Source organism: Eutrigla gurnardus (genome assembly GCF_963514095.1).
Source record: "Eutrigla gurnardus genome assembly, chromosome: 15".
Lineage (NCBI taxonomy): Eukaryota > Metazoa > Chordata > Actinopteri > Perciformes > Triglidae > Eutrigla > Eutrigla gurnardus.
In genome coordinates, this window is record NC_139938.1 from 7,384,068 (window position 1) to 7,447,668 (window position 63,601).

Here is a 63,601-nt window from a genome sequence, read left to right on the forward strand (position 1 = left end):
TATCGCAGCTGCAATTACACTGCATGTGCCCCAGCCTTCATTCAGCTTGATATGTCCCCTTTAAGTGAGTGATGTCCAAGCGTGACCCCAGAGAGCATGAGGAGCTGGAAATATCTGCACTAGATGATGTCATGCTATCTAAGTTTGGCTAGTTGGAGTGAAAAAAAAAACATCACCAAGCAACAAAATAGATGAACACAACTCCATAGAGTGGATTGGTCTCTAATGTTAGAAGTGTTGAAGGATGGATTTTCCTTTAGATTTGAAACTCTGCTGCTCTATGTCACACTGTCCGTCCCGGTGGATGAAATCACATGTGGATGCAAGAAAAAGGAAGGAAAAGGAAGAAACTCGTTACGCCAATAAAAATAAAAGTAATTGCAGAGACAGGCAACAGTTGCCATGAAGATCTCTGTAAATGGAACGTTGCTTTATTCAACTCTTTCAGATCCAGCAGTGTTGTGCACTCTCTCTCCCCTCTGTCCCATGTGGAAGCAACAAGAGACCAAAAACACCACTGAGCCAGTCCTCAGACCAGGACACCAGGGCCTAACATACAAACCCAGAATTAAAGACTTAAAGACACTATCCAAACCGCCTAGGGTCCATTCAGTCAAATACATTACTATTTAGTCATTATAAAACAATACCGAAGTGAGTCGCTAAAGCACTGAGAGAGCAGGAGGAGCTGAAGGAGCAGCGCACAGAGCACAAGGAAAAAGGGGCGTTCCTATTAGACGGGCCTCCGACCAGGTGGACCCTTAGAGTCTGAGCGATGAAGACCACTGTCGGGGGCGCGTGAGAGTGGCAGCGGCGGGTTTGACGGCTAATCGAAGGCAAGCAGGAACACATTCATGTCGACCACATGTTGGATGTGGAGGTGCAGTGGGCTGTATAAGGCAATGGATGTTTAATGTGCTTCAATACATAAATGATTCATGACCAAGTGAGACTGACACAGTTTACTTGTCATTCCTTAACTTACTTTAAACTACATCATCTGTGCGATTCGACGAGCGAAAAAGTCAAATTCAGAGAAATTAATTCAAGTAAGGCTATATGCACACACACACACACACACACACACACACACACACTCTAGCGCTGGTGCAGGGTCAGAAAGGATTGAATAAATAAAAAAAAAGGTAGATCAACAACATGACGCTCCGAGACAATGATTATGTACAAAATGTCACGGAGCTTCGTGTTCTCAGATCTGCCTTTAGTTTAGATGTTTGACGGCTAAAACTCCGATGGCAGCACAGCAGATGGACTTTTAGGTGAAAAGGGACCGGCTGGCTGGACCGGCTCACAACTACTCTACTGATATGCTGGTTTGGTTGCTGTTTGTTATATATTTAGACGTTTTGCCGAGTCATTTAAACTGACCTCCTCGAACTAAGAGGCGAAAGGAAGCGGCCAAGCGGCATAAAGCTATTCACACCTCTACGCTGAGCGACACCTCCACAGACCCGACTAGGGAGCAACGATGACGTCACAAACCCACCCCCGGGCCCACGACAGGCGGCGAGAAAGAGAGACAGAGAAAGAGAGCAAGATGCAAAGGGGGGGGGGAGTCACGTCCTGCATGAAAACAGGATCGACGGGAGACGAGGGGCGATGGAGGAGCACCGCTGTGACAAACCGGCCGTAGATACAATGGTGTTGTGCTGATAAGGCCGCGCTCCTGCTGGTAGTGTGGGTGGCGCCGTTTTCATTCTCGCTGATGCTCTTCTTCTACCAGCGTGGACGTCAGGCCTCTCAATCTCTCTTTCTGTGCTCATTTCTAGCCCGCCCCCTCCCTCCCTTCCACCCAGTATCCTCCACCTGCGTCCTCCCCCTCCCTCCCTCCCTCCCTCCTAGTCACTGCACCAACTGTACTGTACAGCCAAAAAAACCAACAACAACCAATGAGCAGAAATCTTTAAAAAAGCAAGAGCCCCGGGCAGTTTCTTCCTCTCTCTCTGCAGATGTATCTCGCTCTCACAACTATAAAGACAGGCCTGCATCCACCTGTTCACACACACACACACACACACACACACACACACACACACACACACACACACACACACACACACACACACACACACACACACACACACAGTGCTCATTCACTCACACACTCGTTCAAAGCCGTGCACGCTCTCTTTCTCGCACACTCGTTCTCATGCGAGCCGCCCTGCTCACTGCTAGTGGTGGTTGGTTGGACATGCAGGAGGGGGGGGGGGAACGAGGACAGGGGGGAGAAAAGGTTTCTAGCTCGTAAAGGGAAGAAGGTAGGCGTGTGTCTAAGTGTGTGAGTGTGTTGAGGGAGAGGTCCTAGTTGAGTTGCTGCCATCTCCTCCGGTATTTCTTCTCCTCATCACCTGCCGGGGATAAAGAACAAAAGGCATTTAGAATATATGGCAGCTCTAAAGTCTATGGCTGTTTCTACTGGAGAGAGAAGAAGGCATGAAGAGGATGGAAATAGAGTACCTTATCACAGAAGGTGAGATAAAAAGAGTTTAGGCTGAATTAGAAGTGCAGAGGAGAGAAGAAGAAGAAAGAAGACACTCGTCAGTCAAATCTGATTTTTTACACAAGAACATTCGCTGACTTTTAGAAACTTCATCAACCACGTTTCTACAGGTTCATTCATCGGGGAAGTGGACCAGAAAGGCTCGACGTACCTTCTAGATGGTTCCTGGAGATATATTTGAGAGCCTCATCCAGGAGGATGACTGGGATGGAGATCTTCAGGACTACGATCCACTGGGACCAGCACAGGGGGGTCACCTGGAAGATCAACTGGAGGGCAGAAGAAGGTCACACACTCTCCTTCTGGTAATAGCTCAACGCGCACTGCAACTTCTCACACACGTGATGATTTCTATATGATTTACTCAAACCGAGTCACCATGAACTCTGAAGAAAACCTTCTCTCAACGGAGAATCAAAGAACGGAGAGAAGTCTTGAACTTGAATTTAACATCAGCTAAATGATCAAAACATCTGTTCAATCTACTGTTTTTTGTTCCTAAACCTGTTAGTTAAAGAGTTGCTGATTATATTATGCTAAGTAGAAAGGCTAGCAAAGAACACCTCATTGGTGTTTCCATTTGTTATTGTTATATTTTATTTTGCCTTATTATTTGCCCTAAGTATTCCTTTGAAAAGTTGTTGATAAGGATCTAACTAAATCACAATTACTTCCCAAACACATGCCTCTTTGCTAAAACCATACCATTTAAAACACTTCGGTACAAACAGACCCACGCTTGCACGTCCTGATGAAGAGGCATGCTGGGAAAACAAGGTTTTTCTCAAGTGTTCATGGTAACACGGGGTGAGTCGCTGATATGCAAAAGGTCATTTTGTGGAGTGAAGTATTCCTTATAGATATCAAACAGAGCAAATGAAGAAAACATCTTCACCCACTTAACATGTGCAGCATTAAGAAAAAAAAATACTGGAAATAGAGGAAACAACTAAATACAAAAATGTATTGTGTATCTTTCAGGGCCGCTGTACTTTTCTCTCAAGGGATATTTGCATTTCTCCCCATAGATCACTGAGTAGCCTCTGCTAGCGTCTCGTAGAAGATGGATATTTACCGGCAGAGGCTCCACGTAGAGGATTAGGAAGTGCAGCGACAGGGAGAGGATGATGGCTCCCAGCAGCCAGAAGTTGACCCAGGGAGGCATCCTGAGCAGCGACTGGTTCTCAGACAAACTGGCGGGGAAGAAGTTTAAATACATCAACACATGTTGACAACTTAGCAGCTCAACCTGACATCAGGCACTTACATGGAAGTTGTCCATCGTGTTGCAAAGATTAAACGCGGAGGACTGACAAGCTCACGCGGTTTCAGAAGCGTGTTACAGGGAAACGACCGCGTTACGATTAAAAGAAATGAGCCGTTTAATTAGAGGGTCTTTGCAGTGATGCGAGTGTAGCAGGAAATGCATCCTAACAACAAACCCGTCTCCTTTTATGGGCGACAGTAACCATGTCAACATGTGTCCCCTCGGTCAGCATTACGGATAACTTGTTCATTGGTCAGGCAACTTCCCTTTTTAAGATTCTTTCCTAATGCGACATCACCATGAGCAGTCTTGCTCCATGAGCAATCCTGGCAGAAACGCCAGGAGTTTTCCCTAAAAACCTCTGATGCTTTTCTTTTCTGCCTCCACAAACAAGCTTGATTCCATTTCTGAAGATGTGCGGCTCCTTTACCACATTCACCAAATGCAGATGATATGAATATATATACACAGCAACATGTCCTGCAGGAGTGAGAGGATGTTTGCGATGGATGTGTTATTGTGGCGTGGGAGCAACGCTGTTATCCCTCACACGGCCGGCTGACTCCTCCCCCCAACGGAGTTCTGTCTGGTGGACGGCGTCGTCTGCTGAATGAATATCTGACAGCTGTGACATTTAAGGAGCGGTTGTTGTGACATCACAACAGAGGACGACTGACCTGTTGAGTGAGTTGAACATTTCGATGGTGACCAGCACAGACAGGGCCATGGTTGTCGGGTAGCGGGACTCAAACACCTCACAGTCGATGCCCTGGAACATGGGGTTTTCCTCAGTGCACTGCATGAAGTGTCTCTGTAGAGGGAGACAGGCAGGGTTTAGTGTGTGTGTGTGTGTGTCTGTCTACGCTTGCATGTGTGTCGGCAGGATGTCAGCGGGACCCCTGGGACCCAGTTTGAAGGAGCTCAGATCTGATGGGGGAACAGCTGCAGAACCTTGGCCTCGTCTCCACCCCGTGTGCAATCAAACCACATGGGTCTTACTTCCCCTTCTATTTCTGGACGCCGCTGGGATCGTCCACAAACATTAGTCACCAGAAAGCTGGACGGAGGTGCGCATCAACATATAACCAGATTCTGAGGACGGGATCTACTGCAGCGAAGTGAGGACAGACAGACAGACAGACAGACAGACAGACAGAGCAACGGTTTGAAACTCACCAGCTGATAGAAGGACACTTGTGGGCCTGAGTCATCATACAGGTACCACCAGGTGGCAGCACCCACCGTCCCAAGACCCACGTATCCTGCAGGTCAGAAGGTAGAATTACAGCATCGCCCCCAGTTACATGCATTACATCCATGTCTGTTCAAAATGTCATCATCTTATTATCGAGTCCAAGCGGACGTTTGTGCCAAACTGAAGACCTCAAGGCGTTGCTGAGTTATGGCGTTCAAAAAACGAGTTCTGTCACTGTTAGCGTTGCTTACAGGTGGGTTCATACATGCCACCATTCAGAGTGAGGGACGTCAGCTCTTACATATTTAAAAAAAAAAAAAAAAAAAAAAACTAGTTCAAGTGAAATATTTACCAAATTTAGATATTTTTCATATAAAAAAATAAGTAACACAATTTAAATCTTTATAATTCATTGAGAAAAAATAAAAAAGGTACAAAGAGCAACGATCCTTCTTTTCCAGTTAACTGTTAGAAAACATTTCTATGTTTTCAACCTGAGGTGAGCTAACTTTGTCTCTTCTCAGTTAGCATTATTGCTGCTAGTAGCTGCGGTTGGTAATCGGGAATCAGTGTCATGGTAGCTCGTCGACAGATCAACAGGAAGGATGTTTTGGAAATGCATGCACAAAGTTCATTTTACTAGTTTCCTTTGTCCTAAATATAGAAAATGTAGCAACCTCTGTTAAGTTCAGAGCTGACATACCTCCAATGGCCAGATATCTGAAGAAAAGCCAGCCAGAGATGAGAGGCTCCTTGGGGTTTCGGGGAGGTTTGTCCATGATGTCCAGGTCTGGTGGGTTGAAGCCCAGGGCGGTGGCAGGCAGGCCGTCGGTCACCAGATTCACCCACAGCAGCTGGACTGGAATCAGAGCCTCGGGGAGACCCAGGATGGCGGTCAGGAAGATGCTGGAGACGGACAGCGAGAAGAAAAGAACAGATCAGGCGAGGACGACCGACTGAGGGCAAAGACATGAAGGTGCGTGTGTTTCTGGTCCTCACCAGACCACCTCGCCCACGTTAGACGAGATGAGGTATCGGATGAACTGCTTCATGTTGTTGTAGATGGCTCGGCCTTCCTCCACGGCCGCCACGATGGTGGAGAAGTTATCATCGGACAGCACCATCTCGGAGGCCGACTTGGCCACCGCCGTGCCGGAGCCCATGGCGATGCCGATCTCGGCTTTCTTCAGGGCCGGTGCGTCGTTCACACCGTCTCCGGTCTGTGGTGGGAAAAGGTTTGGTCATTAATGCATCAGAAAACCTGACTGATTGTATCTGAATTCCAAAACATTACTTATATGCCCATAAAAGTGTCAGACGTCCAGCAGAGGCAGATTTCCCTGTAATATATATTGCGATATGAAAACTACAGGACTGTTCACCCTCGGCTACATTTTAAGTTAAATGCATGTATGCAAGTATGGGGCAAGATAATACTTAAATCATACTATTACTATGCTACTATTCCTCCTTGATTATTATAATAATAAAATGATATCCACCACTGCTGGTATCATTAGTGGTAATCATTTTCTTTGTTAATACTGCCAATACAGCTCTCATCACATGCATCATTTCTGTTAAATGGATTGTAATTTTTGTAGTTTTTTAAGGGGGTTTTCCGTATTCGATGGAGGGTGCCGGGACAGAGGACGTTAGTGTAGAAATATATTTGGTCTATATGAAACTGTAAGTAATAACACTGATCACGGAAAGAGAGAACTGTGTGAGTTTAACACATTAACCAAAGAAAAAGTTGCAGCATGAGAGGTTTGAGTTTATTTGGCCAATGATGTGAGAGTAGCAAATCACAATGTTGATGCTGAAAGGATATACCACGGAGCCGTAGAACAAACCTCTTTGAAGGATCAGGTACACAAACTTGATATTGAGCCCAAACTAGGCATGGAATCATATGAACATTTCCATTATTTTGGCCATTCCGATCATCAAAATATGCCTAAAACTAAAATGTGTGAAGGTAGACATGTAGTGTAACGCCTTGAGTGGCCAAAAAGCCTAGAAAAGTGCAACATAAAGCAGGTTAATTTACCGTCACCATCCGAGATCCGATCCTATATCGTCCCATCACTAGGCCTAGACATATTGAGGGGAGATTATCCCATTCCCCCATTAACACAGATCGGTGTAAAGGAGCCACTATCTCAGTATGCAAAGTCTCATTATCGTTTCAGACCTAGATGGGAATCAGCTAAAGCTGAGCAAGTGAGATATATTCATCTGTCATGGCGGGGCCTAAAGCGGCTTTAGACGGCTCTGAGTGGTGGAATTAGTCTGACAGGCAAATGGTGATATCGTAGTCTCCCTCCCCCGCTCTGAGTCATGTGTCAGATAGGAAGCAACAGAACGGGCCGAGATGACAGCTTTTGATAGCAGCCTCAGAGGCACCTGAAACATGTCACGCCTCACTGGCCTCCTCTCATGCATTCTCCACAAGTCACTCACACGACACACAGTTGAAGGAAGGAGAAAAGGCTTATTTTTTTTGTCTTGAAACAGGAATAAAGAAATATGTATACGATGTGTAGATTTGCAGGAAGCAGAGAGAAGCTGAAGGGAGTGTAGAGCAGCAAGAAGACGGAGGTATTAGAGCTGAGCGAGTTGCACCATCTTTTCTCCTCACCATGGCGGTGATCTCATCAAATGCCTGCAAGAATCCCACGATCTTAGATTTGTGGGCCGGCTCGACGCGGGCGAAGCACCGCGCCTGCTTCACGGCTTCCCTCTGGGCCTCCAGCGGGAGATCGTCGAACTCGCGGCCCGTGTAGGCCTTTCCGGTCACGTCCTCATCCTCGCCGAAGATGCCGATCCGTCTGCAGATGGCCACGGCCGTGCCCTTGTTGTCTCCCGTGATCATGATAACGCGTATGCCCGCCTCGTTGCAGAGCTTCACTGAGCCGATCACCTCCTTCCTGGGCGGGTCGAGCATGCCCACGCAGCCGACAAACGTCAGGCCCAACTGATTGGAAAACAGAAACAGGTAAAGGAGAGGAGGGGGATTAGGACTATATCTGAAAACATGATCTCCTCTTTTTATTTGGGCGGCTGCAGAAAACATCAAACAGGTGAGTTTCTGTCATTTCAGGGAAGAAGAACCAAGTGTAAAAAGCTTTACACTTTCGGTGGATGAAGATTTAATCACTGCTGTGATTCAAAACAAAAAACAGACAGCAACAAAGAGGACTTCAAAGGAAGTGTTCAAAATCTTTCCAAGACAGATACGATTCTCCTGTCTGTTAGATGTGAAGCTCCAGCAAGAAGACAGGTAGCTTAGCTTAGCATAAAGACTGGAAACGGGGGGAAACTGCTAGACTGGCAACTTAAAATTCACTAATTAACACTGAGTCCAAGTGAAGCTTTGCAGTTCTGTTGCAGAAGTTAGGAAATCTCATTCAAAATAATCTATAATTAAGTCAATAACAAAAAATCTAGTCTGGGAACACAAACGTCATGTGTTTCCCTCCATACGACCATGAAAGAGCACTACGGTCTGCCGCTGTACCTCATACTGTGCAAACTTGGTGGAGTTCTCCAAGTCCATGTCCTCTCTGCGTGGCGGGGTGTCGTGAGTGGCCAGGGCCAGACAGCGCAGGGTGTCCCTGCCCGTCCCCCAGTCCCTGATCTTAGACAGCAGCTGGTCCCGCAGGGCTGCCGTCAGCGCCACCTTCCCAGATCCCACCCGCAGGTACTGACAGCGCTCAATCACGCTCTCTGGGGCGCCCTGTGAGGAGGACATTTAACGGACACGAGAGAAGGACATCAAGCCATGATCCCAACCGAAGGAAGTGATGAAATGTGTATTTAAGAGCCGTGTTATTCATGCATGCCTTGATGAACATCTTGCTCTGGGAGCCAGGCTTGACAGGAGTGCAGTAGACGGACATGGACTTGCGGTCGCGAGAGAACTCCAGGGTGAACTCCTTCTTCATCAGCTGCTTGATCACCTGATGGATGAAGACAAAAGGGGAGAAAACAGTCAGAACGAGGAGGAGAAAGCTTGAGCTAAGTAGCTGGATTTGTGGCCGCCTGTCAGGCCGGCAGCCAGCGGCTGACAGAGAGGTTTGGCTGAGCTACTGACAGCTGAAGGATAACAGTTTAGACCGCGCACTGAACCAGCCTGCCTGGATGTCTGGCTGCTACCTTAGAAGCATATGAAGAAAGAATAGACCCAGCTGAGGACGCCCGGTCATAACAGCTGAGACTCTATGGGAAATAATAGCTAATTGCTATCAGGAAGGCAGGGCGACAATACTGCTGGTTTACTATAGGAAGACAAAAAAAACATCCCTATTCCTCACATACTGCTTAATATGGATGTAACGCAACCTTTGCTCCACCACTAGGTGTCCCACTAGCTCCAAGTCTGTGCTTCTCCCATTACACATGAGAGGCTGAAAGGTTCACACCAACAGACTGAGATGTACACACTCCGTCAGGATGTCCTGGAATCTGTCACTATGACAAAGCTCTCCTCAAACAGGGCATTCTGGGAAATATGAACCCTCCCAGGGTTTCTCATTTTCGAGCAGCAGGGATCAGGTGATCTCATGTAAAAATGACTCATGTAAAATTAGCTGAGGATGTTATTGTTAAGCAGAGGACCCTCAGTCATACGTCTGCCTGTCTGCCCTTCTGACTTCTGCTGCCTCAAAGCGTTTGTCACTAACGAGCTTTGTTCTTCCTGGAAGTGACACCGGCGGGGATTTTAATGGCCTGCGTGTACAGTAGAGTGATAAAGCTGCGGAAACATCTTCAACACAGTGGATGACAGGCCACTCAGCACTCAAACCCCCCCGACATCAGCTTGGTGATTCATCCGCCTTCCAGACACCAAGACGTTTAACACGTCTGTGGCGATTCATTAGTGAGCTGCAGCTAGCTTTGTGCTAAATGTACCAAAACTCAACTAGGCATGCTGTCTTAATAGCTATTGTTAATTGGGTTTCAATTGTTGAACCAAACACTCCCTGAAGTCAAACATATGTGTCAATCAACAACCGTGAGCCTGACTAAATAGTCCTCGAGTAAGACAGCCAACCCTGAACCTGTTGACTCATGCAAATCACTCTGCATAGAACAAAATTCTAATTCAACCTAGCCAACAGTTGGGTGGGAGATTCAGGTGTGTTACACTCGTAGCAGCTGATGAGTCACTAGCGTCAAGCAGAGATGAGGACTTGGGTGAAGAGGTCTTACTTAATTCCACACCGCCAAATTGCTGTTTTCAAAATTGTAGTCTCTGGCAATTTATCGGATTTCACGCCGCTCCCTCAGGAGCCAAGAATGGCTTTATGCAACTTTTTCTTATATTCAGATGTGATTTTAAGGATTGTGTTTTCGGGGCTTTTTCCACAGACAGAGAGTGTTTATAGACCGTACGGTCAAAATCGTCTCCACATGTCGCTTACCGAGTTGCAGGCACCGGCACGTTCCACCTTGCTGAGTCCGGCGAGGTCGGTCTTGAAGACGTTCATCTTCTCCACCAAGGTGGTGAGAGCCGTCTCTGTGGCTTCACCCACCTTCTCGTAAACCCCTTTGGCCTACATGAGAACAGAAATGCATCAACACAGGCTGTGGAGTTGTTTTATAGATCGCCAATGACACACCAGGCTTTCAGGAGTGATTCAGTCATTAAAGTCGGACCCCTTTACGATGACACATTTTAGATCAAATCCGAGGAGAAACAGGCTCCAGTGTTAAATGTGAACAACCGTCTTGAAGAATGACACCAAAACAAAAAAGCTCAGAGCGTCTCTGTGGGTCATTCACATCCGCCTCCGCAAACTTTGAATCATGCATGTGAAGTGAACCAGTAATGTACCACACACCATTTGTCAGTGTGACTAAGCAAAAAAACCCACCCAACTCTCATTCCTTTCCTGGTTTAGCACACTTTGATCACCAGCTTTGATTCCAAAATGTACAAAATTGGATGCAAAACAACCGTTTACGACAACAGAAACGGTTAGTTTAGGAGGAAGCATGGGGTTGGAAGCGCCTTGTCCCTGGCCTGGCTCCTCGGCATGGTTACCATGATACCATGGTGATGACAAAGAGGTGAGAAAAGCAATCCAAACCAGAGAAAGAGATCATACGTCTGAGTAAAATTAGCTCAGTAGCAGGAGAGAAGAGGAGAGGAAGGTTTCAGATCTGCCTTTTATGGAGTCGTTGCATGGAGTTGTGTGTAGAAATACAGCCAATGCATTAAACACAATGCTGTATGTGGAACAGATGTGTGTATTCAGCATAGAAACTCAATGTGATGTTAGCTATAGAGGGAGAAACAAGTAACACCTACAAAATTATCTTTGTTTGTTTGTACTTGCTACATAGTGAGGACCGTCACATGTTTTTAAACCAACAAAGCGAGGACGTCTGGCATTTTGGCCGGAAGTGAGGGTCCTCATTAGGATAGAAGAACAGGAATGTGTGCATGTGTGTTGTTAATGACCTCATTGAAGTCCAGTGAAGAGTCATTGCACATCGAGCACACTGTGGCCAACTCCAGAAGCCCATCAAAGTCTCCACACTGGACGGGACGGTCTCCTTTCAGTCTGGAACACACACACACGCACGCACACACACGTCACTCACAACGCTAACCATAAGGGAAAAACACTTCACAGTTCGCTACACCCCAGAAACAATATCCTACTCAATATTTATGAGAGAGGAGACATTGAGTTGTTTAGCATTCCAAAGTTGACTGAAGAAACAGTGGTTGCACAGTAGTAAACAGTGTGTGTGTGTGTGTGTGTGTGTGTGTGTGTGTGTGTGTGTGTGTGTGTGTGTGTGTTCCTGACAAGCAGTGCTGATTGCATGACAACCATGGATTCCTTCCCAGTAGAGACTGCAACCGTTGCTAGCGAAGCTCCCACACAATTACCCACACTCTGCTGTTATGAAATCGACAGGTTCACGCAGAGTCAGAACGCTGTACTCACCAAACAGCTAAATAAACAACATGCATAAACAATGAACTGTAGAAAGCTTCTTCTTCCTAATGACTAGTCACCCGTCTATACTCCTCCACAACCTTACTTTTACTCAATAAAAGACATATTTTAGGGGGCTGGTGCTGCCCTAAATTGTTCCCAAGCCCCCCCAAATAATTTGGCTCTATATATATATATATATATATATATCTTCACTGGTTGTTGTGTCGTTCTAATACAGTACTAAAAAGATGCTAGCGCAAAGATTTTGTATGCTTCTCGTCTTTAAATCCTAGTGACGTCCCTGCTTTTACTAACATGGTGCATTCTGATAAGACTGGGATCAAAATGAACAAACTATTTTTAAAACCCTTTGTTCAGTCAGTTCTGTCTTACTGTTTCTATTTTCCTGCAAGCACTATGCACACAAAACAACATCCAGGATTACTAACCGTTTCCCTGGTTATCACAGTTATCGCCACGGCAACACATAAAGCACAACTCGAAACACTCTTTGGGAATCATTGAATCATCACTGATTAATCAAATCCACAGACTACATCAAAGTTTGCTTGACTATATTAAATGAAAAAAAGAAAGAAAAAAGATGCAATTCATAATTTCATCAAAGCCAGACTGAGGGGATCTTCTGTGATTTCAGCGTATATTACTTTGGTAAAATTGAAAGAGCGCAGAGACATTTTTCATATAATTGAGGTGTTAGGGAGGCAGACTTCCCCCAATAAAAGTAATACACATTTAAACTGTGACACTCACATTTGTCCCTCGGGGGCATACGTAGAACCAGTTATAGAGAACTCATGAAGGCTGCAGCTGGAATCCTCCACCTTGTCTGCAACGAACATCTGGAGAGGAGAAAAGGCAAACAGAGGCGGTGGCGGAGTTAGCTAATTAGACAAAGCTGTGGTGCAGGTAGGCAAATAGCCAAAGTCATATGAATAATGAGAACAGTAAATATTTGTTTTAAATGACAACTCTTCCTGTATTCTCTACAACCCTAGTGAACCCGCCAGTGCAAACGGACTAACTGTAATATGTGTACATATCTAATTCAGATAATCAAATGTTATAGATTGGACTGTACGTGTGGGAAAATGTTTTAACATTTTGTGTAATGGTGTCAAAACAAACATGTAGACATGATTTTTATATGCTTCCGTGTGGGGAAAAAAAATGGACTGAACCTGAACCGAGGAGAGACTTTAGCAAGAAAAATATCAAACAATAACAAGAATTATTCTTTAAGTTTAAACCTTTTTAATGCAACAACAAATTAAATTTGAATTCCTGTCTTTAATGCATATATATATTTATATATATATATATATATATATATATATATATATAAATATATATATATATATATATTGCTGGGAAGCGTATTATTGCTTTTTATTATTTTTATTGCTGCCAGTGCCTGCTCATTTGAAGACAATATTATGTTATTTGTTCTCTTAAAAATGACATATTCCTGCATTATGATGTGAAGCTGAACTCTTGTTGCGCTGGGCAGCTCTGAGGTGTGGGCGTGTCAGCGAGTTGCCCAAAGAGTCCACAAGATCATAGCTGACCCCACTCACCCTCCATGGTCTCAATAAACGTGGTAATGTTAGTACATCTTAGGCCATCAAATTGATTTACTGCCATGGCTGGTATCATTACACATCGCCCCATTGTGTCAGAACGCTCTTCAAATAAACAACCACGGCTGCATCTTGTGTAAATAAGAAGGAGGATGCTGCGAACAAATACTGTTACTTTTTCCTTACTTCTCGACTTGCCCCGGATAAATTAAAAAGTAGTGAAGCGTTAAGAAAAGCAAATAGTGGCTGTAAACAGGAAGTACTAAGCAGGCTGGAAAAATGGTCACTGGGGAGGTCTAGTTTACACAACGGCTCAAAGAAAACCTGGTGTGATCCAGAGTCAAGAAATCCACTTTATTGTTACTACTTTTCTCCCTGATTCTTTAGTGCTTGGGAACACGAAGGCGACACGGGAGTCGCATTATTACACCTCTTTATGAAAAACTTCATCAATCCCTCACAACGCCAAACACGCTCGTCGACGGCAGAAAAACAAAGCATTAGTAAGGAGGGAGGGAGAGAGCGGGAGGCGTGGTGTGTAGACAACTCTGTTTCCCAAAATTCCCCCAGAAAGGATGAAGCACTGGTAATAAATAGATATACAGTATATATATATAAATATACAGTGTGTGAACACACACATGAACACACACACATAGACAGAGGGCAAACATCCCTACGACCCAGCTGAACTCGCTTTGAGACTCCATTAGATCCGACTGATTGAAGAATTAATGGAGCAGTTATTTGGTTAAACTTTCCTCTGTCAGTGTGTGTGTGTGTGTGTGTGTGTGTGTGTGTATGTATGTGTGTGTGTGTGTGTGTGTGTGTGTGTGTGTGTGTGTGTGTGTGTGTGTGTGTGTGTGTGTGTGTGTGTGTGTGCGTGTGTCTCGCCAGCCTCCACGTATTACAAAAAAAAGGAACACAAAATCGATGGCAGACTTCAGATGAGAACCTAAGAAAGTAGGTTTTAACCTTTTAATGGAGTAATTATTCCTTTACAACTCTCTGCGGCAACAGAGTTACTGCATTTGGTCTCCTGCTGTAGTCGAGTGTGGACACGATGAACGTCAGTTACTATCACACCCAATCATGATTATAGCGTCTGTGAGATTGCAACTTTTGTGAAAACATGCAATTTTGCATTTGTAATTTTTGACATCCACGGTTTCCTTTTTTTAGTGCAGTTAGTAAACCCTTTAAAGAGGGAGATCTGAGGTTGTAGCTCATTAAATGTAATAGCCATCAAAAGGATTTCCATTCTGTAATTACTCCTTCATATACTGCAGTGGTTTTCATTGTTAGTGTTGATCTCATTTTAATCACCCAATGTGCTTTTTGTTGACTTCCCCTAACAAAGTACTAAAGCTGTAATAAGAGCCTAAAGGCAAATTACTCTTCGCTAAGCTCCGCCCCCTGCTACACAAGCTGTCAGTTACCATGGAGCCCACACTATCACTAACTACACTCCCTTAAAAAATAGGTCATTTTTTGGAAAAACGAAAAAGGGATATCAGTTACTGTATTACTACGATATTAGGCTATCAAAAGGTCTAAGCTACCTTCAGTAGCTAGCATCGCATAGAAGCACTCATGCTAGTTATTGATGTGCTAACAAACTCTTCTAATGTTTTTAAGTAGAAACTTAACATTTTAGAAACGTATATTCAAATTCCTGCATTTGAACCTACAGTTAGTGTCCCATCCCCAAGCTTTAGTGGTTTAAGTATTTCAATATTTATGCATATTCTTAAGTTTAACTCAGAATCAAACAGCTCACTTTTTCCCTGCTAGTTCACATTTAAAAACATTCAACTGGTGAATCACGAGGTGGGAATTATTGTGAAGCACTCAAAGAATATCTCATGCCTTTGTCATTTAAGTTCACGCCGACCAAAACGGTTCATCAAATATGTGTCGACAACAAAAGACATGGTCATTTCTGACAGTTTGACGGTGCCAAATATTGCAGGGAGCCGTGGAACGGCAGCCGCAACGAGCTGTCGGATGAGGAGCTGCAGGCGACAGGCTGCAGACCTCCAACTTCTCAGCAAGGTAACCACATTTACTGTGACCTGATGTGGAAAACTGCACACTCTCATGGCATAATGGAAAAAGGCCAATTATTGTGCCCGTTCCTTATTAAAACAATGTGTGTTTGTTTGGCCGCGCTATAAACAGATACACCAGCTGTTCTTCTGATGCATTTCTAAAAAAGTAGTCGGAGAGGAATGAAGAGATCCTGACATGTCTCAATGAAACATGGGCCCAAAAAGCAAAGGTCGACCTTCCCCATGTTTTTGTTCATCGATTTGTCATTAAGTTTAGGGATGTACTGTCCCTTTAAGGAACTTATCAAAGGCTTCATCCTTCTGGCCAATTCTTAATTTCACTAAAGGTCATCAGGCTCAGCACACTCTCGCTCGATAACAGATCAACAACGACGACTCAGGGACGCAGTAACTTCTGCAGTAACCACACACACACACACAACACAAACACCCAGGGACGAAGGAATAATATAAGGTTGTTCTTTCATAGGTGGTCAGTTTTCCCTCACTATCTAATCCACTGTGGTCTCCAAGGAAACAAGGCACAGTGTGATCCGTGGGACTCGGTTTTAGTGGTACAAGTCTTCCACTCACTTCTTCCGAGCATGTGTGTGGCGATGAATGGTGAGCGAGCCTTTTGATGTGTGTGTGTGTGGCGTTTCTTCGTGTGTGTGTGTGTGTGTGTAGGATAAAAAAGGGAAGTCAGGATACACGGGGGGAATCCCTGGAAATCCTGCGGATGTGGGGATAGCCCCGAGGCGAGGGAGACACATGGTGCTATCAGGGCCACTGGCGGGAGACCGGTCCAAGAATAAGCACAGATGGATAAGCCTGGGCAAACATTCGTGCAGGCCGTTAAACCTTGACTCACCAGAACCATAAAAACACAGCGAATGCAGCCGTCCGAGCGCGGAGCGCTCACGAAGAGTTAAGCAACCACCTAAGTGACTATCTCCAGGAAACACCATGGCGAGTAAAAACGCTGCAAAGCGGAAGTTTGATTTTGTGAGAGTGTGTGTGTGTGTGTGTCCTCTTATCTCCCAGCAGAGAGCTGAGAGCAGCAGGCTGGGCGCTACAGGTGGAAGCAGAAGGTCAATATTTACCAGCCTGCCTCGCTCTTTTTCTGTCTGGGAGGGTTTTCGGGGTTGTGGTGAGATCACCGCTCCGCATCCCTCCTGCTGGAGGGAACTCCCTGCCGCTACGCATTAATCACGCGTCAGCAAAAGGGGGAGGGAGGGATATTCATGCCGCAAGACTGTCTGCCGTACAGGAAATGAACAGTCCTCTGATGGCAACTCCATTTTGAGGCAGCGAGAATAGAAAATGGATACACACACACACACACACACACACACACGCACACACACACACACACACACACGCACACAAAGAAGATCTTCTAGAAGTCAAAATATTGATTCTCCTTGCTTTTGGACCAGGTGATGCCCAAATACAGCTAAAGCACTATGTGCAGTCTGCAAGAAAATCACCTTCTGCATTCAGACAAGTCTCTAAATATCACAACTGGATGACTTTGAAAACCACATGTAACATTTTAGGAATTCAGGATCTGATGTAAAATATTAATGCTTCCGATTTAATTTTTAATTCACAGTCATTTAATTGCTTTGAATGTCATTATCTTATGCCACTTCCAAAGTGTTTGATGGAGGTGAAAACGGGACTTTTAATTATTTCTCCGATGGTGCTGTGTGTAGGATAGACAGTCATCCAGCAGCGAGGTCGCCGATTAAAACCTACTGAAACTTCTCCGTCTCAGTGTTTGGTTTGTCCATTCTGGGTTACTGTAGAAACATGGCAGCTGACTCCATAAAGAAAACCAGCTCCTTATGTAGATGATTTATTCTTACTGTCACACTAAAAGAAATCATACATATAATGTCATCATCCATTTCTACCAATAGATCTCCCTAACCTCTACACACTGCTCCTTCAGGTTAGGCTTTAAAGAAAACAAACTTTTTTTTGGATAAACATTTGTTGACTTTACATTCATGCTTAGAATTGTTCCATTCTTTTCCACCACAGCTGCTCGCACATCAAGCTGCGGCCGGCGCTCCGTCTATTAGATGCTGCATTCTGGACCAGGTCCCCATTTAGCGAAGATTTATTTAACCGCATCGGGTTTACCAGCGATCGCGTTGACCACTTTTTATCCTTTTTACACATGGTAAAGTGAGTGGCAAGAGGTGTTGACTAAGATTAGAGGTGTGTGTGTGTGTGTGTGTGTGTGTGTGTGTGTGTGTGTGTGAGAGAGCTCAAGCCTTGAACAGAAGCCAAGGCAAACAGCAGCGCTGGCATTTACTCTAGGCTTGGAGCAAAGACTGCTTGGGAGCACACTGACAGACAAAGGGAAGGGTTTGGCTATGTGCTACACAACCACCGGTGAAGAGTTGTGGAGAAGAGCTTTCAGTGCTTGTCGCCTGCTGCAATTATGTGCACACTATTTATACACCGTAACCTAGAGGACAGTTGGGGATGTGGATGCGTTTATTCAGGCGTTCAGGTGACATTTTGGAAAAAGCTTTACTGTGTATGTGTGAGCTGGTCAGCTGATGTACGGTAGCAGCTGGTTGATGTCAGCCTGCACCGCTCCACCAGCAGTTATCTCAAACCTGCCCAACGGAGGCAAACATTACAACGCCACCAGGGTTTCCATCCAGCAAATAAGGAATTAAGAACACAAAGGGAGGAGGGGGTTGAAGGGAAATTTCAAAGAAGAGACTGCATTGATAATAAAGTAAACCCCTGAAGAATTCACCTCAATCACACTCTCAAAGAAATATTCCCAGAAGCTGTTCATGAAGTGTCAATCAAATGACAGGAAGTGGAGATTAAATACTTTAAATTCAGCTGCGGCCCTGAACCAACTGTGTTAAAGGACTGCAGTAACACGTTGGTCTAAAACTGTCCCATCAGTAGGGATAGGACGGTGGAGGAGGATTTTAACCTGGATCGCAATAAAAAAAGATGGTGGTGAATTTCACAATGTCACATATCTTCAGGAGTGACTTGAAAAAGCTGTCTAGCTTGTTATCTTGGTAGAGAAGTGAAAAATAGATCATTTAAAAACACAGGATTTAAAATGCAGGGAGTTCTATTGATCATCTTATTTAAGATTTTGTTTCACTAAAACTAGTTTTAGTGACGCAATACAAATATTTGTTTCTTAACAATGATTCCAGTATGTTTTACTGCCGTTTTAAGAGTTTTAATATATTTTGATGATTATTGGGATAATATCATGACATGAAACTGTCATATCGTCTAATGACCAGCAGTGAAAAAAAAACAAAAGCATTGCCACGTACCCTGCAGACAGACATCTGGTTGGTGGTGAGGGTGCCGGTCTTGTCGGAGCAGATGACGGAGGTGCAGCCCAGCGTCTCCACTGAGGGCAGGCTGCGGACGATGGCGTTCTTCTTGGCCATGCGACGCGTGCCGAGGGCCAGGCAGGTGGTGATGACGGCGGGCAGGCCCTCGGGAATGGCGGCGACAGCCAGCGCCACGGCGATCTTAAAGTAATAGATAGCACCTCTGACCCAAGAGCCACCGTGGACGGGGTCCCCGAAGTGGCCGATGTTGATGACCCACACGGCCACGCAGATCAGCGAGATGACCTTGGAGAGCTGCTGGCCGAACTCGTCCAGCTTCTGCTGCAGCGGCGTCTTCTCCTGCTCCGTGGCTGCCATCTGGTTACGGATCTTACCGATCTCCGTGGAAACGCCGGTAGCAACGACTATACCTATGGCGCGGCCTGCTGCAATGTTTGTGCCCTGAGAGAAAGAAAAAGGAAGGAGTTTCCATCAAAGTTCAATGGATCAAACATACATGAAGCTGCCTTGAAGTGACACATTACGCTCAGCTTTGTGAATAAAAGTGGATTTTGCATAGTTTTGCCTGTAATGACCATCAATCTCCGCCATGAAAGCAGAAGATAAACATGACTCAGCGAGCTGCTGGGGGACGTGCTTACAGAAAACAGCATGTTCTTTTTGTCTTGGTTGACAGCTCTGGGGTCAGGAACCGGGTCTGTGTGTTTGATGATGGACACGGACTCCCCTAAAGGAAACATGGTGCAGGATTAGATCTGCGTGCTCACAGCCTAAAGGGGTAACAAGTATTATCAGACAATATCACAGACTGTAAACGATACAACGCTTATAACCTGCGGTCTTCTAAGTCCATGCAATAAAAGGTGCGAGTGAGTGTAATCTATCTGATGTACGTGAAAGGATTGCTTGGTGTCAGACAAGTGATGGCAAATACCTGTGAGGATGGACTGGTCCACTCGCAGGGTGGTGGACTTTATCGAGGTCACTCTGATGTCAGCAGGCACCTTGTCACCCACTAACAAAACAAAAACAACAGAAAAGAACAACAAAAAATATTACATTTAATATAGCCGTGAGCCGACACCGGGTTCAAGACCTTTTTCACTCCACAGAAGGAAGGAATCAAATTGCCAAAATCAAAGCCTCGGGCAGCAGCGAGCAGGTTTCTGGCTTCACAAAGTCATTTACGCTGGTTTCCTTCTGTGTAAAGAAGGACTGAGACGACGATTCATCATCACAATGTATGCAGTCTGTAACTGCACACTGTATTTCTTTGCACTTGAGAACATGTTTAGACAGATTAATTAAAACTAGCCAGCAAGTTTGGTGATGTTTGGACAAACTGTCATTGATTTATGGACACATTCTGCACCCAATGGAGATAAAATGCTAATATCATCACGTTTGCAATGTTCACCATCTCGGTTTAGCATACTAACATTTGCTAAGTAACACAACGAAGGATGTGGCACCGTCTTTAATTTGGCAGGAGTCAGGTGATGAAGTTAGGGCCCTTAAATATATAGAAATATATATCCAATAGTTGTGGACACATTTCACTTAAGAGAAAGCCGGAGGCTGGTACATCATCTGGGAGCGCTGAATGTCCATGCAATATAGCCATCCAGCAGTTACACCCCGTCGCATGTCCGTGTTCAAGCAATAAATCTGGAAGCAAAGCAACATGGGACGGTTCAGCCTGTTCAAGCTGCAGCAGCAGGTAAACAACAGCAGGTAAACAACAGCAGGTAAACAGCTCCATGCAATCTTGATGGAGTCAAGTTGCCGTAATAACTTTGAACTTTGTTCTCTCTTCACTCTGTTCCTCTGACACACCACTTCCTTACATACGTCAGACACAAAGTACAGATGAATCCTACAGATAAATCTACAAAATGCATTTCATCTTCTCCACCAACGCTTCGCTCTCTGCTCATTACGCCTGCTTATTAAACTCGTATTTCATTACCAGACCAAATTAAGTATCTAATGCCCCAAAATCTAAGTGGTTATTGCTTCCTCTTTGTCACAGCCCGACAAAGAACATTTCATGGACGTCATTTTAGAATAGCAGGACACAGCCGGCTTGTGAAAAATGGACGGTTTGATGTAGCCGTTGACAACGATCTCAGAGCAGAGGAGTGGGAAATGAATCCAAACGCTCCAGACAGGTGTAATATTCTCCCCTTGTTCCTTTCCAGCATGATAGACCTAGACTGGATCATTACTGTGTGTAACTAGCGTCTCTTTAATGCAACGTCCTTAGCTGTCGGGGCTTTTCAGCGTGAATATCTTCCCGCTCTCCCCCTGCTCACGTACGTCTCCTGCACAAGCCCACTTCACACTGAAACATTTTCAAAGTGATCTCAAGCTGCTAAGTTTCTGAGTGTTTATTCCTTGATCTTTTCTCCATTTCTCTCAAAGCTCCATCATCTCCTCTTGACAGTTGCTCAGTGTTGCGAGACCTTGAGGGGGAATTTCTCACCGCCTTTAACCTGCCGGGACGGAGACGGCGAGAGAGATGAAGAAGAGGAACGAATTAGCCTGTCCTTCCATTTCCATAGTTCTCTCTCTCTCTCATCTCGACACCCATGGGTTGTGAGAGAACAAGAGTGGGAGAGGTGGAGGGGGAGAGTAGTGAGTGCTGTGTTTGTGTGGGAGACGGCTCGGGGCTGCAGGTTCACTGTAGCAGGACTGGCCGAGGGCTGGAAAGAGAGGCTTTTCAATACGCCTACCCACGGACTCACGCTCCCCCGATCCACTTTCTGCCACAGCCTCCCACAAACACTCTGCATCCGCTAGAAGACAAACGGATCCTAAAAACAGCCACTTCCGATGAACAGACTTTCAAATATCAGCAAAATGCAATAAATCATATGGATAATTAGCATCTCCCTCAGAATGAATTAATAAACGGGATGAAAACAAACGGGGACGTCAGCTGGTTTAAGCCAGCCGGAGTTCTCCTTCCATTCGGTGAAACGGAACTCCAAACTAAATCTCTTACATAACATACTGGCAAACAGGTCTTCATTCACATGCTGGCTAACCTTGACTCGTTAGTGGGAATGGCTCGGCGGAGGTTTCCATCTCTCTGGGTCCTGTGTAAACCCTCGAGTAGTTCCTGACCGCTGCAGTCACTCCGTTTCCAAAAAAGAAACCCCAGGAAAGTTCCAGTGGAGGTGCAAATCACAACTGTGTCGTAACCGTGGCTGGCATCGCCGGCACCGTGCCTACGAGAGGGCAGACGGGCAGCACCGGTGGAAACTTGACTAAATATATTCGTGTTATTTTCTCTCCTCAAAGGCACTCATGGTCAACGGGGTCCCTCTCCTATAGCTCCACACACAGTTTGTTTTACCTCCTAGCATCCAGTTCCCATGGAAGAACCACAGGCCAACGTGAGGAAATCAACGGAGGGCAGGACAGATGTGTTTTCTTTGTCACCATACCCCTACATGTTTCAGTCGGACGGGTGTGCTTGCAGATCTGACACACATTTTCTAAAAGTGAGCAGACTGTGTGGAGCAGTTCCTACCTCAGCTGTTTACTCCTGTTTAAAACTGCTAAGCAACAAGATTATGTCAGACAGAAGGAATAAACCAAGCACTTAATATACGACCGTGTGTATTTTGCTGAAATGCAGCAGTGTGCATAACACCTCTGTCATACCTCCTCTGAAAGTAAACGTCGACAGTAATTGCATTCTGTGCTTGAAACGAGCTGGAAGAACTAACGACTATTGCCTCGTCTTCATCAGTTTCATACAAACATGTCCAGCCGTGAAATATCCTCACCTTCTAAGTGATTTACGTTCATACATTAAAAGAAAACCTTATAAACCTTGTATAAAAATTAAAACCACACACTTTATATATAAACTTCTTAAGTTATTTGACCTGCCTTGCAGGCCCCGACAACAACAACAAACCCCTTATATAAACGGCAGATGGTTCATTCCGAGTCATATCAGTCCTCTGCTCCACAAGCTCATCACAGGTGTCGTAAAAACCCCGTGCGGACCGTTGTCATGGTGACACGGTTGGTGTTGACAGGGATGGTAGTGATGCTACAGGTGGAGGTTGAGCAGTCATTTTGGCTGCTCGCTACCTGTGTGGGCTTGTCTAGCGTCTGGCTGTGTGCTCACACGTGTGATGGAGGACGCCGGCTGCAACAAGCCCAAATTCCAAGGAAGTGCTACCTGTCACATAAACACATTTTCCCACGCAATAATATTTCCACCAAAATCCTCTGAGCCAAATTATGCCGAGGATCACGTTCTCAAAAGATCATGCCTGATGAATCGATCTCCTTGGTGTTGCATGTGTGCACGCGCTCGCACGTTAACTCACACACAGATGTTCTGGAACCAGAGCGACAACAAGACTATTTTTACACGAGGCTGCCCACACATGGGCGAGTTTACAGCAGGGGAATAGTGTATGTGCATGTAACGTGGGGTGGGGGTGTGGGTGTGGCGGGGGTGAAGCGAGGGGCTGACAAACATCCAGCAGCGTCCAGGTGGTGAGACTGAGAGCATGGAAAGCAAAGGGAAAAGAGGGGAAAGCTGTGGAAAGTTAAACTGGGCCTTAAATACAAGGGGTGACCACAGCCACTTACACCACACACACACACACACACACAGACACAACTGGATAGCAGTCCTGGCACCTGCACATCCAGAGAAAAGACTCTTATGTAATCTCGTTTGAGATATTCCAATAGTGTTTCCAGACTCATGAATGGGCGAGTGTGTGTGTTTGTGTGCACAGCGGCGGCGGCACACAGCGGCGGCGGCACACAGCGGCAGCAGCGAGAGTCCACCGGTGGTCGACAGTAAGAGTCGGGTGCGTCCGCAGCTCACCTGCCACCTCCACGATGTCCCCCGGGACGATGTCTCGAGCTTTGATCCTCTGGACGGCCTTGCGGTTCATGCGGTACACCTTCCCCATCTCTGGTTCGTACTCTTTCAGAGCCTCTATGGCATTCTCAGCGTTCCGCTCCTGTGCACAGAGACGGGAGGAAGAGAAGGTCAAGCCAAGGGCAATTTTAAAAATGCCTTAAATAAATAGACGAGCAACAATGACTATTATTCCCCTTCCGTGAGTTACTGTATCATGCAAACAAACACTGCTATGTGCCATTTGCACGTACAGATGTTGGCACATGGTGACAGTTTGAATTGAGCACACACATAAACAGAGGCGAGTCCATGCATCCCGCAACAGCTGGTGGACAGGATAAAACGTGTTAACTTTACTGTCTTGTCGGGCTTTGTATCCACGAGAACACGGCGTGGAAAGAAACGCCACTCGTGTGTGTTTACACGTCACACAGAGACGCGGGATGAAGAGTGGATCTCACCTGCCAGACCCCGATAACAGCGTTGGCGATGAGGATAAGAAGAATTACAATCGGCTCGACAAAGGCGGTGGCCGTCTCCTCTCCCTCCTCAAACAGAGCCAACACCTAGATGAACACAGTACACAGAAGATTAGCAGACTTTTTAAAACTGCAACCCAAGTCAATGCTGGATCCATTATATACATTTTCAGGGATGAATTGCTCTGGAACATATTTGGGAGAAAGAAAAGCTTGAATATGGAGAGAGAAAACTGTGTCGTCTTGATGTTGCACCTCAACCCTGTCAAATAAACAACCATCCGGCTCCAAATGTGCTGATATGGTTTTGATTTGATTCAGTTTTAAGAGGATCCATTACACTCTTCTGCTTTACCCCCCTTTTCTTTAGTTGGTGGTTTATCGTTTTTGTTTATGTAAAAGGTCAGACTTGCAAAGCATATTGTCCATCATCACGCCTCAACTGAAATCTTGTTACCTAGTAACACATTTGCATAATATTTGACCAGACAGAGGGAGTGGGGGAGTGAGGTGGCTGGACTGACCCTGCCGACCAGAGGTCAGCGCGGTGCATACAGTACAATGTTGCCCAATGTGAATATAAGAATGTCTGGTCAATAGACAGCAATAACCCTCCGACCTCCACAGCCAAGAGCAGGTGATATTAGAGCCTGAAATGAGGAGAGATTCACTGTTTGATTCACAATCCTGGCTCTCAAGAGTGAAAGGCATAAGGACAGCCGCGGGGTTCAAGCTCATCCCTCTGCGGTTAATACAGTTAGAGGCTGCAAAGATCACCGTGACAACACAAGCAAAGATAACATTTCTCAAGAAGTGAAAGAAAAACAAAAACTGTGGCTGCAGGCATTTCAAACGACTACTACTAATCTACTAATAAAATGGTCAAACCAAATGAAAACAAATTCAAGTTATCACTTAAATAAACATCAAGAATAAGAAGAGCCTGCAGCCTAGAGCAGCACGAATGAGCTGAAAATGACAAGACAACAAAATAAATTAAATCCTGCAGGAAACGAGATCATTGGGGAAATAAAATCAGTGGGATTACACTGGATGAACTGAGCTCATTTTAAAAACACTGTCGTTCTTATGAAGCCCAGTTCTGCAGCAGTGTATTTTAGAGTGCAGTTGAGATCCGGTACACCAAAGCTCCCGGAAGATAACACACAATTAACATTTACATAGGGATTTTGTGAGATCTATTCCTTTCTGTGGTGTAGTGCGTTTTTGGACGCCTTTGAAAATTAAACTTGAGAGGTTCAATGACAAGACTGACGGAGACAAGAATTTGGACATTTCGAGTCAAATATCCCCACAATAATTATGTAAATGATCTCCGACCTTTCCATGTAGATATGATCTCTGTCTCAGATGCAAATGATTTCAATCGTCAACCAACCGGTTCCCCCTCAATCAAACACCATTAGCTCTGTCAGCACTGTTAGCACCGTTAGCTGCAAGCCGCTGGCTCAGCTGTCACCACGTTGAGAGCCGTTGAGAGGCAATAAAAATGCTCCCGATTTCGTATACATTTATGATAGATTTTAGATATACTACACAATGACTCTTTTACGCTACTATACGTTTTTTTTCTCTACAGCCATTCAAGTATGATGACAACCGAATACTATTCTGTAATTCAGCTGTTGTATGAAGCAATAAAGTGCATCTTTACGTGATGATAGAGAGCTCCCCACTGCAACACAGGTATGACTTCATACTTCTATGAAACTAAAAGGAACCACACAACCAAAGCAGCAGCAGAGAAAGAGAGAAGCATAGATAATGGGGCTTATCAAATGATAAAAGAGTATATTCTCCCAGATCTATTGAGTGGCAGAGTGTACGTCCAGGCAGGCCCGAGCCCGGTCGATAGCTCATCATTCCCCATCATTTAGGACGGTAAATCTCCCCTCTGAGCCGAGACTGGAGGGCAACAATGGCAGTCCTCTCAGCAAGGACCCTTCAAAAGACACACCATCAGACACATTCAGGGAGGGTGTGGAAAAGCAATGGCTTTCACGCTGAAGAGGAGCTCAAACGGAGAGATGAGGGTTTTAAAACTGGACATTTGTCTGCGTTTGCATGTGGCTATCCGAGACAAAACTAAGCTCAGACTGAACGTTTTGAAATCAGAGCTTCATTACCAAAATAAATCTCTCCTCACAGCTCTAAACATCGCACTCTTCACACCTCACATGCAGCACTGAACGCTGAGACACGGCCAGACAGATGGCCGTTCATATCTGGACATTTTCCAGAGTTTTGGAACATTACCCACGGCGCTCTGCAAAATGGAAAAACACTCGTATCAAATTGATAAGGAAAAAAAGGTCACCTATTGAAGAATAGAGTGTAAACACAGGAGGCCCGGAAGCCAATTCAATTGTCACTTGACTTTTTAAAGTCGCTTCCTGTGCTCTCTTGAACTCCACAGTACTAACTCAACTTCTTGTAGTGACATGGAAAACCAAATAAAAGATCAACCCTCTCTCTTCCTTCAACTCAAAGGGAGGAAGCGGGCTGATTGTTTCAGGTGGCTGGCGTGGCTTTCTATGTGGCTCTGTCCTATTGAACCCTGACAGAGGGGGCTGCTTGTAGCTTCATTTTTTATATATTGTGTATTTATCATACAATGAATATGTTATATTTATTTAATATTATGTATAGAAAATACTATATATTCAATTTATATATAAAATGATTTTTTTTAATAAGAATATTTTATAGAATAGCCCAACCTGTCCTCTTGTGCATCATGCAAAGGAGGCAGGAGAGTTTAATCAGCCCCATTTGAATATATTCAAAATGGAAGCCAAATGAGTCCCAGGCTAAGGTTTAACTTTCACTCTGGTTCCCTCTTCTTCAGCTATTCCCTGGTGACACAAAAAACAGTGAGCAAACAGAGAAAGAACCGTAGGAACATAAACACCAAAAAGCTGCTCTGGAGTGCCATATATTTCTGACTTAGAGTCATATCGGGTCACAAGAACACTCACTGAAACCACTCCAGGCAACGATGACACTGTAATACATTAGGGTCTGTGCAGCAGTGGAACAGGGGCCCCGTTCCACTATAAACAAGCTTTTTTATGCCTGATTTACATGAGGAAAAGTGGAGCCTACACTCCAAAGTCCTGCAGCGAACAACCCACGCCTGCTCCCGAGCCTCCCGCCAACACAACAACAGTTAGAGAAGATGTATTGTGTCATATACATATTTAGAGCAACTTTCCTAGATCCAGAAACAGCAACATCAATTCCACCCTTCAACATGGGGGACATGCTGTAATAAATGGAAAAAAAAAAACGTATTATGCGGTCAGGATTCCCCCATTCCACCCCTACTCCGACCTCCACCACCCTTGGACTGAGACCAGGGTCACAGTTGTGTTTCCAGTTGAGCAGAAGAAGTGCTGTGCCTGTTTCCCCTCACTGAAACCATATCAACACCGGGTGGAAAAGCCTGTAATAGACAGATTTCCACTTGAGATCGGACCACAAAGTAGGTTGAGCAGCGTCCCAACCATAGACTCCATGTAAGAAGTGGACCTCATCATCCTGGCGTCACCCATTGCTTTGTGGACTACGGTTTTGAAGCCTTTTTTTAAATTATTATTATTATTATTATAACCATCACCATCTTGGATTTTGGCTGTTGCCATCTTGGAATGTTTACAACTAATGAACCGAAGTAAGCATATTTCGATATGGATGGATATGAAGTACACAAGCGGCAGAGCAGAACCCTTACTGGATCTGGTTCCATCAATGTACAGTCAAGTGTAATCTTAGTAGCTTATTGCATTGGCAGCATGTTAGCATATTAGCATTGTTATTGACGCAGTGGTAGCGGCCTGTCAATCACAAGGTAACCCCGCCCTAAAGCATCCCCTGCTTTCTGGTCTATTAAAGTCTAAATGGACAATAATTTACGAAATTAATGTCATGCTGTATTGAAGAAGACTTAAAACTAGAGATTGAGACCATAAACTCATGTTTACCATGTTTACTGAGTTAATAAATCAAAAGAAGTAGGGTCATTTTGTCATAGATTCAATACAATAATTTTGCCACCAGACGAGTCGCCCCCTGATGGCCAGTTGAGAGAATGCAAGTTTAAGGCACTTCAGCCGTGGCTTCACTTCAGAACCAGAGGTTGCTGTCTGGTCCCAATAGGGGGGAAAAGCCAGCCTGATGCTAGTGGAAATAGTCTATTAGGTGGCAATTTGAGTCTCAAATTCAAAAGAGGAAATGAGAGAATTAAGATCATGAACAAATATGATGAAGGCCACTGGCATTTTAATTGGCTGGGTTGTACTTACAAAGGAGACACAGGCAGCTAGCAGCAGGATCCTGACCAGGAGGTCTTCAAACTGCTCCACCACCAGCTCCCACAGGGACTTGCCTGGAATATTTATAGACAAATAAACGTCACACAGACACCTTTATGCATCACACTCAATTTGAAGTTGAGACTTCCCCTGTAAGAGCTCCATGTATCCGTATACTTAAGGCTGAAGAGGATCTGGAGGATGTATGGACTAATTTGTTCATTAATAGTGACAAGCAGCTGTAAAGAGAGACAATCCCTATGTTTACAGAGTAGTGGTGTAAGTCCATTGGTGGAAAGCTGCAGTAGTGTACAATCCCAAAGTTTAGCCCTTGGTCTACAGAGAAGAAAATATCCTGGCTTAATCGGGTTGTAAAAGAGAGGAGGACTGCAGTGCACTGGAAAAATCAATATTTACCTTCTTCAGCTGGGAGCTCTGTGGATGTCACACCACGCCGGTTGTAAAGGAGTCGGATGGAGAGCATGGAGGAGAAAGACAAAGAGCAGATAATACAGTTAATTAACTCAGCCTGACTTTGATGCATGCACACGTCCAAATTACCCAGCATCTCTTCTGCTAAGCTATGATCAGCAGGAACAGCAACACTGTTGGATCGTGATCTGCTGTTGTGTTAATACAGACTACCAAAATCTAGGATATGCTATTGAGGAAAATTATCCTTAAAGGATTCTCAGGATATTTTCAATTTCATCTTCAGTATCTTCAGTATCTTCAGTCCTCCAGCATCAACATGTTGTCGACACAGATGTAATAAACAGCTTCATGAGACCGAGTCCTTTGATTCCGGTATGATTGCTCATTTCCTGCTCTTGTAAAGGTTAACTGAAATCACTGATGGTCTGTCAAAAGTAAGATGGGACTCGATACATGTTCAATGAGGAAAACTGTGTTTTCATCTCATTTATATTTTTTTATCTTGATAAATGTTGTTGAATAATTGTAGGGAACCCTACCTGTCAAGCCCCTTGTGGGTTTTTTTGTTTCCTTTGCATGTTTCTTTTTTTCTTTTTCTTGTTTTCTTAACAAATAAACAAATCAAAATCAAATCAAAATCTCAGTTGTCAAAACTGATCAGATTTCATTGCAATACTAATTCAATTCTTATGCATGTTCTAATCTTAATAGAAAATTAGAGTGACTGGAAGCTGTGACTTGTTGGTGATTTCACATTACGAAATGATAATCAAAGTGAGCAAATTTTGACGAAAACATCTTCCATTTTAGTCCCATATTACTCAGTTAACTTCAAAAGAAAAGACCGTTTGATGAAGAAGAGGTTATGTTGCTGTAAGTTTTATTAATGGCAAACTTATCTGATTTGATGACCAGAACACAACACCCACCACACACATGACTCACTGGTTCCGAGTAGAAAACACATCAGTCATATTCTAAAAACATTCCAATTGACGAGTACTGTTGATCAGTGTCACCACAATCAAACACAGGCGTGCTTAGTCACGGCGTTTGTCAGCTCCTCGTCAAGTCTGACGCAAAACAGCCACCCGAGTCCAACGTGACACAACGTCCATCACGTGTGAATGAAAGTTGAAAAAGCTCTATTTATCTGCCATCAGAGCCTTTTCTTTTGTCATCGGCTCGTTCTGGAAAAGTCTGCAGTCTCCTTTAAGCGGTGGAAACCCCGTGTTTCCCTGCATGTTTGCACCAGACCACGCTACACGAGGATGAAATGTGCCCCTGCAGAGAGAGGGGCTGCCTGGAAAGAGGACGGACCATGACGTGAGGCCCGCAGCCTCCTTCCAAAAACAAAAACCTTGCTCACATAACGGATGCCACCGGCGGAAAGAGACATTTATTACCCCTCATGACTTCTGGAATCGTTCCTCTGCTTTAAAAACTGGATTTTTTTCCCCCCAATGCCGAAAAGACGGTGAAAGCCTTCTGGTTCTCCTTGTGCATCTCCCGGCTCCATGAATGAGGCCTGCGTAATAATAGCTGATGAGTCACTGTGAATCAAACTGTCTGTCTGGAGAGTTCTCAGGTCGGACACGGTTGAACTCACGGGGGACTTTTGGCTGCACTCTGCCAGCAGCAGCAGCAGAAATGTGCAGAAGTGGGTTCTGCTGTTTTCCATGCTCCACCAGTCTGACATAAGCCTGTTTCCCCCCCCATTACTGTGCCTCCCTGGTTGTATAATGGCTTTATGGCAGACAGGCCGGCTGCAACCCTGCAGACAAAGATGGACTGACTGAAAGGACAAGACGGGCGGAGGGGGAAGGCGAGGGGGAGGGAGGGAGGGAAAGGGCTGGAGGTGTTGAATGGGGTTCCCCGGCTTCCCTCTGCCAAGGATTCCCTCCCAGTCATCTGGGCTGTGTCAACCCGGGGCTTGCCCAGGCACATTCCTGAATACTGACTTCACCTCTCTCTCTCTCTCCCCCTCTCCCTCTCTCCCTCCCCGTGTCCCCACAGCACCTCCCCAGCCCTCCTCCCTCCAGGCCCAGACAATGAATAAAAGAGCTTGTTTACGCGCAGAGGGGAGACACTTCCTGGAGACGGTTGCCAACAACAGCAGAGGGCGGGTTTCTGCGTCCAGAGAGTCAGGAAGCGGAGCAGGAAGCCGGCCATCTATCTCTCTGCTTTGCAAACGATCTGCTGATAAAAAGGAGCTTTCACTGCGAGCTCCTTTTACGCTTCACTTTCTTCTCTGACCGAGTCCATTAACGAATTACAGGCCTCGTTATTAGGACCCCACAGGAAACATCACGTCCGAGCCAGTTGGTTATGAGCGAGCGAGAGTTCAGGCCCGTGTAAACTACAAACATGTGAAAGTTTGCAGCAGTTACCATGGCGACTTGGCTCACGAAGGCTCCTTGAAAAAAAATTTGCGCTACGCGAGGTAATGTGCCAGTGCCTGTCAAATTTTACCAGGAATAACTCTTATGCAAGCAGCAGGGCCTTGATGCAGCACGCTCTGACTGCAGCAATCCCCACACATTCTCATGTGAACGGCTCGTTTCTTTCCTCCGAACACGAACACAGTTTGCATGAGTGGCAGCGTGCAGGAAAGCAGTCACACCTCCAGATAACCAGCGAGCAGCCAGCTTGTTAAGGGTGAGCAGGGAGGCTTAGGCAGCTGCAGTAGTTAGACCTGCAATGCTTCAGTAAGCGGCCCCAGCTCCAGGATCCTGCTCCAGCCGCTGACCGTGAGAATGTAAAACAGGCCTATAAATAGCATGATGGGAACCCCTAATCGGCTACTATAGCTTCCTATATCCGCTTACTCTCCTAATGTATTCCCCCACCAGAAAAGGTCTGAATGCATTAACCATATCAAATGTGAATTATAAATGTTCCCGGTTCTCCTCCCTAACCACATTATCTCCGCTATGCAGGAGGCATCGCAGGTTACTGCGGAAGAGACGTCTGCAGTCTGCTGACAAAGACGGTGTTTGCTCCATCTACATAAATGTCTGTTTAATGTCTGGAGGGCTTCCCTTCTCCGGGGAAGTCGTACGGAACCATGTCAAGGGGGTGAGTGTCAGCAGCTATCTTTTGGAGCCCCGCCGACCTCTGAACAGCCTCGGGCATCGGGAGCAGAGGAGGAAGTGGTACGAGCAAGTCACTAATCACTCCTCTGCAGCATAACGACACGCAGCTACTCTCCAGTCATTACACGCCCGGAAACCTCTCACACTGGATGAAAGACGCTGCACTCAATCACCATGATGCAACAAAACTGTGGAGCTTTGAGCTAAATGCTAACTTGCACACAATGACAATGCCAACTAGTAGGGATGGGTAAAAATATCGATTCAGCAATGCATTGCGATTCTTTTCCCCGCAATTCAATATCGATTCAGCAATCTTCTGAATCGATTCAAGCTCCTGGCCAGTGGGGGCGCTGTGACCGACACCCTCGTGTGATTCGCGCTGTACGGACGGGGGCCGCACTAGACCAAACCATTACAATATGGCGACCGGAGTGAGTACAGCGTTCACACCGGCCGCGGAAGCGCCGCGAAATAGGCGCGTAGCGGAGCCCGCTTCCTTTCGGCGCCCCTGTTAAGCGATAGTGTAGTTCACACCAGACGCGGAGCGCCGCGAATAGGCGCGGCCGTCCCGCGCCGTGAAGCGATCGTTTCGGCGTCTGCTCTATTTGTTGCGCGTGCCGTGAGCGAACGCGTCAATTCTGGCAGGAATTCACACAAAGAAACACGAGACAATCCGGTCAATTTTCAAAATAAAAGCTATTTTCTAAATATAATAGATCCTCTGGGGACCATGAACATCTGCACAAAATATTGCCAATCCATCCAACAAACAATATGTTGAGATATTTTGCAGGATAAGTGAAAGCATATGGAAAAGAGGAATCGTGGGATTATCAAAGTCATTCATCCTGTAGGGACCATGAATATCTGTACAAAACTTCACAGCCATTCACCCAATAGTCATACCGTCTACATTTCAGTCTGTAGTAAACTGGTGGACCAAAACTACTACAGCTGTTTTGACGGCCCTTCTGAGGAGCTGGTAATAGCTTTTTATTGTTCTTACAGACAGTTTTTGTGTTTTAGTTGTATTAATAGTAGGGCTGTTCGATTTTGCCCAAAAATAAAATCCAGATTTTCTTCTCTCAAAATCCGATTTTCGATTATGATTATTTTGTGAAATAACAAAAGGCAAAGAAATTATTTCAAATATGCTGTTTTTTATTGAACATTTTGCAAATAATTTCCCCATTGGGATTTGAGTGCAAACCTTGCTCTTATTAAACAAAAAATCCCTCAAGGGATTAATATAAAGAACAATTAAACAATTTAACTTTTGCCATCTGGCTTTGCTCCATGTTATCTTCTTGTAGACCTCTTGTAAACAAAAAACAAAACAATAAAATCCCTTTGGGATTAAGAGAAAAACCTCACTTTCACATGTATCTTAAGGTGTGTCCATTAAACAAAAATGAATGAATAAAGTGCAGAACTTTAACTTTTTGAAAAATCGATTTTACGATTTTCACCTTTTTAACATCGTCCTAACTACATAATCGCGATTACGATTTAAAATCGATTAATCGAACAGGCCTAATTAATAGTAAAATGATGCTTTATATATTTGTAAGGACTTATTTCATTAAAAACACAGGGCAGTATAAAACTAGCTATAAGTTATTAGGAGGGATGTTTATAGTGCTCATTAGTATTTCTACACTGTTCTCTTCCTCACTTTTATTTCCTTTGTTGCACTTGGAGAAACTCACAACCGGTTAATTTACCGTTACTTTATTTCGGAACTATTCCATTTTTATTTTATTTTTTTTATTTAATTTCATGTCATTTTAAAAATATTATTGCTTATCGTTTTTAAATGTAATTCTGATGTTTTTTGCTGCCTTTGCCTCCGTGTTTGAAATATGCCATATAAATAAATAAATAAATAAAGCTACACTGTCTTACCTTCAGTGCCGCAAAAGGTTCAATTCTTTCCTACTAATTTTGAATACCAAGTTTTTAAAATGGGAAGAATAAGCTAAAAAAACTGTAGATTTCCTCAGTTCCCTGCAACAGGATGAGCCTCGAGCTGCAGTCCTATTTTCCCAACTAACTTCAGACAAATATTTAAAAACCTGCTGACAGATTCAGTTTGACTTTGGTAGAGTATTGCATACTGACAGAGAAAGCAAATAATGGTTTCATTTCAATGAGAGGCAAATAATTACATAAGCATGCACAGGGGGAAAGACATGTGGGGAAGAATGAGGACATATCCTGCTCAATGCAGTCATTTTAGCGGCGACGTACTTTTGATTAACTGATCGACCTGTACTTCTCTGCATGCTGGGAAACAGAGGAAACGCCACCGACTGTGAAAGTTCTTTATCGACGCCCATCTCTGAAAGTCTTGTCGGAAAAGAAGATGTAGTTTCAAAGTGGAGATTTTATCTTTTCTGGCCAATTAAGGACAGATTCAGCTCAAAGGCAGCCGATTGGCTGGACTCTCGGACGTCATCCAACTGTGGTCAGGGAAAAACAGACTGGCTTTTTCCTTGTGAGGTTGCACAGGACTGCAGAAATTAAACTGCAGCATCAATCTCGCATTCATCCTGTGAGAGTATCAAAGACACATTATCCGTGCGTGCGAAGCGCCATGTATAATATAGTAGTTAGTAGCATATGTTACTGGAAGGCCTGTTCCTAACTACTTTATCTTGAAATCAACACATTTTTTGATTTGGAAAATTCAGTTACCACAAACACTTCATAAACTGCCCACATCTGGTCTCTAAGTGCACACATACACTGCTTGGTGCACATTAGATTCAGGTTGGGTCTTGCTCCACATTTCATAGACGGAAAGAAGAATCGTCTGTCAACTGAGCAGGACATGCATGAGGTGATTAGCACAGAGCTCATATCTCATCAGCGCTCAACGCTTCCTCTTTAAGGTCACAGCTGTGCGAAGATCCATTTTTTGAAGCGTCCCAACAGGCCAGCGAGGAGGATGGCACCCGGCCACCCAGTAGCCAATAGGAGAACCCGAATGCTGTGAAAACTAGTCAGCGATGCCCCGAACGGCCGACTGAAATAACTGTGTTAACATCGTGCTATTTATAGGGTTTATTCTAGGTTTAGAAACCAGAACGACAATTCTGTCCAATCAAACGGCCGGTACAGCAACACTTTATCAACATGAGTCCTGCAGCAAACTAGTGACCATTTTAAATGGAGGGAAAATACACACACCCACAAACAGGAGATGCATATCGCTGTAAAAGATGGTGTGACTTTCACAACCACACACACAGGATGCCCATACAGAAGCCCATTCCTCTTTGATGTGCCAAACTTGTATTAAAAAGATAAGTCTGGTTGTATTCTATATGTTCCCATGAAAAGACCAAAACCTACAATGAATTGATCCAACCAACAAATATTGTTTGTGTCGCTAAAGTCTGATGGATCGTATTCCTCTGGGCTATAAAGCTGCGTCGTTGTCTAAAAACTATTAAACATACTATCACTGCTGCACCGGATGACTCCGTCCATTTTTTATTTTATTTTATTTTACCTTTATTTAACCAGGGAAGAATCACATTGAGATAGATATCTCTTTTACAAGTGAGCCCATTATTACGATGAACCTGGGCACTGTAGTTTATTTGAAGTTTATTCATCATAAACTGTCCTGCAAGTGTACTCATTAGAGCACTCAATCCGCAGCTGAAAATAAATAGTTCCCAATAAATGCACCATTGATTCCATGTTGCTAAAAACCACAACCACATCAATACTTTACCATATGTCAATTATTATATTCTAATCAAGATATTTAAAAAGCTATATGGGGATATACGTGTCATAGAACATGTGACTGGTTTAAAAACATTATGAATTAAACATTACAAAGAAATACAATGTGGATGTAAAAACTACAATAAAAATTTTGCTTGGAATTATTACAAGATAAAGTATGAAATAATGAATTCAACAACTTATAGTTAAAGTTAAACAACTTATTCAAATAGTGTTCCTGTCTCTTTATGTCACTTTGTTTTGTTACTTGTTTTCGTTTGGCCAAACCTGTCTCAGTGAGCAGGAACAGGTCGACACTTGGGATCCGAACACATGACTTTTCTAGGACGTTCTTTTTCCATGCAGCTCATTACACGGCACAGAGCTCATATCTGAAAGCCCGGCGCTCAGAGACATGCAGCACATGCACATAAGAGGCCACTCGTCGAAGCATAAACACCTTCGGAGTCGTTTATCTTCTCAACCACGAGGGTACGACGATGGCGACTGACAGATGCAGAGGTGGGAGGGAAGGAGGCAAGACGAGTGACAAGCTCCAACAAGATCACAGCTCCTTTGAAGGCGGCCGGCCAGGCACACACAGCGAGCCCACTAGAACAGGGAAGTGACTCAACACCCGAAGGACTTCAAATTACTTTTCTACGTCTTAACTCTCCTTTTTTCAGCCCACACAATACCAATGCAATTTAACTCTCAACTGGACCAGAGCAAGCGACAGTACAGTGGAGGCCGATAAAGTCCCGACTGGGGAGTGTGCTGCAATGTGCAACCTGCATGCAAGTGGTGGCGGAGGAGGAAACGACAGAACACCTCTCGTATTTCAAACGCAGGCGCGAGTAAGTCAGGCCTCTTTCATGTCGAGTTGCAGAACAGGAAGAGAAACAACACAAGAGTGAGATCCCACTGGAGGATGTTGTAATCATTATTTGTGGCAGAAACCAGAGTGAGGAGAGTGCAGTAACGCGGATGGCATCATCTAATAACCACAAGCAGCAACGTCACACACCCACCAGATTGCATCAGCAACAGACAACAAAACACATTTGTTGGAAAACAGGCACACAAGTCGTCTAATAATCAAATTCATTGAAATGACGGCCGGATCAACAGAAGCACGGTGGCTTTGTAAGGTTTGTGGACGTCAGATCGCTCTTCATGTTGACGAAAGCTTTTGCATCATCATTCTGTCTGGAAGTCAACGTACGTGTCCAACATTGGACACCGTGTGACGACGGTGTGACGACAGGAGCTGCTGGGTTGTTTAACCAGAATGTGTTGCGCAATTGTACTCTTCTCCTAAAAGGAGTGTCAAACCACATTTCCACAACCGAGACCAAACTTGAAGGCTCTGAAATAAGTGGTTTATTTATAGGCTTTGATTAATAATGCTTCCTAATTTACTTACTAGTTTCAGGAAGCAGAAACATCTCTGAATTGTTAAAAAAAAACAATAAGAGGAATCAATAAATGAACACCCTCCTGTAAAAAGAAAAAAGCCTGTCTTCCCTGGTCACTCCCTCACCTGTTAGCCAGCGGCTTTGAACATTCCTGTCGAGGTCAACCCCTCCCCCCCCCCCTCTCCCCTCCCTCAAAAACGTTGATTGCTCATGAGGACAATATGCCCTTTCTGAAAGTGAACGGACTGTGCTTTAGAGATTGGGGTTACAAGTGCACAGGACACAATCATCCAACACTGCAAGCTGGAACAGCACAAACATTCTTGAGACACACACACACACACACACACACGCACACGCGCACACACACACACACCATCATAAACAACTAGTTTACAATCAAAGTGATAGACTGTCTTGTAAATTGAGGTGCGCGTGTGTGAATGAAGATCGGTATAAAGCCGGAGCTGCTAGTGGACCATAAATAAAAGGTGGGAATAAAAAAGGTCAGCCGCCTCCGTTCTGCAGCGCAGAGCGCTATGTGGAGGAGCGTGTCCAGATGTGGCGGCTAAGCTCATTTTCCAACACGGGATCAGAAAGTCTGACACGGCTCCGTGGGGTTTTAACACCACACATGAAAGAGCCGACATAAAGCCAGGAAGCTCAGACGCCGTTCACCTGTCTTCACTCCCCCGTGGCACTGAAAGGCAACATTTTATGTGCTTTTTTGTAACTGGGAGAATCATAAATATCAATAATCTCCTGAGGAAAGAGTGCGAGGGCTTTGAGCAATTCTCCATTAAAGAGGAATTAATGAGAGAGCTACGTTTTAAGTTACAATGTTGTATGAAGAAGCCCTGACCTCCACTTCTACGTTACCTATAGAAGAAATAAGGCAAGACGCAGCAGTCATGTTTTAATAGTGGGGTTCAGGGGACAGCTAGCAGCTAACAGACCCTTGTCAGATGTGCTTCATCTCCCTCATCCATCCCCGGATACGTGGACGCCGACGCTCCAGGCCCACGGAGGATTGTTGTGCACCAGCCAAACAAGTCACATGGTCCTCCCCGCATGTCGGCGCCTCCTCCAACGAGACACTCGGAGCGGCGAGATGATGGTTGATCGCGTCAATCTCACCTCCTCTTTGCCTCATCTTGTCCAAACTGAGACATACACTGACTTTTACGCGATGCACAGTGCAGATCTTTGTTTGTGGACCTGTTGATTTAGGTTCACGATACCACCGGGTCTGCGGTCCGCGAGCAGAAGGGAAGGAGCCGTTTAGCACATCACTCTCTGATGACATGTACTAAAATAGTAAACAAACCCAAGCTCATTTAACGCTGTTTCTTCCCGTTTTTCTGGCTCGTGGAGGAGACGCTAGAGTGTACTTGTAGAGTCAGGCCCTCCAAGGAGGCAAAAAAAGGGGCATTCCCTCCCACCGGCGTGCATCTGTAACGCGCTCGCACAAGGCAGGAAGTTCACAGCTAAAAGTGAAAAGAGATGTTATCTGCGGCAAGATGTCGCTTTTTTTTTCCCTCCATGAAGTCATCATGGGCGCCTGGGCAGAGTGGCTGGCCGCAACAAAAGGGCTACTGTGTGACTGGCACAATAACGTGTCTCGCTCTGCTCCACAGCTCGGCCACACATGCAAATGACAGGAGGGAAAGGTGCGGCGGCGTCAGGTGGTTCGAGCCCCGCACCAGAACACTCATCTAACGGCAGCCAGGTGCCCAAGGCGATGACGACTCGGGACGCCGGTGCGTGACTTGCACCCTACTTTGACAGAAGAGGCCATTTGTTTGTGATCTTTATCAACACGTCTGACTTCCCGCTGCAAACTTGTAATTTGAACCGGAGAGTGTACGGCATGTGGAGGGATCAACTGTTGAAAGTGAAAACAGGTTGTTCGAGATTTTGTTTCATTATTTTTCACCGGCTTGTCCTCTTCCACTCCAGTAGCCCGGCTCGCTCTGCACTTCCTGATCCCTGCTCGACTTGACAGCCAGGGATGTCACATTAGCGTCAATGCTTGGTGGGTGGGTGAGGGAGGGGAGAGGGGGGGGGGAGGCAGGTCTGTTTTCGACTAGAATAAAGGTTTCTTTATTTTCAGACCTGACAGGTGGTCAACTCAGGGGACGAGCTGAATTTAAAAAAATTAAAAACTCACTCAACTCCTGCATGAATTAATTTCAGTAAACCAATATCAGTTAATATGCACCGATATCTCCCCTGTCCGGATCAACTTTACCTGCCTAATTGACTTGAAACCCGGCTGTCTGTGAATGTGCCGCGTCTCTTTTCCACGTACTTTACGCGCACAGGTTCGCAGCAGCTTGAAACCTAACGGCAGCGGTTGGATTTCCTGGCAGATGAATCGACGCGGGGCTGCAAATACGCAGCAGCAGCAGCAGCAGCAGCTCCGAGGAGTGATATGAAGATGAAGGGCAAAACTACTCACCGTTCGCCCCGTATCTCTCCACGTTGACTTTGACTTGTTCCAGGGTCAGCCCGGTGTTCTCGTTCACGCCGAAGTTGTCCAAAACTTCGGTCGCCGATTTCGTGTGCGCATTTTCCATCGTGGCGGGTCTGGGCTTAGATGGTCGGAGCGGAATGCATGTGTTTGAGGAACATCTACTGTGGCAGCCGGAGGGTGCGCGGGTCGGAGGGCGCTAGTACCGGGGGGTGGTGGGTGGAACAGCAGTAGTTCCCAGCGATGCGCGTTGAGGCGGCTCAGTGTCGGCGGCTGTGCTCTGTCACCTGTCCCCCCTGGAGGGAAAAACAAGGTCCGGATCGCTGCTGTCGCTCTGCTGGTCGACTGCTGCTGCTGCTACTTCATCTCCATCTGAAGGTGTGCTGTGTGCGCGCCGCGGCGGACCGCCTCTCCGCTGTTGAGCACTCCCTCCCGCGCGCCGATTGGCTGCGCGTACCTGAGACTCACGCGACCACTTCAAACATCTGCCTCCGCACCAGGATGCACGCGGGCCTCGTGCTCGTTACCGTGCAGCCTGCTAACTTGTAGTCGGCGCTGTCACGTGACGTCATTTTGTTGCACTTTATAGGGGAGGTTTATCTTTTTGGGGATTGCGGACTTGAAGGGGGGGGTGCCTTGCTCAAGGACACGATTACAACAGTGGCTGGCAAGCACGAGTGTCAAGAGCAGCCCTGTGGTTAGCTGCACAAAGATGAGCGAGTCAGACTCCAGATCAGCTCAGACTGACTTAATGCTGAGAGATAGCAACTCTCCCCTCCAGGCTAGTTTCCACTGTGACGTCACCATCGTCACGAGTGACAAAAAGAAAGGAAAAAAGACGCGATGTAATGTGTGGTTTGTTGCAGAGTCAGCTAATAAATAATGTTCCCCAAGATGGCATTGAGTTGATGTGTTTTACAAATCACCCGATTTTTCAATAAATTGTCCAGCCCTGTGATTATGTCATGTCACTACAACCCTGCCAAAATAATCACAATTCATGGCGTTATCCCAGTAATCTTTCAAATATCCTCAAAATATTTAAAATGCTAGCAAAACATACAGGGATCACTTTACCTCACATTGTGTTAGCAATTCGTTTTATTGAATCACATGTTGGAAACTTTTTTATTTTTTAGTGAGGATGGTTTTTAGTGAAAAACAATCAAACACATTTTAAATTAGTTAATCATAAATCTGACATCCCCCTGCATAAATAATGGATGAATCATTAAGAAAATACACTGGCAAGCTACACAGCTTTTTCGGGTCATTCACTTGATAAATTCTCACTCTAATGGAAATTCACCCCAATTAAGTTATTGTGAGTGTTTGTTGTCGTGACCCGCGATTCAATCTTGTATCATCCCTGGATGTGAGCAGCTTGAAGAGTTTCCCCAGGATGCTTTTAATTTGAAAACAAAATAGGTTGCTGAAACGTACCGAAGACACAGCTGTGTACAAGTTTGGTTTATATTTGATCCATTTACAGGATAATTAATAACAGAATGAAATCATACACTTAAAAAGCACAAGGAAATAAATGGAAAGCGAACATGATCAGTGATGTTGTCCTGCCACTGCCGAGATGAGCCTGGACATTCAGAGCTGCACAATAGCAGATAACAGAACGTCTCAAACTGGCAGCTGCGTCCTCCGTCCTCGTGATCTGCCGACTGACTCTCAAGGAGACATGGAGGCATGGTGCACGTTTTTGTCGAGTCCATCCTTGGCTCTCCAAAGGACCAAGGTTGTTCAGAGAATGTTTGCCCACGCAGGGTCTGAACCCAGGTGGAATAAAACACGACTTTCCATCCCATATACATACATGACAACCCAGGAAATAACTGTTAAAAGACAGGAAGTACAGATATATTCATGTGTGCAGTTGTGTGTGTAACATATTAAGAAAAAGAAAAATGTTTCTTGCAACTAAGGATGGAATGATATAGTGGTTTTTATCACGATTCACCACGAGTGAATTGGAAAAGCTGTCCAGCTTGCCATCATAGAAATTTGAAAAATAGAGCTTGGTTGTAAAAAGACCTTCAAGAAATATCACAAAGACAAAAATCTAAAAAAATATTTTTTTATTTGTCTTTTATAATATTCACTGGAAAAAATATGTGTTCCATCTGTGATGCAATAAAAAAAGGTCTTCTTGACAAAATGTAAAGTGATCCACAAGAAAAACGTCTTGTGATGTAAAAACATGGACGAGCTTCCAGAGGATATAGTTCACTTTCCTTTTGTTTAAAATAGATTGAATCAATTCTGAGCATATCGTGATATTATTGTGTTGTTTGTTTGTTTGTTGTAGTTGCAAAAGTATTTTTATGTTCTGGTCGGCTGCAAACAAAAAAATTTGAAACCAGGTTCCAGAGGGAAATCTATTGAATATGCAAATCCAGCGTCGCTGTGTAAACTAGCAAAATGGGTCCCTGTGGAAACGGTGACATCACAGCTCCATTCGCACATTACATTTGTAGTCAAACAGCCATGCGCGAGTAAGAACGCTCCTCTAACAAAGTGTTGATTTGACATGTTCTTTTTGAAAATTACTTCTTCTCCAGGAGCACGATGGGATAGGAAATATCTCCAGAGGTGCCCGTTATGATCAGAGTCATCACAGATAGTTAAACAACATGCCTCCTGTTATCAAAAATGAACCACTTTAAAAATGACACTATTGACACTATACTGCCCAATGCTATTTGACATTTTAACCAATCACATCCATTTTCCTTTACCTGAGACGTCATGATTGCATCCCAATGGCTGAAATGATTCATGTGTATGAATCCAGTTTGTGACGGATCATAAGTTCCACTTTGGTTCTTCCAACAACCGGTTTCAACCAGAAATACATGAAAGTACAGCAGCAACGCATTCTTTCATCAGAAACGTGTAAGTGATCAAAAACATTATGTTTTATATAATTTATTACTTCCTGTAAAAAAGTAAAGGTGACATCATGCCTAACTGCTTTTCTCCCTCTGTCTTATATCCCATTGATGTAAACTTTGTTTCGTTCTGCTCGGCTGCACTTACACCCGACGGTTCCCGAAGCCTGCCCAGATCTATCATAACCGCGTATTGTTTATTAAAGAAACGTCACAGTTTAAAATGCTTCACGAGTGCGGAGCCCCACGTAGAGTTGGCCTTTAGGGGGGAAATCAGCAGTTACAGGCAGAATTTTAATGAATTTACCCAGTCATCCTTGACTTGGGCCAAACTCAGCGCAAGTAGGGAAGCCAGCGCTCCAGATTCCCCTCCCATCACTTTATCCTGAGTGTGAGGTCACTGCGGCACAATCTCCCCACAGTGTGCACGCGCTGAAATGGGTCTGCTGTTGGAGATCACAGGCGCTGGACTGGGACCTCGTTGGGCACACAATATAAAAGGAACAAGGTGCTCCAATTCTGTCCTCGCTCACAGCTGGCCTCTTCTCTCGCAGCACAAAAAAAAGGCGCATTTATATCGGGAGCTTACGTAACTTCCAGAGCTGCTGTCTGGAGGATGGCAGCTCGTTCTTGGATGAACGTGCCTACGAGTGCCCTCTTTGGACGCTGTGTCTTTGCCTCTGCGTCAACACTCAGAGCCAAAGATGTTTCTGTTTGACTGCAACTATCCACGGATCACCGGCAGCAGACGCTCACCAGCTCACGACCACAGCTTCCACCGATTCTCCTCGCTGCCCACTCACACGCACACTCAGGGAGACTGTCATTAGTCATCATCAGTATCGGTGCTTATGGGTTGAAGCTCTTTAATCATGTGTGTGCGTGAGCTACAGCCTGGCGACATAAATTTCGAGAGAACCCCTTCAACGCCAAAGCTCTCATGAAAAGGAAATCCCCACCCCGACCCCCCTCTACGGCTCACCCCCTCTCCCCCCACAGTGGCACACACTGGGGGACTGTGCTCGTCTCAGCGCCAGTCACACAACATTTTCCACACAGCACCGTCAGCCATCCAATAGCACTCGCCTTCCCCTTTTTCTTTCATTTGCATGAGGGAAATGAGCCATGGCCTTCCAAGCATGAAAAGGAAAAAAAGATAGATTCCCCTCCACCGCACAAGCGATGCATCACAAACCTGCTGTACCTCAAGACAAGACAAGACATGACATTCAGGTTTTTCACATTTGAGATGAAAAAAACAAAATCTTTTTCAGTTTGTAAAAAGAGCCTCCCTTGATGTTTTTCCTCAGAGCTCAATGCATTTGAAATCTCTCTGCTGCCCGGACAAAAGACTGAAGTGTTGGGGACAAACAGCTGCTGCTGCCATTGACTTTGAATCAAGGAGACATGAGTCAAAGAAAAAAAAGAAAAAGAAAACAGTCTTGAGCGGCTGTACCTGACAAGCAGCCCAAGTGGCAATCAACCAAACCCAGCCGCCTGGCCCTTAATAAACCTCTCCCCTCGTCTCCCCTTCCTCCTTCCCCACATCTCCCCTTCCTCCTTTTGGCTGCCCCCTCTCAGTCTTTAGTCGACTATTCAGTCGTTTTGGTTGTAGTCTACTAAAATCTCTTCAATGTGTCAATGTGTCGCTCTTTTTAAAAAAAAAAAGCACTTCTAAGTTCTTACCTATAGCACTTTGATCATAGCGCTGTTGCACTTCTTAAGGTATCCTTGCCATGTCACACCATATTGTCTATATAACTTCTTTAAAAATTGATGATCTGGGCACATCTGCCAGCATATGCACCAATACTGATATATATCTACATTACAGGCTACAATCAGCGGGCTGACACATTGCTCAGGCTCTACTCTTTGTATTACCTTTCCTTGAAGGAGTGGAGAAACAGCAGCTATCTCACATTTTGTAAAAGAATCCAACACATTTCCCCAAATCTGTCCTTGTGATCGTCAGTGTTGCCTGCATAGAGAGTTTATCGTAGCTAAAAAATTGCTTTAATTACCTTCAGGTCACACATAAGCAACCAGATTTCATGTGAAAGACTTTGATGTGATTTAACACCTTTAATTGGACATAATTTACTAGGCAAGTTGCCTCATTACTTGCAGTGGCGTGAAAAGAGATGTCAGAGGTCTCGTTTTCTGCAGTATTTTTAACCTTTTCCATCTGTATGGGTGCCAGTCAGTCAGATGGAGGCTCCATGTTGAGGTTGGTTTCCGGGTGGGTGCTCCTTGTTTGCACCTGCCTCATTGGTCGGTTATGATTTGTGTTTCTGTTTGGAACTAAAGTTTTTTTTAAAGTGGAGCTCCACCAACTTTAAACATCTAAGTCTGTTTACAGGTCTTGGTGAGTATTACTTTGTGAATGAAATTGCAAAAAAAAAAAAAAGCAAGCTTTTGTGGCTCCAGATGGAGTGTGATAGAAGTTTACTAGCATAATGTACGTAACATAGGTTTTGACAAGGAAGGAGAATATGTGTCTGATTCCGCTGCAGCCATTTTGTTTCTTAAATATGAATAACTGATGTTTTTATATGAAACTTGACTTTTACTTCCTTTAAAAATGAGTGTTTACGTAAGCTAGTATCAACCAATTTCAACCAATCACAGGACATCTATTGATGAAACAATCAGCAACTTTAGGTGATAAGGGAGGTTGTGTGTGGAGCGTTACATTCTTAGCCCGCCTACTTTTTTGCAGTCCAATCAAATGGGAAGGATTTGATTTAAATCCCTCTTGTAACTGTACACCTCTAAAATGCTGATAGAACAGAAGATAAAGACACTCTGACTTCAGTCTCACCGGCATTTTAAACATTTGGTACATTATGTCATCACTTCCTGCTGAAATACAGTCACCGCCGACTGTTAATGACAATTAATGGACTGAAGATTTTCAGTTGGAAAAAGGTTGTTTCAGAGCGTTTTAGACAGAGTCTGACAGTACAGCTTGTGTTGCTATTTTCAGGATTATTTTCTATCTGCAAATAAAACCTTTTCAAAGGATGTGAAACCATCCGTACAATGCAAAAGTTATGTCACACACATGGCACTGCTCTGTTTTCATAATTATTTTTTATCGTTTTCCATCTTCATTTATTTAGCTTTTATTGCCTCATGGAGCACTTTCCAATATTTGTTTTTAAAAGTGCTATGTACATAAACTGTGACATAATTATTATTATTATCTTTAGTGAACCTATGCCTAATGGTTGCAGTGGCAACAAGGGCAATAAAGAGATAATGGTATTTGCTAAAATATACTGTTACAGTAGAACAATTCAAGAAGACTAATTGTGGGACTTCCACATTATCACAAAATACCTGTGTAAAGTCACACCATTAGCAAACATTAGCCACCAAGCTAATGGTCACAGCAGCCTTGAGTGTATTTAACACAACAAGGGCGTGTTTTAATGACTGTGGATGTGTCAAACGTTACCTTCCTCTGCCGGAGCACCATCACCAATACATCTGGGTGGCTTAACTTTGCCTCTATCTTCATAACATTTAGTGGCACTGGATTTCATTTATCAGAGCTATTCTATTGATGAATGTTGATATTTGTTGTGATGTGCCGAAGCTGCACAACCTTCGACAGCCCACTTTCTACACTTGTCACTATTCGTTTTCCATTCTCCACAAAGCTAACACTTCAGCTCTGAATGGGCCGCACACACACACACACACACACACACACACACTCACACACAGCACCGTCAATCTGTTTGCTACTCAATCATATTGGGGCAGGATGAGTCACGTTGTGTTGACGGGGGTCACCCTGTCAATCATCCTGTCAGTAATAGAATCAAACGCTGCATATGAAGCGCAATTACCCAAGTCACTGATGATGTGACACACACACACACACACACACACACACACACACACACACACACACACACACACACACACACACACACACACACACACACGCGCGAACAGGTCCTGGAGTGGAAGATAGAAACTATGATCATGACTTATCACGGGTATCAACAGATCAGATGACCTGTTTGTCCCACCTGGTGCTTGAAGACAAAAGCCGTTCACATATGATTATGAGCATTTTGAAGAATCTCATTAGCAAATCTGAAAGGAAACACACAATTCAATAGAACTTCCTCAATTGCGGAAAGAAAGTTCTTACGCTTTTACCCATATGACTGATCATCTGTTTCTGTCGTCTCAGATATTCCCATGACACGTGTTTGTCTCTACAGCCAATGCTGACATGAAAGACTTGAGCTCCCTGGGTGGACACAAACACGACACCACATGTTGCACTGTTACTGCTGTATGTGTAAACAAGCAACCGTTTGCTAACAAGTTCATGATGTCAGCGTTGTGTTCAGAACTTCGCTGCCTTCAAGTTATACCCAAGAAAACATGCTTTACCTTTGAAGGTATTTAAAACGTTGACATTTATTTATTTAGTCCTTAGAGCTCAACCCACAATCCAGTCAGCTCACAATCAAATCTCGAAGATATTTCAGCACGCTACTGAGAAAACGGAAGATGACTTTATTATTATCTCTTATTTTTCTTCTCAGAAATCTATTGTTTCCTTGGACACCCCAGAGACGCTGCTTATTAAAAACCTCCTCACCTTGGTCGAAGAGTACTGGATGTGACAGAAATGATTAACAGTTCAATCAATAACTATGATGATAACTATCAATCCAGCAGCTTATGTGCTTTGTAAAAAGCCCTTATGAATTCATTGTGGTCCTGACGAATGGAAGGATTACTTAGTGCATACAAATTACATTAACTAAAAATCTCCCAGTCACCTTTTCAATCAATCAGATTCAATTCCTTGTTGGAAGCGTGGCGCTGTAAATTAAGAAGAAGGACAAACGGACGGCTGGAGACAGTGGTTCACAAATACTAAATGTTCAACTGTCCTCGGGCAAAGGCAAGGCGATGCTGAATAATAATGATGTTGGTGCTATTCCCCTGTCCAGGTGATGGATTTGCATTCAGGGTTTGCTCTTTAGTTCGTCTTAGTCCTGCTAATGCTATTAATAGCAGTAATGATCCCCCTCTGAAGGCTCCTTCTATCTCCTCAGCGTTGCCAGAGACTTGCTGCTTTGACAGGTCATCTACACCAATTAACTCCGACATGACACGCTGTCAACAAGTGCAACAACTTTGGGCGTTGATGCGACGATGCAGCTGCTGATATAGCAGTGAATATCCAGACAGAGCAGCGGTTATCGCCTTCAGTCCGTGTGCTTTGGAGGGTTTTATTGTTTGAAGTCATAAATGGAGATTCTGATTTTTAGTTGTAAAAGGAGTAAGACACTGCACTACGAATGAGGACCCCTTCATGCAGTACTAATTGTTTTTGCTCCAGTGTGGGTCCCCTGACTCTTCTCATCACTTCTCCACACTGATCATCACCGAGGACGGACTGGGACATTTAAGAGGATCAAGTGCCGGGTCGTCAGTTCCCCCAAGGGCTTTTATTTAAATCAGCAAGGAACAACGGAGGCTGTCACTTCCTGTCGGACCGTTCCAATTACCAATCAGTGACTGGGAAACAGAGGAGGGAGGGATGGGAGTGGGGGGCAGAGAGGAGCAGGTGACGCACAAAGCAATAATGGAAGATCCAAATGAATGGGAGCGCTGGGAGCCGCTGACTTCCACATCAGATCCTCTGACGGCGGATGTTGTGGTTGCCTTGCAGTCGGTCCCTGTATGATACAGGCGGATTACCTTAGAGGTTCAAGTTTCAACAAAAGTGTCTGCCTGTGTTTGCCTGTTTAAAGAAATATCATGGAATCAATAACTCACCTTATAGAAGGGATGTACTGAGCATACGACTGGATGAAAGAGGCTTTGATTTGTTCCTCAAAACAGATCTTTAAGAGACTGTTGCTACTGTAAAGACGTAATTATGCAGCCATACTGGTGACTTCCACGTTTCCTGGTTAGAAAGCCGCGTTGCCGGTGGGAGGCGGGTATTCATCATAATGTGAGGGCGAAGCAGCAGAAAGTAAAAGCAAACTCAAAGCAAAAGTGCCAGCAGACAATTTGTTTGAGCGTCTGTCCATGGATGGACTCTTCTGTTGTCCTCTATGATGCTAGTAGCAGCATGGATTCTGCTCACCCTTTGAAATATGGGCATCCAGACCCTCCGGAGTGGTACGCTTCTGTAGAAAGATGTGTAGGCTGGAATTTCAAACTTCCTCCGAATGTGGTTTGGATCAGATGCTGCATTTCATGTGGGTTTTTTTTGCCCAGACTTTCTATCTGCCAAAATATGGATTTGGGGTATATGATTCAAGGTAATACAAGGTTAGTCATTTGTGGGCCAGAAAAGTTATATGCAGTTGAAATACGCTTGAAACTTTTAATTTTACTGTAAATGGCTGAGTTACCTTTAGCCAGAATTTAAGCAATTGGCATTTTGAATAAAAAACACCATACAGGAGCTTTAATTAGTTGCGGATTAAGTCAATAGCAAATGCAGGATGCAAGTCACACACTCCTGTAAGACAGCACTCAGGGGCTTTTGACAAACCTTCTCACATACACTGTTCAAGCTTCCTAACCAAGGAGGGTTCAAATGTCCCACATCCCCATGCCATTGGGGTATCTGTGAAGTAAAACCTGGTCTGGTCTCTTTAATTCCTGCGCCGTCTGTAACCCTCCACCAATACCCCATAGCTCAACACAGTGTCTCTGCCTTCATTCAACAGCCGTGCTCCCTAACAAGGAAGCAACTCGTATTAGTCTTTCTGCACTCAAAGTTGCCATGGCAGACAGGGAGTCATCCTTGATCCGGCATCCCAAGGGACTAGCGGCCTGGCTCTCCCCTCCATCTGATTATTATTAATGAGGGACAGATGGCTCCCCTCTGTCAGCACCTCTCCCATTCATCATCCCTTCATCACTTATTACAGCGTAATAACAGAAAGCAGAGCCATGGCAGCGGCTTAATCATAAAACCCTCCGGTGGCAAAACGCACGGCCCTTCATAAAAGTGACTTTCCTCCACAGTTAAAGAAAGGAGGGGAACACTGTCAGATGGAACGGATAGGCGACGATGGCAACTTTTCAGTTTGAATGTCAACACTTCCCCTTTTAGAATAAATGTGTGACCTTATTCAAAGGAGCTGAGAGAGAGACACTTCCTCTCTTAAGAGTCCTGCATCCCCGTCAGCAGAGTGGGGCTGAAACGAGCAGGTTTCATTCCAGTCAGACACCAGTAAGACCAGGTTTTATGAGTGACTTCCCCTGGGTCTGATTACATTCATGAGGCGCTGTAAGAAGGAGTTTCTCCTGTCAGTATTCCTCCAGTAAAATAGTAGACACAGAGGAGTCTTTGCACAGATAAACAAGGGAAAGTGGACGTTTATTTCATTCTTTGAGAGCTTAGAAAATTGACAAATGATGTTAATTGCCATCTTTTCTTTCAGCAGTCTGGAGGAGATCATGTGCTGCTGCTCACTGTGTGCAAAATGATGCAAAACACTTAAGTTGTCCAAAAATACAAAACATTTTTACAGACAAAGATACTAACTTTACTGACCATTGGTACCAGAATGTACAAAAACTACAGCTTGACAGATTTAACATTAGATGACTGGATACGAATACAAACCTGACAAACTGTATTTTGCAATCAAGTTGGAATGCTCAAACTTCTCTAAAAGTTTGTGAGCCAAACGATCTACATTCCAACAACTGCTCATAAATACCGACATTCAAAGACGGCGTACAGCAGATGCGTGTACAGCCGACTTTAAACCACTCATGTGAGGTTTGTGTGCCGCCTGTGACGGCCGGAGAGTGGTACAGTAAGGAGAAGAAAAACAGGAAGGGGAGGAGCGAGACTCAAAGGCAGGTGGGTCCAAGACGCTGTCAAAAACTGTTGGTGTTTCACTCTCACAATAAAGACCAAAATAGCTACAATGTGAACTCTGGACGGACGCTGAAATGAGCTGAGGGTTTCTTCGTATAAAGAGCAGTTGGAAAAACACAGACTGGAAGGAAATCATTTGATCCTGAACAATTTAGTTCAACTTTTCAGTGAAAATATAAGGATGATCTCTGCGCTAGCAACTTCTTAATATGTTTCATGTCAAAATGAAAGTGGTACAGTACCATGTGAAAATCAGCTATATTTGCAGGATTGACGGTAATAACAAATCATCTGCACTTGAGGTGTGTAGTTTGCCTTTAATGCACATAGAACAACCACGTAAACAACAGCGTCACCTTTCATCAGGGATTCAGGACAAACATGCAAAGCAAACAGGTGACAGGCAGCTCTACTCATAATGTGACAAACAGGGAACATGTGAGATGAAGTCTTTTTAGAGCTGCAGTCGGCAAGTCTGGCAGATCCAGTTGACTCAGTCAAATTTGGAATGTTTACAACACTCAGGCCCCTCCCCCTCTACCACCGAGCTCCTCCGCTCCCTCCCATCCAGTGCTCGTCAGTGCACGTGCACCAGATTCCTGTGAACGCACCCGTGTCTTCTCTCATCGATAAGGTGCGCTGAGTGGACAGGATGATACGGGCACGGTGGATTTTTGAAAAACAAACAACAAGCTCTAGGTGCAGGTAGAGGCGCGTTTTTTTTTCTAAAATCAGATGATTTATGTTGTTCTATTGGAGCAAAAACCACCTATGTGTTGTGATGCAGAGGAAGCTACTGAACGAGCATGCTCACCAGCTAGCCCGTCCTGTGTTGTAGTACCACTTGTACCCTGAGAGGCGATAGAGAGTCACTTAGGCATCCAGTCTGTCCTCAGTCCAACAGGAGAAAGGAAAAGAGCTGCCCCGAGGACTTGTCAATGCAGGTATTGGGGAAACAGTTGGTACTAGTTGATGAAAGCGTGCATCATAGTTTGTTTTCCAGGAAGAGATGGCAGATTTTGATGCAAAGAAATACATTTTTTTTTTTTTTTTTTGGCATGTATTGTTAATCAGGTGCACAATATGTCCGTGTCTGTGATTTAAAAGCGTTAAAAAGGCATTTTTTTCATTTCAGCTCAACTTTCAATCGAGGCGAGATGACTTCAGTGTGAATGCAGAGAGGCGGGAAGCCCGAACAGAAGTGACATTTTGATGACGTGTTATGTGTGCAACCCGCCACCGGGGGATATAACAAGCTCAGAACATTGATCCGAAAAAAAAAAGAAGATAGAAATCTAAGATGTCTGCAGCAAGAAGAGTCATGTAAATATACATGACGCGCGAAAGAAACTCAACTCTCAGTTCACCTGCCAGTGATGTGTATCTATGCTAGGGGAAATCGTATTTTCCACACTTATTTAATACGTCACAGTAGTGCCAACACCGTTGTTACACGTCGCTCTCTCTGGTTCTGTAAAACCAGGATGCTCCTGTAAAAGGAGACACCATTGCAGCGTTATGCTGCAAACCAAAGTTCAGTATAAACTGTGCGATCACTGCATTAAGAGGACTCTTCTTTCTGTGATTATGTGAAAAAACGTGAAACGTGGCCAGGCATTACACAGTGCAAATTTAATAAGGTCCTTTAAGTGTCATATTTTATTTAAGAGCCCCAGTTTGCAATAGACTTTGGGAGGAAAAGGTTTATCTGCTTGTCATAGATACCACCGCTGAGAAAAATCAACATTGAAGCCTCACTAAATGATTGACGGAGAGGAAACCTCACTGTCTTGGGCTATAATACAAGCCAGCTGTAAACCGTTTATGCAGAAAATTATGAATGCTAAATACATTTTAGCAGACAGTTTATATTTTAGTTATTATCCAAAATGCATCACTTTGAGAGTCTGGTTTAAGGAACTAAATACCCCACATTGTCGAAGCAAATAAACTTTTGTCTGCATTCAACATCATTATCTTAAAAGCATATTTCCTACTTCCAGTTTGGATGATACTCCTCTCATTCAGCATGTGTAAGTTTGTCCGTGTATCTATAAATAAATGCTTTGCCCCTGCAGATGTTTTTTTCCTATAAAGCTGTGTTACTTGTAGTTTATCCTCTTCCATCTTAAACGTAGCTTTTACTATCCAGAGTTTTCAGCACTTTGTCATGTCTCTATGTTACTGTGCTTCGAGGGCTTTATCGTTGGCACCTGAACTTCTTTTAGGTTGTTGAAGATGTGTTGTCCTCTCTTTCAAGAGGCTTCTTCAGGTCTAACTGACTTAGTTCAGTTGTTTAACTTTGTTTAGGGTCACTAATACTGTGAGAGGAATGCGACTCCTGGACCCACCCAGCCCTCAAGTCAGACTTGAGTCGTTGTTGGGGGCAAGTGGGTCCTGAGCCATCAAGTGACCTGTTCACATGGGTGTTGGAGGGGTCACCTGAGAGTAGTTGACCCATCCTGCACTCATTTGAGCCATAATGGTGTCTGGGGAGTGATCACTCCAGTTGCCTACGATATAATTTCAAAGATTACCATGACCTGAAGGACTGATAATTACACCGTAAACCAAAGTTCTTTATCAACAGCAGGATCATGGCATATCAAGGGCTCTTCTTTCCCTGATTACGGTGGAAACTGTGTAGAAACGACTTATGTTACTATTGTATATTAAACATTTTTCTTGACGCATACTGATGTAGTGCACTCTGGAGCTCATACATTCAAAATGACAGGGACATTAACCTCAAAAACACCTTTCCAGAATAATTTGGCCTTAAATCAAAAGGAAACTATTTTATAGTGCTGCTATGCAGTCCAAACCAGGAAATACAGCCTCTTTACACATAAAACCGATCCAAGTGCTTTTACAGACGTTGTTTTCATGAGTTCTTTATGAAGCTGCGCAGCAAAGTGAAGTGGCTCTACCTTCCTCGGATCGTGTTGTCTGTTGAGACACCGGTGCATGCCCAGTCATGAGTGTGGGATCGTACCTGCTTGGCTTCTAGATTGTGCCTGTCTGGTCATGCTCAGCTCATCTCAGGGACGCTTCCCCTTCTCATCACAAGGCCTCGCAACACGGAGTGAATTTCAACAAGAGGCTTATGTAACCCGGGCTGTCACGTCGTCAGACAGATCATTAACCTTGATTATTTTTGTCTTGTCATAATATTGAAGGGTTCTTGTGTGCCTCACTGTGGACTCTGCATGTTTCCTGGCTGTAGGTAGGAGGAGATGGAGGAGAGGAAAAAGAGGAGGAGGAGTGATTGTGATGGAGGTCAGAGATTAGACCGGCGGATGTTGATTCCTCGGGGAGTGCTGGTCCTCTGGGAAGTCTCATTCTTTTTATAGTCTCAGTGGTCAGATCGCACACAGCCCACCTGTCACCTCATTTCTTCCCCTCTCCCTCTATCCGTCTCCTCGAAAACAAAGCCAACATAATGCTATTGTTTACGTTTAAAGTGCGAGTCTCTCCTCCTCATCGTGGACAGGAAGGTCGCTCAAGTAAACGCAACGCATGCATTGACCCCCACTCGCCGTTCCACTCCCTGGAGGAGGCAGCGCGGGAGATTATCGGACATAAATGGCATTCACGACACATCACTTGAGATTTATGCAGCGGTGAAATACATCAAGAGAAAGTCTGCATGAGGAGGTTGTGTAGTTATATAAAGAAACTCACAAATGTGATGTGAGAAGAAACGGCTTCATACTGCACGCATGCACACACACACACACGCACACACACACACATATTAGCAAGCTATGAGAACAGTGAGAGGCTGCATCTTGTCTGTGGGTGGGACAAGATGAGCAGACAGTCCAGCCCAACAAGCTGTGAGCTGAGCTGGAGCTGCTACGTTCTGGATGGACTCCGAGGAGGAGGAGGAGGAGGAGGAAGAAGATGAGGAGGAGGAAGATGAGGGGTCGACGGCACCGAAACACAGAATCACTCCGCTACATTCTGGCTTTTACAGCTCACCTCCTGCCTCTCGATCCACCTCGTTCTCTGTCACGCACGCAAACACGTCTGTAAACACAGTGGCTCTCGGTAAGATCCAATGAGATCCTCCGCTAGCATTCTGGTTAGCTACACTTCCCAGACTGGGACTCCCAAGTTTTATTGCCAGGGGGCATGACCAGTTTGGACTGTAAACACTCTGCTGATAGGCTGCCTGGTTTTGGCTTTCGGCAAGCTCATCTGGTCATGCTCCTCCGTACTAGTGGAGGAAAGTAAGCCAGAACATGTATTCAGTGCTTGAATACAATTTTTTACTTTTCACTTGACTACATTTTATGCAACTTTATGTATTTGACATTTATAGTTACCAGCTAATTTTGCATGTTAAAGTATAACCAGTATTTTTGTAAATGGTCCTCATTTATATAGTGCTTTTAAGAATGACTGACATTCACCCATTCATTCACACATTCACCACAGACGGCGGAGTCAACCACGCAGGGCGACTGCCAGCTTGTCAGGAGCAATTATGGTGAGGCGTCTTGCTCAGGGACACCAGGCACTCAGCTAGGAGGAGCCGGGGATCGAACCGGCAATCTTGCGGTTGCTAGCCAACCCGCTCTACCTCCTGAGCTAAACCCCCCCATTTTTGCATCGCAGTGACTAATGGAGACAACCATTTTAAAAATGAGTCCGGTATTAAGGGTCCTTTCCATAATCTTGTCAGACACTTCTAATAACCTGAGGCTGTCGCTCACAAACAAGCGCTGTTAGTGGACGTACAGTGACAGTGAGGAGTTACCTGTTTTAACATTGTAGCCCTTTTAGTGGCTGTTCTCAGTAGTGGAACAATTTTAAACACTGTCGTGCCCATTCACCTCTTGGAAAATGCATCCAGGTTGAAAGATATAGAAGTTCCCCTTACATATGTGATAATCACAAACTGTGATGACCGAATAAAACATGATGCATTGCTACAAGAGGGAGCTGTGGGCCACAATATAGAAATCTTACTTACAGATTAGTAATCATAATGACAATGATTATTCTAATCACAATTGTATTTAAATAATAACATCAATATAATAATTCAATAATATGGCAAGGGTCATTCTGATACATTATGGATACTACACTTTCAGCATGTTTTATATTGTTGTTGTTTTTTTTACGTTTACTCAGTTCTCAAAGGATCTGAATACTTCTTCCACCAGTTCTTCTTACTGAAGCCTGAGTCTTACAAAAGTAAGAGTCTTGGATTGTATGAGAGCGATCTCGTTGGCCACCAAAGGCCACTCGTCACATCATTAAATTGGTGGAGGATGTTGACAAAATGGGCCGAGCAGCAGAATTTAAGCAGGGCTCCATAAACACATCCTGCTCTGTGTGTTTGCAGTGCTGGAAGACAAAAGGTCAAAGAACAAAGGCCTCTATACATTTCATACAGCTGGACTTGTCTGTCTTCTTCTTGTAGATATTCAACTGTTTGCCAGCAAACATGGTCCTTAAAAATCCCTACAATTACATATTTGCATCAAGATTCAATGATAAATCTGGAATCTGTTTCAAAATGTGCATATTGAGCTTTGATTGGCTTATGAATGTGTGATGGATGAGGACGATCATCAAGTTTTTATTTTTAAAAATGGCTTCCCAATTTCGCCTGATCCTCATTTTTGTTGACATCTGATTGGCACTCAGCAGTTCTGGAGGACATAATACCAAGAAAGTTGCCACACACACTCAGAGAAAAGGTCTCCTGTGAGAACAAGGTCAGCCCTGTATTATTTTAGGAATGGAAACGTCTTTTAAAAGTACATGCTTTTCCTCTCTTGTGTGGTGCGATTTATCAATCTAGGTTGTTTTGGTGTAAGTTACATAGTCTTGGAGATGTCAGCCATAGAGACATCTGTCTTCTCTCCAATATAATGAGAGTATATGGCACTCTACCTGTGGTGTTCAAACCATGCCAAAAATATTATATTATATTCCTTCCTTTCCAGGAATCATGACCCGGTTATTAAAGATAATCCACAGATCTGGTTGCGAGCAGATTCATAGAGGAACTCCTAACATCTCTACGGCTAGGCAACTCACACCAAAACAATCTGGATTGATGAATAGCACTACAGGCAAGAGAAAAATTTGTATTTTGTATTTTGTGGTGAACTGTCCTTTTAAAACTCCTCTATTCAGAACTCAGAGCCTGTCTATTCCCTCCCCCAGATCTCAACACGGCAACGGCTGAGCCGGTGGCTTACAGCAAACAGTGCTAACTGCGTTAACAGTGCAAACAATAGTAACGGAGCTGACAGAGCTAACAGTGTTTATCTGCCGGAGGTTGGGCGGTATGCTTACGTGACAGCTGTTATCGACATATGCACAAATTGCAGAGCAGTGGCCATGAGCTAGTGGGGCACACTCAAATGCACTAACATGATTTACTAGCAGTAAAAGGCAAGTAAGAAGCCCACACACACAGAGAGTCTCTGATAACAACACACACAGAGGGTAGACATTAATCCACTCTATCGTCACATAGCTAACAGTTGTTTCTTCTTCTTCTAAGGCCTTTCTATTCCTTTAAGAACATAGGCCATTGATGAATCGCTTCCACCCACCCTCGCCTGTCTTGGGCCATCTTCTCCAGCTGTTGCCACGTCAGTCCCTCCTTCTTCTTGAACTCTTGCTCTGTGCTTCTTCTCCAGATGTTCTTGGGATGACCTCTCCCTTGTTTGCCTTGTGGGTTCCATGTCAGTGCATGTTTGGTTATTGCTGTGTTGTTTTTTCTCAGTGTTTCTTTTATTTGTGTGACAAAATCAGATCCACTTTCTCCTTGTCATCTGTACTTCTATTGGTTCCTGGTTGGTGCGTTCCCACAGGGTGATGTTGTTGATTGTGTTTGGCCAGAAGATCCCAAGGATGCATCTTAGGCAGTGGTTCATAATTGTCTGAAGTTTGCTGATAGGTAGTGGTGTTCTTCCATGTTTCGGATCCGTACAGCAGTACGGATTTGACGTTGGAGTTGAAGATTTTGAGCTTGGTCTTTAGAGATGTTTTTTGTTTTCCTGATGTTGGTGAAGAGGTTGAATGCTGCTCTAGCTTTACCAATTATTGCTTTTACGTCCTCCTCTGACCCTCCGTCCACAGCTATCACACTTCCCAGGTAGGTACATTTGTTGATCTCTTCGAAGTGTTATGGAATTCATGCTTTTGTTGTTAAACTCCATGGTTTTGGTTTTTGGCCCATTTACTTTGAGTCCAAGCTCAGCTGTGGTTGTTCCCAGCCCAACCCATGTTGTCTTGTCCTGCATCTGTTGGTGTGTATGTGAGAGCAGTGTGATGTCATCCAAGTTGAGATCGTCTAGGTGTTCTTTCAGACTCCACTGGATGCCATTGTTTTTATTGCTAATTGTTGGTTTCATGATCCAGACGATACATAGGAGGAAGAGGAAGGGAGAGAGGAGGCAGCCCTGTCAGTTGTTTGCTGCTATATGTTCTGATTATCGAGTTTAGCACCTTTAACACGTTGCTCCTTCACTTCAGTCAGGCTTTTTACATTTGTTTTTGTATTATGTAATGGAATTTACTTTTCCATGTCAAGTAAAGTTTCAAACTAACTGTTTTGACAGCAGTGGAACGGGGGATGTTCATAACACAGGAAAAGCAGGGAAGGTGGAAAGCAACGACACCTCAAGACATCCTGGAAAGAAAAAAAAGTTATGTATTTAATAGACATGGTAATGCTTTTATCATCATAACAACCATGCCCTGCAGCACAAACAGGCAATTCAAATGAGAAGCATACATATTCTCTTCTATTGTTTATAGTGTGCAGCTGCACTAACAGCACACGGAACTGAAGCTTTTAATCATCATCAGAGGAGCCATGTATAAGAGGAGTTTTATATTTATGATTATAAAATGGTGCAGAATAACATTGTTTCAGGCATAATGTTAGCTTATGGTGGTTGACAAGAACCAGCGAACACCTCCTTCCAAGATCATTATTTGGGACATCGTGTTTGCCGACACCAACTCTTTAACCCTCTTAGATCCACATAGACCCGTTTTTGAGGGTCTTTATGTAGATGCTACATATGCCATCATATGTTGCTGCAGCAATTTTTGGGTTGATACCATTTATTACACAGATTTTGTGTTAAACCTTTTTTTTAATTTTACCACTCAATAATTATTAAAAATATTCAATAATATCACATTAAGACACAAAGACATTGAGGAACACCACAGAAGAAGTCGGGCTGTGGTTTGGTAATCTAAAAACGTTTGACATTTGCAGATTTTTGCAAGAACTGCATTTTTTTCGGTGATTGGATGAACAAGCACTTCTGTTCTGGAAACTGCTGAGAAACCTCGTTTTTGTCAATATATCCAGGGAAGCCCTCCATTCTCTGAATGCCCTCAGTCTCATATTTGTGGTTGTAAAGTTTCATGAAGCTGAGATTATCCTCGAGGTCACAACAGGTCATTCTAAACAGTTTCTCACGACATTGAAATGGCTACTATGGGGACTAACATCATCACACACAAATTAAATGTGGCTCATTGGATCCACAAGAGACTCAGCTTTCCAGTTATATCCATATTTATGTAATTCAAAGACTGTTTAGGGACCCCATGCAGAAATATTCAAATACACCACAGCGATCCCGTGGGTCTCAGAGGGTCCAAATACTGCATTGTTGGTATAAAATGAAATCAGATGTTCAGATTCATCAGATTAAGTAGATCAAAATACCCTGTTGCAATAAATAGAAAAATATTTCGACCCAAAGGAGATGAGTTGGATGCTGCTTTTCAGCCATAGCTGCTAAAATCCCCTCTATGAAATGAGTGTGGACGTAGTGTGGGGAGAACGGCCTGGCAACAGCCTTAACAAGCAGAACACCAGCAGGTTTATCCCTCCAGATGGGAAGTAGCTCAGGAAGCACTGGTGTGTCTCATTAGCAGAGAAATTAGTCCTCAGCGGACCTGACAGTCATCTGGTGTCTGAGGCAGGTTTACCCTCCTATTGCTCACAAATGTTTGAAAAGATAAACCTCAGAAGCATGAATAAGCTCTTCACCTTACATTTTCAGTTCCATTAAGTTAATGCCTGTTTACAGCGCAGTCTCAACTAGGCGTAGGCCCGGTTGACAACTTATGTAACACAATAACAATGAGACACTAAAATATTCTTAGTATGAGTAATCAATTAGATTTTTCTGTTTTTTTATTTTTTTTAAATGTGCTCAAATTCTTTGACAGGTAACCTCTCAAGATAAATCTTAAGCATTTCTGTTTCTCCAATATTAAACCTCTCATATTTCCCTCTTCCTGCCCCCGTTTTATATTTGTGCCGTCAGCAGCTCAGTGGATGTGCGATGCTGCAAACTAGAGGCTGCAGTCTTCCAACTCTACAAATCTGACTGGAGGCAAGAGAGTTGTTTGTGATTGTGTCATGTGGACGTGCATGCTACTTTTCTTGTATACGTAAAGCAAAAGGATTAAGTGCCGTTTCTCTAGGATGAAAGATTCTCTATAATTACAACTTCCTTGACTCACCTGATGCATCTTCTTACTCTCAGCGATATGATCCTACATGAAAAAAATCCTACACTTTTGATTATTTCACATGACACATTTCTGTGATTTCACAATTTCACATATTTCTGTGCACCGGTCACGATGTAGCAATATTTGAAAAAGACAAAGTGTGTGTATAAGTAGTGGATGTCATCATTGTGATGTCACCCACTGGTTTGTGGATGACAGTTTTGAAGCCTCGAGTTCAGCAATTTGGCCGTCGGCGTCTTGGTTTCTGGCCATATTGTTTTTTTTGTAGGTAGAAGAGACACGAACAAGACATTTTTAGGCCAAAATGTTACAAGTAGCTTTTATGAAGTGGACAAAAAATGAAAAGGTTGACGATAAAACTGTTATAAACAAGACTGGGGGCATTTCTATTGCCTCTCCATGGCATCGACTGAGCTAATGGGGGTATGTATGGGGTATGTAGCATTTTTAACAGCAGGGTATTGCAATACCTCTAGCGATACACGAGGAAGCAAAAAACACAGTCCTTATGAAGCAGATTAGCTGTTTTTTAGCATTAAACTTTTGATGTATACTATAGATTCGATTTCAGTGGCCCCATCACATAGTTTAAACATACTAAGCAACATTTGGCATCTACATCCTAAGAAGGCTTCTGAAAGCCGTGTCAATAAAATGAGTCAACTTTCTTCGCTGAGCACACAATTGCCAAAGACTCGCCACTCGCCATTACATAACTGTCTTCCTCGGTGAGCTTCCATGGCTGTCTGTCCTGTGTGGTGTTGCAGCTGTTGTGCTTATGCCAATATTGTAATAGCTGTTGTTGTTGCAGTAGCTGAGCCTCCGTCTCCTCCTGAAGCAGAGCAGTTCGCCCCAAAAAGGGCCACATTCCGAAAAAAAGATGAATTATGATTAATTACGACATCAGCAAACAAACAACGGCCACTGTGGACGTGACACTTGTCCACCCACATGTTTACAGTTCTAATGAAGCACACAGCCTTGCGCATACAAACATGTGACAAATGGTCTTGCTTGCAAAACAGATGTCCACGCCGTCTTTCCCTTTTCCTTTAAATATCAGCATCACTTGGCGAACTCTCTGTCCCTCATAAAAACCACCACGCTCTGCGGGAAGCGGCTGTCCAGCTACATATTGCACCAGATATGAAGTTGGAGGAGAAAAAAGGGCTGAGGTGTTAAAAGTTAGTAGGAGGTCTGATCACCTCTGCGAGAGCTGTGCTGCGAAGCATCGAAGCCCCCGAGAATTGGTGCTGCCCACGTTACAGTCTTTAAATAAAACACTGCCCTGATTATACTGCTCTCTTCCAGGCACACGGCTCCGTTTGAGACACATGCAGCTTGCCTACATGGCCTAGATGCAAAGCCCAGCTCCGTACAGTAAAAGTGCAGCACAACGCGACACGAGACGGCGAGGACGGGAAAACTCAAATGAGAACGGCAGTCAGATTACAGCAGTGAGCCTTGTGCTGCCAACGACACCGCCGCCCGCGGTGGAGCGAGTCGATTCCACCTGTTTCCAATGCAAATTAGATGGTAGCTTTAAAAGTTGTCGAATGAAGAGAATAATCCACTTTATTTGTTTTCGGTAAAAGAGGAAGAGCTGCATTAAATTTAGGCAAAAACAGCGAAATGACTGGCAGATCTCTTTGTCTTGATCTCATTTTAAACAGGAGACTCCGCCGACTTTACACCTGAAGTTCAGTCAACTCATCACAAGTGAGCACTCAGCCTGCAGTATGTCTTCTACGGCTCCGCTTTGACAAGTCTGAGGAAATGCTCACTGATGATGTCATCAGGGTTACCTTACCTTGGGTGTAACAAAAAGCAGAGTTTGAGAGAAATGATGCCTTTCTCTCAGTGTGCTTATGAAACGCCACCAGCTACTGTTCCAACGACTCAATACACATCTAGCATCAAGTCCAGTCCAAATGACCCAAATATGCATGCACTGCACATCCATTAGTGGCAATCTGATCCAGGCTCATAACGGCAACAGCTCTTCATCCTACAACGGTGATTTTTTAACAGATGAACAGCAGCTCCACATCCAGTCAACCCGTCTCATCTCTGCAAGGCCCTGATGACTCCATCGACATGGAACATGTGACTTAATTCCTTGTGGAAGATACATTTTGGTCTCATCTGAAATTGTCTGAAGTTGGATATAACTTTTTTTTATTACTGATTTTATTACTTTTTATGTACTGATCTTATTACACTTGATTAAAATGATCTAATTTACATAAAATAATGTCTAACATATCTAAACAAACAAATGCAGAGTGGTATGTAGGAGTTAAATGTTAATATGGAAGAGTGAAGATAAGGGTTAGGGTAAAAACGCTGCTGCCCCACTTAAGTGTGCTGAATCCTCCTGTCCTCTGGAGTTTGAACTTCCAAGGATGCAAGTCAGCTGGTGTTGTGCGTGTTTAGTCACCAGAGGAGGGGCAGGACAAATACTACAAAGACTAACCATCACGTCCTACATGTAGGCTGAAAGAAACCCCAATAAAAATGGAGGAGAAATAAATACACTTTAGCCTTCCCTTCATACTTCACCTTGAGTAATTCTGCCGTTAACAATAAATACAGATTAAATTAGTTTATAGCAAATGTATATAGCAGTAAATTGAGGGTGAATGACTGTTTGTGGCAATAATACATATGGCACTGTTGAGCCAATCAACATCACTGCAAGGGAAATTCTTTCACTGCTTGTAAGTACCTCAACTTGATGGCATTGTACTATTACACTGTTGCAGTGGAGTTTCCCATTAAGACGTTTAATGAGGGGTATCTTTAAAAGACAAACACAAAACCACTTTTTAATGACATCACTGGGAAGAAAGAACACGGGACCTATTGACTGCTGTGGCTGGCGGCGGTCTGAAGGACATTAGGTGAGAGTTGGTCAACCTGAAGCATGTACAATATTTGCCTAACAAATGATGGCTAGCACGAATGGACACTGCATGCAAACTAGATGGACATGATAGAGGCAGTGGCTGTTTTCTGTGTGTCAGACACGCTGTTAGTGTTCCTGTATTATGGCTGTTATCTAAGAAGGTTAAAAACAAAAAGGCAGCCATTATCATTTAGAATGAATCAAATCTGATCAAAGCAGTATTTCAGATAATAAGAAGGATATTAGAAGGATATTAATGACACATGTGGATGACAATTATTAGGTTTGGCCTTCATGTCTTTTCTGATCCCCTTCAGATATAAATGTGTGTTCTGTCTTTCTGTTTATCTTCAACCAGCACTAGAAGATGAGATCAAAAGACGGTTATCATTACATGATTCATGATTCAGCTATTGATGTGAAGCTGTCTTATTATTGGCACAAGGCCACCTTTGCAATCAGGTATAAATTCTTTACATTAGCGTTTGCTGCAAACAGGCCAGAGCTGGGTTTGATGTGATA

At 44.1% G+C, this 63,601-nt stretch overlaps 1 protein-coding gene across 1 annotated transcript; it reads right to left on the reverse strand.

Annotated features, from left to right (window-relative positions):
- Window positions 1–1,856: 1,856 nt before the first annotated feature.
- On the reverse strand, window positions 1,857–40,219 carry atp2a3 (ATPase sarcoplasmic/endoplasmic reticulum Ca2+ transporting 3). The gene is made up of 21 exons (XM_084028257.1): window positions 39,820–40,219; window positions 29,084–29,101; window positions 28,658–28,740; window positions 24,315–24,419; window positions 23,815–23,953; window positions 19,885–19,965; window positions 19,592–19,677; window positions 18,927–19,391; window positions 12,717–12,805; window positions 11,456–11,558; window positions 10,413–10,544; window positions 8,832–8,948; window positions 8,507–8,725; window positions 7,628–7,963; window positions 5,983–6,203; window positions 5,687–5,889; window positions 4,965–5,050; window positions 4,466–4,599; window positions 3,597–3,714; window positions 2,673–2,790; window positions 1,857–2,369 (listed from the first exon to the last, which is right to left on the reverse strand). Exons 1-21 carry the CDS (start codon window positions 39,935–39,937, stop codon window positions 2,323–2,325), a joined length of 3,018 nt encoding a protein of 1,005 aa, XP_083884383.1. The 5' UTR covers window positions 39,938–40,219; the 3' UTR covers window positions 1,857–2,322.
- Window positions 40,220–63,601: the final 23,382 nt, after the last annotated feature.

What these genes read in the sequence shown, in the direction of transcription:
- atp2a3 (XM_084028257.1), bottom strand. Translation starts at nt 39,937, where the DNA reads ATGGAAAATGCGCACACGAAATCGGCGACCGAAGTTTTGGACAACTTC. An exon ending in CTTCACTGGACTTCAATGAG is followed by an intron (nt 10,545 to 11,455) that starts GTCATTAACAAC and finishes GTTCTCATGTAG; the next exon opens with GCCAAAGGGGTTTACGAGAA. An exon ending in AGAGCAAGATGTTCATCAAG is followed by an intron (nt 8,726 to 8,831) that starts GCATGCATGAAT and finishes TCCTCCTCACAG; the next exon opens with GGCGCCCCAGAGAGCGTGAT.